Genomic DNA, 72,089 nt, shown 5'->3' on the forward strand with positions numbered 1-72,089 from the left:
GTGATTGTGACAACTATAAAGAAAGCAAATCAGGAATAGGAGAACGAGGAAAGAATCAGCATATACGAACACAAGTTCTAAAAGATTTACCTTTTCATCATTGGTGACATGGTAACTCTCATCAATAGACTGTCAACAAAACCTATATCAGCCAATAAGAATTTAGAGGCATATGGAGAATCTAAAGTATGAATTTTTGAAAGAGAAAATGCTTACTGAAATGTTGTTCAGGAGCTCAAAAGTGACATCTTGTGCTCTATATGCTTTTGGATGCCACTTTTCTTCATACCAATCAATATGTTGTCACGGACTTAGCTAGTTTTGTCTAAGTCGTATGGGGCCCATGCGTGTTCGTCAGCAAAGATCAATATGTTGAATCTCGTATTTTGATAATGAAACTACTTGATATATGTTTATGATTTAATATGCGTTTTGAGTGACGCTGGATGCTTTGATCAGGATGAGACAATTAAAGCAGGAAAATCATGTTGTGCCGGAGGAACATGTCAGAAGATCGGACGTCGGGCCGGTAGATCGATCGACGTATCGATAGAAGGCTTCGGGCAGTGGACTCGGGCATCGGGTCAAGAAGAGCGGTTACTGTGCCAAGGATATCGGAGTTGCGGAGTCAACTGGCCGATTGGGCAATAGGCCGCAGGAGAGGACGATGCACCGAAGAATCAGACGAAGCGTCGAGAGACCAATGACATGCCGGACAACTTGGTTAATTGCTTAGGATTAATTGTCTCGATCGAAGTTTTGTTTTAATTGTGCAGGATTAACTATGATAACGATGAAGACATAAAGCGAAACAAAGTGTCGGAGTCAAGCGCGAAGGATTTGTTGCGAGTTCGAGAGTTCGACGGAAGTCCGAAGGTTCGTCGGGAATGCTACCGGAACTAGCCGAGAATGAGTTGGGAGCTTGCCGAAGGGTTTTTCGGAAGCTCGCCGGAAGGTTCGTTGGGAGTTCGCGGAGCTCGCCAAGAAAGATCGGAGCTTGCCGAGGAAGCTCGTTGGAACTCGCTAAGAACAAATCGTGAAGTCTAGGAGCTTGCCGGGAGTCCGCAGAATGGTTTCCGAGAGTTCATCGGAAGACCGCCGGAAGTTTGCCGGAAGCTCGCCAGAAGAAGTCTTGACTTTCGAACTTTGTAATAGCTTAGAAAATGTCTTTAAAATCATAGTTAGCACATTAATTAGGGTTAGGATTAGGTGTTAATCCTATAACCCAAGTAGGGGCCAATTAGGCCCAAGTTCGGACTGGTTTGGGCCAAGTTTGGAGCCAAACCAAGTGAGCTGAAATAGTGAAAGAGGTGGCACCGCCCCAGCCAGGAGGTGGCACCGCCTGGGCTAAGCCTCCCAGCGAGACTGGGCGGTGCAACCTCCCCAGCCAGGAGGTGGCACCGCCTGAGCTCAGTCTTCGAGCTAGACTGGGCGGTGCAACCTCCCTGACAGAGAGGTGGCACCGCCTGAGCTCGGTCTTCGAGCTCTGGCAGAGAGGTGCAACCGCCTCAGTCAAGAGGTGGCACTGCCTGGGCTCAGTCTTCGAGCTCTGCCAGGCGGTGCAACCTCTCCAGTCAGGAGGTACAACCGCCTGATCCCGGAATTCCGGGATTTGATCGTTTTGAGCTCCAAATTTGAATTGGGTTGGGGCCTATAAATACCCCACCCATTCAGCACTGAAAGCACAGAACACACACTCGAAATCTTGCTATCTTTTTGTGTTTCTTAGAGCTCAAAACTGCTAGTTCTCCTCTTTCTATTCTTCAAGTTTGAGTTGTAAAGAGAGGAGAGAAAACTTCTGTAAGGGTTGTCTCCTAAGCCCGTCAAAAGGAGTGAATCTGTAAGAGGGTAGTTGGCCTTCGCCTATTGAAGGAAGGCTTCTAGTTGACGTCGGTGACCTCGTCGGTGGAGGAAGCCAAAAGTGGAGTAGGTCAAGATTGACCGAACCACTCTAAATCTCTGGTTTGCGTTTATTTTGAGCACTTTATCATTACTACAAACCTCCTACATAGCCACTGCTCTCTGCGCCTTTACGAACAAGTTTCTAAGTGCTGATCTTTCCGAATCTGCATTCAGACGTAAATCAGTGTTTTCATACATTACAGTTTACGTTTACGTTTTGATTCTGCAAAACTGTGTTTTTGACCTAAACTGCGCAAACTGTGTTTAAACGTAAAACTGTGTTTTAGACGTAAACTACTTTTAAACGTAAAACTACGTTTAGATGTAAAACTGCGTTTAGATGCAAACTGCGTTTAGACATAAAACTACGTTTAGACGTAAAACTGCGTTTAGACGCAAACTGCGTTTAGACGTAAAACTACGTTTAGACGTAAAACTGTGTTTAGACGTAAAACTGTGTTTAGACGTAAAACTGCGTTTAGACGCAAACTGCACTGCTCTTAGACGCAATCTGATCTTAGACGCAAACTGCGCTTAGACGCAAACTGCGCTTAGACGCAATCTGCATTTAGACACAAACTGCATTTAGACGCAAACTGCGTAAACTGCGCTTAGACGCAAACTATGTTTAGACATAAACTGCACTTAATCATAAGTATTCTTAGAATCGGCTTTTGCATCAAAATAGTTTTTATCAAACGAACGCAGCTTTCGTTTTTAATCGCTGAAAGATTTCTGCTGCACTAATTCACCCCCCCCTCTTAGTGCTCTCGATCCTAACAATTGGTATCAGAGCGGGGTATTTCTCATTTCGGATTTACACCTGAGAGAAATGGCTCTTCAAGAGGGCTTTTTGGTCTTTCGTCCACCGTTCTTTAACGGATTGGACTACACTTATTGGAAAACTCGAATGAGAGTTTTCTTGATTTCTCTAAATCTGGATTTATGGAATATCGTTGAAAATAGTTTTCAACTTCCCTCTAAACCGACGAACGAATGGTCGGATTTGGAGAAGAAGCATTTCTCTTTAAACGCAAAGGCTATGAATGCCTTATTTTGCGCTTTGGACAAAAATGAGTTCAATCGGATTTCTACGTGCGAAACAGCTTTTGACATTTGGCGAACACTTGAAATCACGCACGAGGGAACTAGTAGTGTCAAAGACTCGAAAGTTAACTTTTTATTGCATGATTTCGAGCTTTTTCGAATGCAACCAAGCGAGACTATAGGTGACATGTACACCCGTTTCACGGATGTCGTCAATAGTTTAAGAGCTCTTGGAAAATGTTTTTCGGACTTTGAACTCGTAAACAAGATTTTGCGTTCTCTTTCTAAGAAGTGGGATTCAAAAGTACCTGCAATACAAGAAGCTAAAAACCTAAACAACTTACCACTTGAAGAACTAATTGGTTCATTGATGACATATGAAATGGTGCACAATGCACATGATGAACATGTTGAACACAATCACCTTCCAAAGAACAGGAAGGATTTGGAACTCTGGACAAATGAATGCCACTTGAGCGATGACTCAAGTGATGAGGACAATGATGAACAAAACAACCTTCCAAAGAACAGGAAGGATTTGGGACATAGAACATTTGAAGACCACTCGAGCATAAGCTCAAGTGATGGTGAACTTAAACTACAAATGAAACGAAAATTAAAAAGCAAAAAGAATCGAACTACTTGCTTTAAACGCAAGAAGAAGAACAAAAATTGGGATGAATCGAGCTCCTCCGAAGAAGAGAAAGTCAACAAAAGCAAGGCGGCAAACTACGCCTTAACAACCTACAATGATGAGGTAATCGAAATCCCCCTAATTTATTTTGAAATTACTTGATGCTTTCATGATGTATTTTTCTCTTTTAGTTTAGAATTAATTTTCTTAAAAATTACATGTTAAAAAAAAAAATATTATGATCATACTAAGTAATTTCGAAAAATGATAATATTGCATATTTTATGATAAACAAATAAAATGATCTTGATTGAAAATATGAAATCATGGTTAAGAAGTAATAATGTGTATTACGTTGATTTCCATTGTTATTTCTCGATTTTGATTAAAGATCATGTTTGATTTGAAGAAATGCATAATGATGAAATTAAATATTTTGATTAACAATTTTATGCATGAGATTTTAAGCCGATGATAAGCATGTGTTATTCTCATGAGTATATTTGAAAAACTATGGCAAAAATGTGCTCGAATGCATGAACATGTTAAGATTATTTTTCGAACATTCTTGATTCAATGTTCAAAACACTTAATTGCCATGATGATTTTACACTATAACATGTTGGAAATTATATGTTTTGGATACATAAATTTTTATGATCATGAGCATGTTTTATCTTCATAATTGAACTTGAAAATCTATAGCAAAATCTTATCTGAATGCATGAAAGTACTAATTTTATTTTCGGATTCACTTAACAATTGATATCCTAACAATCGGATTTTCTCATACACTTTTGAAAAATATTTTTCTAAAATGGATTTGATGAAATGATTCCTGCTTATAAATTCCATCTTGAAATATGAATGATAGTGTCTTTGCTTGCAAAGATTTGTTTCACATACATATCTCCTATGATTCATGTGCAGAAAAAGAATTTATAAATCATAATACAATGAGATTTCTTATGCAAAAATAAAGTGCTTTTGTGATTCTTTGCTAAAGAGAATAATTATTAAAATCATGATCTTGATAATTATAACATGAAGCTCTTTATAAATCAAGATCGTTCATTATGCTCCCTACATTTATCAAAAAGGAGTTCGTCAAATGAAATGCAGCTTGTCTTTTGATTTCATGATATTTTGTGAACTTCGAAATTAATTTTAATGACTTGATTATTGTTTTCAAGTTGACGATTTGATTTGAATAAGTTATGTCTAAATCATAATCATGATCTTGCAAAATTGAAATCACAAATAATATCTTTTGGTATTCATGAATTGATACTCACAATATGAAAGTATTGGTATTCATGACTTGATTTTGATTGAAACATTACATGCTTAAATTAATCATTCTTCTATGTTTCAAAAATTCTTTAAATGCCTTATGTGATGACTGAAAATTAATTTTCTTTATGATGAATCACGAATCATGACTTGATCTATGATATTGAAATATTTTAATCATGATTCTTGGTTATATAATTCCTTTGCCCAATTAAAAGGATTTGTTGAATGGATCATGTCCTTTTTGAACTTTCTTGATATCATGACAAGATTTTGTAATATGGCCTGTATAATAATTAAAAATTTTTGACCATTGATTTCTCCCTTCTTTTCGACAAAAACAAAGGGGAGAAAGCTTTTGCTAGTTAGAACATGCAAAGAAAAACAAGTGCAATCTTGCACATGAAGCAAGTGTTGAATTGCCATGATTGAACCTAAGAATTTTGCTATGCTTTTGTACTTATATGTTGTGATGAAAATATAGCTTCATGTTATAAAAACTTGCATATATTTTAAAATAGCTAGAGCTACTTCTCCTTTTGTTGATGATAAAGGGGGAGAAATATATGAATTGATACTATAAGTGCCATATTTGAATTTTCATCATGTTAAGATATCAAGAACTTGCATCGTAATTCTACTTGATGATATCTTGCCATGTGATGAAATGCTACGATTTGTTGCTAAAATGATGCATGCAATACTTATGCTTTCTACGTAATGTATTGCATATGATATGAACCTTGATTAAAATTGCCTTAATTTGAATTCAAGGTTTATCTCAATTATGGAATTTTGAAATAAGGATGATTACTCACCTTTGTCATGATTTAGAAATTGACAGAAAGGGTTTTCCCTTCTTTTTGACAATGACTAAGGAGGAGATAACTTGCATGCACAATTCAAGAAGAAAGCAAATTTTCACTTCTCAAAAGAGAAGAAATTGCCATCTTGAACATCTTAAGAAACAAAAAGAACAAAGGTGCTATCTTGCCTATCTCAAGAAGCAAAACATGCTAACTTGCGCATCTAGCAAAGTGGACAAAAATTTCATATTTCAAGAAGCAAGAGTTGCCTTCTTGAACATCTCTAATTTGCTAGCTTGCATGATGTAGAACTTGCTATTTTGAACATCTCTAATTTTCATACCAAGTGCTATCTTGTATGCTATAAAACTTGCATATCTAAAACTTGATAGCTTGAATATTCTAAGCATGATTCAACACTTGTTATATTTTCTAGCAAAATTGCATGATGATAAAACTTGATATTATGTTTTTCATGCAATGAGTTGAACCAATATCACAAACACTTGATTGTGATACTTCTCCTTTTTGTTGATGACAAAGGGGGAGAAGTATGTTGATGAAAGTATGTTGATGACATGACATGTGATGCATAAGTTTATGCATATGTTCATGTTGACGTGTTGCAAGTATTCATGATGAATATTGCAATGACTTGAATTCAGTTTGAATTCAAGGTTCTATCAATATGGTATATTCATAGGGGGAGTTTGTTTAAACTCCGGGAGTTAAGTTTAACTCCGTCATCAAGTAGTTGTCATCATCAAAAAGGGGGAGATTGTTGAATCTCGTATTTTGATAATGAAACTACTTGATATATGTTTATGATTTAATATGCGTTTTGAGTGACGCAGGATGCTTTGATCAGGATGAGACAATTAAAGCAGGAAAATCATGTTGTGCCGGAGGAACATGTCAGAAGATTGGACGTCGGGCCGGTAGATCGGTCGACGTATCGACAGAAGGCTTCGGGCAGTGGACTCGGGCATCGGGTCAAGAAGAGCGGTTACTGTGCCAAGGATATCGGAGTTGCGGAGTCAACTGGCCGATTGGGCAATAGGCCGCAGGAGAGGACGATGCACCGAAGAATCAGACGAAGCGTCGAGAGACCAATGACATGCCGGACAACTTAGTTAATTGCTTAGGATTAATTGTCTCGATCGAAGCTTTGTTTTAATTGTGCAGGATTAACTATGATAACGATGAAGACATAAAGCGAAACAAAGTGTCGAAGTCAAGCGCGAAGGATTTGTTGCGAGTTCGAGAGTTCGACGGAAGTCCGAAGGTTCGTCGGGAATGCTACCGGAACTAGCCGAGAATGAGTTGGGAGCTTGCCGAAGGGTTTTTCGGAAGCTCGCTGGAAGGTTCGTTGGGAGTTCGCGGAGCTCGCCGAGAAAGATCGGAGCTTGCCGAAGAAGCTCGTTGGAACTCGCTAAGAACAAATCGTGAAGTCTAGGAGCTTGCCGGGAGTCCGCAGAATGGTTTCCGAGAGTTCATCGGAAGACCGCCGGAAGTTTGCCGGAAGCTCGCCAGAAGAAGTCTTGACTTGCGAACTTTGTAATAGCTTAGAAAATGTCTTTAAAATCATAGTTAGCACATTAATTAGGGTTAGGATTAGGTGTTAATCCTATAACCCAAGTAGGGGCCAATTAGGCCCAAGTTCGGACTGGTTTGGGCCAAGTTTGGAGCCAAACCAAGTGAGCTGAAATAGTGAAAGAGGTGGCACCGCCCCAGCCAGGAGGTGGCACCGCCTGGGCTAAGCCTCCCAGCGAGACTGGGCGGTGCAACCTCCCCAGCCAGGAGGTGGCACCGCTTGAGTTCAGTCTTCGAGCTAGACTGGGCGGTGCAACCTCCCTGACAGAGAGGTGGCACCGCCTGAGCTCGGTCTTCGAGCTCTGGCAGAGAGGTGCAACCGCCTCAGTCAAGAGGTGGCACCGCCTGGGCTCAGTCTTCGAGCTCTGCCAGGCGGTGCAACCTCTCCAGTCAGGAGGTACAACCGCCTGATCCCGGAATTCCGGGATTTGATCGTTTTGAGCTCCAAATTTGAATTGGGTTGGGGCCTATAAATACCCCACCCATTCAGCACTGAAAGCACAGAACACACACTCGAAATCTTGCTATCTTTCTGTGTTTCTTAGAGCTTAAAACTGCTAGTTCTCCTCTTTCTATTCTTCAAGTTTGAGTTGTAAAGAGAGGAGAGAAAACTTCTGTAAGGGTTGTCTCCTAAGCCCATCAAAAGGAGTGAATTTGTAAGAGGGTAGTTGGCCTTCGCCTATTGAAGGAAGGCTTCTAGTTTACGTCGGTAACCTCGTCGGTGGAGGAAGCCAAAAGTGGAGTAGGTCAAGACTGATCGAACCACTCTAAATCTCTGGTTTGCGTTTATTTTGAGCACTTTATCATTACTGCAAACCTCCTACATAGCCACTGCTCTCTGCGCCTTTACGAACAAGTTTCTAAGTGCTGATCTTTCCGAATCTGCATTCAGACGTAAATCGGTGTTTTCATACGTTACAGTTTACGTTTACGTTTTGATTCTGCAAAACTGTGTTTTTGACGTAAACTGCGCAAACTGTGTTTAAACGTAAAACTGTGTTTTAGACGTAAACTACTTTTAAACGTAAAACTACGTTTAGACGTAAAACTGCGTTTAGACGCAAACTGCGTTTAGACGTAAAACTACGTTTAGACGTAAAACTGCGTTTAGACGCAAACTGCGTTTAGACGTAAAACTACGTTTAGACGTAAAACTGTGTTTAGACATAAAACTGTGTTTAGACGTAAAACTGCGTTTAGACGCAAACTGCACTACGCTTAGATGCAATCTGATCTTAGACGCAAATTGCGCTTAGACGCAAACTACGCTTAGACGCAATCTGCATTTAGACGCAAACTGCATTTAGACGCAAACTGCGTAAACTGCGCTTAGACGCAAACTATGTTTAGACATAAACTGCACTTAATCATAAGTATTCTTAGAATCGGCTTTTGCATCAAAATAGTTTTTATCAAACGAACGCAGCTTTCGTTTTTAATCGCTGAAAGATTTCCGCTGCACTAATTCACCCCCCCCCTCCCTCTTAGTGCTCTCGATCCTAACACAATATTCCCGAAGCCTCCCATGGTCCCTTAGGACCCACAAAAGAGAAAACGGGTTAGAGAAAACGCCTCACTTGGGATCCACAAGCAAATTACAAACAGACTTTATAAGCTCTGAACAGTTTAATAACAAAGGGTCAAAATGATCTATTACAGACCGAAAATCTCTCACAAGTGTTCACATGACACAACCTTTATTTACAAGCCTAAAGCGGCCACCAACCTAACCAAAATGAGACTATTAAGCCTTCGGTCGTCCCTCTTCATGCTATGCAGAGCATGAACATACCAAAAGACACGGACATACATAAGCATTACATCAAACATCCTGTTTAGAAATTTGTTCGTGGCATTCTCCCCCACTTATTCTTTCGACGTCCTCGTCGAAGCCTTTGCCAACACTGTAACTCCTTGCCTTTGCTGAGTCTTCAATCTTCTGCTCTAACTGCAATGCGCCTCCTGTCTCCCAATTGCTCTCCGCTGTTGTTTTTGAGTAGTCAAACCTTTGATCAGCCATGCTGCTTCAACTCGCCAATGACTCCAACTCTAGTGTGAGGTTGGCTGAGTTGTGTTTATCCCTGTTGGTTCCTATGGATCCTAGAAATTAAGGAAAAGACCATCCTTACTATGCGCCAGTCTCTCAAATGCCTCATGCTGCTTGAACTGGGTGGATACTTGTTGGAGCTTTAACGAGCATTGCCTCGCAAACTTCTAAAGTTTTGGGTCCTTCCTCTACAAAATTTGCCCATTGACTCTTCTTTCACTTAGTTGTCACTTCCAAGTAGATTCGCATCACTTTCACTTTCGATTGGCATTTCGTTGGGAAATGAAGCGGACAATCTACTCTTAGTAGCACTGATCACTATTGGTGAGGATTTGACAACTATTGTCTTCTATTATCTTCGAAGGGTCTTTGAACCTGTGCAGAGCTCCTTTGTTGGATAGATAAGAGAATTAGGGTACTCGGTTTCACCCATTCTCTTAAGAGTTGAGAAGGCAAATGTTACTTGACTTCGCCCACCTCCTTGAGATTGTACTCTATGCATCGAGCTAGTTATTGGCCTTTGCCTGCTCTTTGCTCACACTTCTGAAGTACTTGAAGTGTTTGCACTCCTTGCGTTGAGTTAGTTACTGTGATTCACCTTCTCAATGCCATCGAACTTCTAGAATGCAGGAAGTTTTCACCCAAACTTGGAGTAATTCTCTAATAGATTTGATCGCCTCTAAGATTGTACCGTCTTCTCCATCAACCCTGCCGCCTACTCCACTGAGTAGCAAAGGTACATCATCACGTACTGCCTACTTTGTTCCTTGGTCGTGCACTCTTGCATGACCCAAAGTCCTTCACTTTCGGCTATCTTGATGAGAAGCTCGTTGACACTGGTCTTACGAAGTTCCTTGGCCTCTACCCTTTAACCTTATCTCGGTACTTGGAGTTTGCCTCTACATGCTCCACCTCCTCGGCCCATTTCATGACCAAACACTCTCCCTCCATGAGAGCAAGGGATCAATGACTTTCACGGAAGTCCCGCCTCTGTGGTACCATGGCGTTGCCATGCCCATGGCCCTACTATCCATCACCTCACATCTGCACCCCTTTTCTTCACGATCAGTAGATATGTCTCTGTGACACTCCTCTGTGTCCACCTCCATTCCAACTGATGCTTGATTTTGGGTAGCTAAGTCCCTCTGGACTCGTCATCGCTTCCTCGCCCCTTTCGACCCCCTGCTTCAACACCTCTGTGTTCTCCAAGCAGCTCCCTTTGGTCGATGGAAAGACAGACTGAAACTCCCATGCATGGCCTCTACCATCACGTTGTAGGATTTGCACCGATTCTTTTCTCCTTAGCTTCCTTGGTAGCAACGTTCGTTTACTCGACCTTGTCCTCTGACTTGCTGGGTTCCCTTAAGGGAATATAGGCTTTGGAGCAATCCAACTCTCTAGCTGCTTCGATCATACCTCTACATGATTAAGTCCCTCCCATGGGACTCACTGGTACTTGCATTCAAACTTTTTTCTTGGTGGAACACAACCCCCATATTATCACGGACTTAGCTGGTTTTGCTTAAGTCGTGCGGCACCCTTGCGTGTTCGTCCGCAAAGGTTAGTCTCCCCGAAGCCTCCCATGGTCCCTTAGGACCCACAAAAGAGAAAACATGTTAGAGAAAACACCTCCCTCGGGATCCACAATAAAACATTTCCGAAAACACTTCATAGACAATGCAAATTACAAACAAACTTTACAAGCTCTAAACAGTTACACAACAAAGGGTCAAAATGGTCCACTACAGATCAAAAATCTCTCACAAGTGTCCATATGACCCAACCTTTATTTATAAGCCTAAAGCTGCCACCAAACCCAACTAAAATGAGACTATTAAGCTTTCGACTATCCTTTTACATGCTAGGCAAAGCATGAACATACCAAAAGATAAGGACATACATAAGCATTATATCAAATATACTGTTTATAAGTTTGTCCGTGACATTCTCTCCCACTTATTCCTTCGACGTCCTCGTCAAAGCCTTTGCCGACACTACAACTGCTCACCTTTGCTGAGTCTTCAATCTTCTGCTCTAGCTGAATGCGCCTCTTGGCTCCCAGCTACTCTCTACTACTGTTTTAGAGTAGTCGAACCTTTGATCTCCTATGCTACTTCAACTCGCCAATGAATCTGACTCTAGTGTGGGGTTGGCTGAGTTGCGTTGATCCCTGTTGGTTCCTGCGAATCCTCCAGATGAAGGAAAAGACCATTCTTACTATGCGCTAATCTCTCAAATGCCTCATGCTGCTTGAACTGGGTGAATGCTTATTGGAGCTTTAACGAGCATCGTCTCGCAAACTTTTGAAGATTTGGGTCATTCCTCCACAAAATTTGCACATTGACTCTTCTTTCACTTAGTTCTCTCTTCCAAGTAGGTTTACATCAGTAGCACTTAAGCAGACAATCTACTCTCAATTGGCATTTCGTTGGAAAATCTACTCTCGATTGGCATTTCGTTGGGAAATCAGTAGCATTAACTCTTCTTTCACTTAGTTGTCACTTCCAAGTAGGTTCGCATCAGTTGTCACTTCTTTCGATTGACATTTCGTTGAAAAATGAAGCGGACAATCTACTCTCAGTAGCACTGATCACCGTTGGTGAGGATTTGACAACTATTGTCTTTCATTATCTTCGAAGGGTCTTTGAACCTATGCAGAGCTCCTCTACTAGATAGATAAAAGAATTGAGGTACTCGATTTCACACATTCTCTTAAGAGTTGAGAAGGCAAAAGTTACTTGACTTCGCCCGCCTCCTCGAGGTTGTACTCCATACATCGAGCTGGTTACTAGCTTTCGCCTGCTCTTTCTCACACTTCTGAAGTACTTGAAGTGTTTGCACTCCTTGCGTTGAGTTACTTACTATGATTCACCTTCTCAATGCCATCGAACTTCTGGAATGCAAGAAGTTATCACCCCAACTCGGAGTAAGTCTCTAATAGTTTTGGTCGCCTTTGGGATTGTACCGTCTTCTCCATCAACCCGGCCGCCTACTCCACTAAGTAGCAAAGGTACAGCACCGCGTACTGCCTGCTTCGTTCCTTGGTCATGCACTCTTGCATGACCCGAAGTCCTTCACTTTCGGCTATCTTGATGAATAGCTCATTGACACCGATCTTACGAAGTTCCTTGGCCTTTGTCCTTCAGCCTTGTCTCGGTACTTGGAGATTGCCTCTGCATGCTCCACCTCCTCGGCCCCTTTCAAGACCAAGCACTCTCCCTCCATGAGAGCAAGAGACCAATGACTTTCACGGAAGTCCCGCCTCTGCAGTACCATGGTGTTGCCATGCCTATGGCCCTACTATCCGTCGCCTCGCATCTGCATCCCTTTTCTTCACGATCAGTAGATATGTCTCTGTGGCACTCCTCTGAGTCCACCTACATTCTAACTAATGCTTGATTTTGGGTAGCTAAGTCTCTTTGGAGTCGTCGTCGCTTCCTTGCCCCTTTCGACCCTCTACTTCAATACCTATGTGTTCTCCAAGCTCCCTTTGGTCGATGGAAAGACAGACTGCAACTCCCATGCATGGCCTCCGCCATCAAGTTGTAGGGTTTGCACCGATTTTATTCTCCTTAGCTTCCTTGGTAGCAATGTTCGCTTACTCGACCTTATCCTCTGACTTGCCGGGCTCCCTTAAGCGAATATGGACTCTAGAGCAGTCCAACTCTCCAACTGCTTCGATCATACCTCTACATGATCAAGTCCCTTCCATGGGACTCACTGGTATTTGCATTTGAACTTTTCCCTTGGTGGAACACAGCCTCCATATGCTGATGACCAAGGCTTTCATCCGATGCAAAATTCGATGCACGCACGGAAGACCTGCCTCTGCAGTACCATGGCTTTCACTCTTTGAATCTACAGCCCTTCTTGCCGTCGTGTTGTTCACCGAAGTGGAGCTTCCAGTAGCTCCCGATCATACCTCCATATGATTTAGTCCCTCATGGGACTATGTCGTGTATATCGCATTGCCACGAACTGTTCCACCACGATCCGCTACACCATGTCGCCTCCTGGTGACATCACTATTGCATTCTGATCCTTGTGGGATGAACTCGAATTGTGATCCCTCCATGTGTGGCCTCTGCCAATACATCGCAGGGTTTCTTCCACCTTCGATTTTGTCCGCACCTTTAACAATCGACCTTCATCCACCCACTCTTGGGTCACACCTAGATGAAGCACCACTCTAGGACAATCCGTCGCCTAGTAGCTCCCGAAGTCCACCGACTTCGCTTCAATTAGTGCATCATTGTCTGGATCCTAGGCCTCTGCCCCTACCAGCACAATCTTCGCAGCACACTGCTTCCTGCCTAGCAACTTGACTGGCAACACTGTGGCATATTCTTCAAGAGTACCCGCCTCCGCATCCTCTTGCCCCGTGCCAAGGCCTTCTAAACTCTACTTCACCTCAGCAAGTTGAGTCACCTTGGTTCCTCCATCAAATGCTTCTACGAGAGAAGGTGCATGTGCCTAGAAGCTCCCTTCGTCTTTGGCACCATGCAAGATGAGTGCGCTCCATCAGAATGAAGGACCCATGGAACAACATGATCCTGCTCTTGCCTCTACAAGAGTTCAGGTCCTTGACCTCTGTCAAAGGAAAGCACTGTGCCTCCACTCCATGTTCCATCTTCTATGCTGGCTCCCTTCATGCGGCTTGGGTACTTCGCTAAGTTACACCCAAGTTGCTCCACTCCTCGTTTTTGCATTGAGTTGATGGTGGCCCTCGCGCCCACCATTCCACGGGTCAGCCCTCCTATTAAGTCTGATCTCCATATCGACTCCAAGTGTGTCTTCATTTGTGTTGCCTTAGGTCGCTCCCCCATTTGATCTCGCAATGCATCCACCAATGCATTCTCTCAAGCGAGATCATGCGATGACTTCTCGCCGCTCGCTCGGTCCATTAAGCTTCGTGGAGTTGTTGTTTGTTGAGGTACTCCTTAACATTTGCAGTTCGTCACGAGATCATGCGTCATCTTGCCTCGTGCCAAGGCCTTCTGAACCCAACTTCGCCTCTGCAAATTGAGTCGTCTTAGTTCCTCCATCAAATGCTTCTCCGAGATAAGGTGCATGTGCCCAGAAGCTCCCTTCGTCTTTGGCATAATTCAAAATGAGTCCGCTCCGTCAGAATGAAGGACCCATGGAACAACATGATCTTGCTCTTGCCTCTACAAGAGTTTATTTCCTTGACCTCTGTCCAAGGAAAGCACTGTGCCTCCGCTCCATGTTCCATCATATATGTTGGCTCCCTTCATACGACTTGGGTACTTCGCCAAGTTACACCCAAGTTGCTCCGCTCCTTGTTTTTGCATTGAGTTGATGGTGGCCCTCGCGCCCACCATTCCATGGGTCAGCCCTCCCTTGAGTCCGATCTCCATATCAACTCTAAGTGTGCCTTCATTTGTGTTACTTTGGGTCGCTCCCCCACTTGATCTCGCAATGCATCCACCAATGCATTCTCTTAAGCGAGATCATGCGACGACTCCTCGTCGCTTGCTCGATCCATTGAGCTTCGTGGAGTTGTTGTTTGTTGAGGTACTCCTTAACATTTGCAGTTCATCCCACATGATTCTCCCTCTGGAGAGCCGGGACTTATCCCTCCTGTATAACTGTCCCGTTGGAGCAACATCTCTCTTCGTTTCGGAGACCACCATCCCCTTGGACTACTCGGATTTGCTGAACAAACTGTGCATTGTTCTGTCTCCTGCAAACGCACTTGCTAGATTGCGACTCCACGTCAATACAGCCACCATTACACCACTCAAGGCCTAGCAACATGAGGAACTTGTTGCACACTTTAGCCTCATACGGAAGTATCCTTCAAGAGAAAGTTTCAATGCTCCATAGCACCGAATTTCGGTCGCCTTGGGATGGCCGCGAACATTCCATCGTCCGCATACAAGCCCATGTATGAGTACCGAATTCTTCGAGTTAGCAATTCCCCTCACCTCTGTGAGCTTTGCACAACTCTTTCGGTCGTTGAGCAACTCATTCCACCTTGCATGGTCTCATCCTTTACCAAGTGCCTCGCTTGCCTTGAGCACCATCAAGTATAGTTATCAACGTTGAGCCGTAGCTCAAACTCAACCATCCCAACCTTTGTGTGCTCCGCATTCTTCCAAGCTTGCTTGTTCTCGTGATGCCTCTTGCGTGAAAGGTTGACCATTCCTCTGAATACTAATCTTAGATGCCCGCTCCTCTGAGCGACTCCTTTTCCTTATATCTCCATACTCGTTTTCCCCCAAACGGTCGTGCGTGTGCTGAATGCCCTCATCGCAACCCCGCTAGGTCCCCCACGTTTACATGCTAAGTGTTTCTATGAGTGCTTGTCCCACTCTGATACCATCTGTTATGGACTTATCTGGTTTTGCCTAAGTCGTGCGGCACCCTTGCGTGTCTGTCCGCAAAGGTCAGCCTCCCCGAAGCCTCCCATGGTCCCTTAGGACCTACAAAAGAGAAAACGGGTTAGAGAGAACACCTCACTCGGGATCCACAAGTAAACATTCCAGGAAACACTAAATTACAAACAAACTTTACAAGCTCGGAACAGTTGCACAACAAAGGATCAAAATGGTCCACTACAGACCGAAAATCTCTCACAAGTGTCCATATGATACAACCTTTATTTACAAGCGTAAAGCAGCCACCAAACCAACTAAAATGAGACTATTAAACCTTCGGCCGCCCCTCTAAATGCTGTGCAAAGCATTAACATACCAAAAGACACGGACATACATAAGTATTAAATCAAACATCCTGTTTAGAAGTTTATCCGTGACAATGCGTCAACGACCAATTGGCAATTCCAATAGGATCCACTATCTGCAGGATGTCGAAATGTCCTGTCTGGTTATTGATACTATAAAATTCCCAGATAAGCCATTACTCAGGAAAGCCAAAATGCAAAATGATCTAATGTACTTACATTCAATAGAGTTGGAAGATAGTGTTAATCAGCATAGCAGTTGCGATTATCAAAACCTGGCTGAGGTCAAGAAATGGGCAAAAATAGCAATCAGAATTGCTGATTGATCAATATGAGGGAGCAGCCATTGAGTGACTTAACACAAACATTTAATTACATTCAAAAGAAACAAAGTGCCAAAAAAGAAGTGAACATGATGATTCTTAAGTATGCATTATGCATCAAAACTTGGATCTCCTATAGTCCAGCCCATGAATCTAATATATTACCATGTATCATAGCAAAATGGGGCTCAATTTTCCTTCTAGACTTCAATTCTTTTATTATATTTCTAACTTTTAGAGATTTAAGATACCCCAACCATAAAAATTATGTGGGCAAATGTATGATTCCCACGAAGGCTTCACAATGCAAGAAATTCTCTCCCACAAAAATTGACCACAAATCACTCGAGCATCACATCTTCAGCTAACCAAATTCGGCGAGCCTAAATACCAGATTTTTAACAGAATACTAGCAAATTAGGTATATCAAGAAAATCACAACCAATTCACACCCTAAACACTAAAAATCTTCACCAATCCGAGATCATGTGACCAAACCAAAATCATTAAACTAGCAAAACAAACCTTATTGTGCATAAGAATGGCAAATTTCAGTTCTAGTTGATCCTTGTCGACAAAAGATAGGATCCTAACGTAGTACTCCGTTCCGACCGATGAAGAAACAATGGCAAGGTTCTCGTCGATGAGCTCCTCTAGGTTTCCGATGCTCATCGACGACTCCCGGAGATCATCAAACTTGGAGCGGTCCTCCTCGTTCTTCTCCTCCAAGGGACGGAGGCACTCCTGGTTGGCGGCGAACTCCTCCTCCTTGAGGAGGTAGTCCTTGACGTGCTCAACCTTGAGGATGCAGAGGCGACACTTAGACAGCGAGGTCTAAGTGTCATATTGCAAAATGACGCGCTTCTGTCCTTCTGATTGTCATTCAGGTTTTCAGCAGAATGGAACTGTCCACCAGCAATCAGACCACAAAACTCATAAATGTTATTGAAAATTGCACCAATATACCTTGTGTCATCAGAATAATATACATAGTACTTTCCACTTAAGACACAAGTCTTGGCATGCTCCACAAGACTCTCCCACATCTTATTAGACATACCACTTCCAAGAACCTACATTGTGAAGTAAATTAGATCCACAAACAGTGGAGGTAATAAGCGACTCATTACAACAAACAAGAAAACCAAAAACTTACCTTGCGGAGTTTCTGGGGATCCCTAACAACAAGTCTGAGAAAGTCTTCAACTGTAAAGAGTCCATATTTATTCAACCTCTTGTGGAATGAACCATCCTTACCAATCTTTTCCAATCTCCAGACTTCATCTTTCAATTCAGGTGGATAGTGTTTCTTGTACACTATAAACATCAGAAAGAAAACTTAGGTAAATGGAGAAAAAGAAACCAAAGATAGTGCAAAGCTGACCTACATTCCCCTCTGTGGTCCTTTCAGTGAAAGCTTCTGTTTTCGCTTCACGGACTCGAATACCATCACAAAAACCTGAAGCAATCTTCAGTCCAAGCCTAAATTTCCTACTCCATATCCAACTAGAATTGTCTGGAAATGTGAGCTCTCCAAGGGTTCCTACACCTTCTTTCCATGAGACGTATAAGTCTCCAATCAAAAGAGGCCTTTTTCCTTCGCGTTCTTTCACTACATGACTGTCAAACTCTTCTTCTGTCCAATCATCATTGTCTTCATTGCTAAAATCACCCTCAAAGACTACAACTTCTAGTTTTGCAGATGACTCAGGTCCTGATGTGACAACATGGCCAGTGTTTGCATCAATCAACACAACATGAATTTCAGCTCCCTGTTCAATGGGATAAGGATAGTCTTGTCCGGAAATGAAGCTGGAGATTTCTTCCATCAGGACCTTCAATTTGCTTCGGTGAAGACCTGCATTTCTTGAATTCAGAAGGATCCTAAAAGAGTATTACATAAGTAGAAATTATTCATGTAAAGAATTTTCATAGTTGGTTAAACCATAATTTCCCACCAACTGTGAACATTGAGGTAAACTTGATAAATTGGAGAACAAGAAGATTGAAGCAAAACAACAAGCAATAATGCTAGTCTTTATTCATAAAGCACCTAATCCAAGAATCGAAACAAGCATAAATAGTCAAAGATGCATATTAGGCATAGGATAACTCATATGTCCAAGTGGCAGGGCTGAGTTGCAGTACCAATTCTGAAATTTGATGATTCCAAGAATACCCTTAAAACTATTAAATCTGGAAAATTACCAAATCTACCCGTCAGAGAAATGATGCTGCAACAATGAACTTCTCATAGGCTAGAAGATGAATTGGTGAACTTCTTATAGGCTAGATGATGAATCAGTTCTTTACTATCGGTAGATAAAAATGAAGCTAATATTTCTTCAAACAATAAGCAACAAACTGAAGGAAATAATCTTTCTTAGATGCGCACATCAATTACTGGGAAACATCACAACTAACAAGCAAAGACTAACAAGATGGGCTGAAATTGAATAGCTTGAATATGATAAAGCAAGTCTTAAAGTTAGGTTTGTGCGGAGTTCTATTAATTCTTGTTTGAGTTAATTAGATTAATTGGCCTATTCTCAATTTCCAAGGCAATATAATCACTACTTTAGAACATCTTCACAAAGCTAGATATCATTAGACATGAGCTTATTTAGTTGTATTCCACTTATGAAATTTTTGTAATTGATTGGGTACTTTCTGATTATGATCTTTATCCGATTTGGTCAACTACCTTTATTACCTACTTATATCCCTAAGGACTCCTATCTTTTATAGGAACAGTATGCGGTTAGACTTAAAACAGAAAGATGTGCAGCAAAGGTCATTCTTACAGAATGCATTTTCATCAAACAAATTTGGTAACCCAGTCATAACTTCCTCTTTGTTCTCATGTTTCACTTCTTTCGTCATACTCCATTATTTCTGCTGTAACAGAAAAGTTTGTTCCTGTTTTCTTATAACTTATTACCTTGCAGACTTTTGCTTCATATTGCTGTTTGTGATGTAATGCACTCTTCACTTACTATAGTCTCCCCAAAGCAATCCGATAGTGACAGTGGCACACAAAACAAAATCTAAAAGTCCAAGATTAAAAAGACAGCTTACTTGGTCACAAAGGGATGAAGAAACAGTGCCGCTTGTATAATCATAAAGATTGTATGAAAATCATAATCATAGTGTATGCAGCTTTTTTTGCTAGACTTTATGCAGCTTTTTTTGCTAAACCAAGCAAATGTTAATAATTTTGTTTTCCTTTTAATATAAGATACATAAAATTCTCGGTAGGAAAATAACATCAGGATAGGTTTTGAGACAATTCTGTTAAAGACTATTGAACACTACCTTTCAAAACCCAATAGATACATTTGCACCATTTATCTCATTGAGGCCTGTCAACAACTTAATGTTATTGCCTCTATTGCAATAATTAGGTTAAATATGTTGCCCCTCCCTAGCCTCCATATAAGCATGAGACTCATGCCTATATATGTCTATAGTAGCTTCTGAAAAATAGACTACAATCAGAATGGCCATAAATTAAAATTCTAGCAATCAGACTCTAGGACAACAATTTAAAAATCATAATATACAGCTGTTATCTGTCTCAACCATCCTTCATTTCATTAAATTTAAACACTTGTTGTGCAGCCTGTAACAAGTTCACAAGAAACTTGACATGCTTTCAGATATTTTACCGGAAAGATTGTATCAGAAAGCATGGCAACATAACTATTTGGTTATAACATCTTAGTCACTTATAATTCCATGCAGAGGAAAAAAAATCCAAAATAAGTTCATTCTCAAAGAATCCATCTGATTCATGATGTATGATGTCATAATATGTCTTACCTTCCACCAATTTTTGGAGGACTTAGCTTTGCTAAGGCTCGTTCAACTTCTTCACTGACCTAATGAAGCACCATACAGCATCAGATTGTCAAGAAGAAACATCAGATATTGCTAATAAATAGGGTCCATTCAGAATATAGAACTTCGAGACCAAAAAATTGAAAGTTCATAGAAGGTGAGTTATCAATGTCATAGAAAAAGATCGAGAATAATTTTTACGGGCCATGTTTCAACATCCAACAGAATGAGAAAACAACACAATTACGGAATAAAGAAATGAAGTTTTACAAATCACAACATATATCCAAAGCAATCAGACAAAAAGAAAGAGATACTTTACACTAACTTAAGAATAAAAGGATTCAAACAATCTTAAGCATTAATTATCTGACCAAAGTATAGATAGATTTACAAAGTAGCCGAATGCAATTTTTAGAGACTGAAAACCACTCATAGAGAAGACTTAGCATCCCAATGAATAGGAAAGGACTCAGGTTGTCTGGTTGTCAGTCACCAACAAGAGGCAATCGCTTTTGCAGATCTCTTTCTCTCTATAGAATCTCAAGATGAGAGAAATATCTGCTACATGAGCAATTTAACTATAGTATATTACACATGTAATTTAGAGGTGTCACTCAGATTCTTCCAAACAAACATCATTTACATAGAAAGTCAACACGACATGCCTTAACTTTAAATACTAATCAAGATTAAAAAAATAGAGCTTATCTTCTTTTATTATTTGATTGAATAAGTTCCTTGTGTACACAAACAAACTAGTTAAAAAATGTATTATCTCAAATAATGGTGTCAAAGATGTATTTATACAATAATCAGATGTCGCACTGGAAAATCAAAGTGAGAAATGATAACATGGGCATGTTGTGGATTCTTCAAGTGCAAATTCTTTAATGAAATTAAGTAACTTAAATTGGCAGATCATAGAATGCTGGAAAATGATTTTAAGAAAACTCTGGTGTGGAATAAGTTTTAAGCTCTCTTACAACTCTTCGAAGAATGGGCTCCAATGATGAGCAAATTTTCTGCAGACTGTCCATTTTCAAAGCTTCAACAATCACACTGCAAAGAGTACAAACAAAATACTGAATGGTGACACAAAACAACTAGATAAATTAAGAACTTCTTTCCAAAGATGTTGCTAGATTGGCAAAAATACAAGTGCCAAGCAAGGATTTGAAGAAAGAAGATACTTTTGCTTCAAATAAATCCTAGAGTAGAATACGATCTCGCATGAAATATATAGTTATTACTTATTAGCACTTTAAAAGATTACCAATGAAAGAAAATATTGCGACCATCTTTCCCCTCTCCTGATTCTCAACATCCTTCACGCTTTTAATTTCTTAACTCTTAAGCATTTGTTTGTATTGAAACCCAAGAATAATTGTTCACATTAACATCATTGTTAAGTAACCCAAGGATTGTTGTCTCGTATGACCACCAGTATCGGTCCCTAGCCAGACCGATATGTACTAGTTGGTATGTGTATCGACATGTTGTACACTAGTATGTACCGAAGACTCAAAGAGGAAAAAGAAGGAGATGAGAAAGGCACAGATGGCAGTGGAGAAAGAGGAGGAAGTTGAAGTAGGTAGGAAGAAGAGGAGGTGATGGAGGAAGAGGAGGAAGATAAAAGGATAAGAGAAGGAGAAAGGAGGAAGAGAAAGGAAGAAGATGAGATGGTGGAGGAAGAGGAAGGGAAACAAGAAAGACATGGAGAAAGTGGTGAAGGAAGCAGTGATTTAAAAAGGCGCTTGGGCGCTCGCCTAGGCGCTCGGGCGAGGCGAGACGAGGCCCGAGCGCCTCGCTTCACTTCCAGGCGGCGCGCTTCAAAGAGGTGCTGCTTGGGTGCTCGCCCGAGCCTAGGCGCTGGACGCTTTGGGCGAGCGCCTGGGTTAAACCAGGCGACCGAACCAGGATTTTAGGTCTAGTTCGGTCTTGGTGCTTTAGTTGGTTCAATCGAACCAACTAAAACCGATATCAGTTGTCGCTGCCCAACCCTAACCCTGCTCGTTGCCGCTCCCGCTCCCGCTCCCGCTGCTCGCCGCTGTCGCTGCTCGCTACCGCTACCGCTGTCGCCACTCCTACTCCCACTCCCGCTCTCGCTGCTCGCTGCCGCTGTCGCCGCTGCCGCTTCCTCTTTTCTCAGTCAGCACCCCCTTACACTCCTCTTCCTTCTTCTCCTTCTGTATACTGTTAACAGTATAATGTATACTGTTAATAATAGAGTAATAATAGTATTTGTATTTATTAGATTAATAATATATTATTTTGATTTTAATACTATTAATTTTTATTTATTTGAAATTATTGTTAGGTTTCAAGATAAATGGCAAGTATACAGAGTAACTCAATAGAGTCTCCAATAGCATCAAAAAAAGATCCTGCATGGAGTTATAATTATCTGAAGGATCCGAAAGATCCTAATGCAGTGACTTGCATATTCTGCGATAAGACTACTAGAGGTGGTATTTTTCGTGCAAAACAACACCTAGTAGGAAATTTCAAAAATACAGTAGCTTGCAAAAAGTGTCCACCTGAGGTAAAAGAAGAGTTGCTGAGTTATATGAATGAAAAAAAGACACAAAAGAATGAATCTTATGGGAATTTACCAGAAGACAATGTTAAACATCTCAGGGACGAAGAAGAAGATTATTTTATGAGTATTAACTCAAGTGGAAAAAAAGTATACGACAAAAGAGGAAAAGAAGTTATGAGTACTAAAAAAGGTAAAAAAGGACCGATGGATCTATATATGTTTCAAGGATCCCAGAAACAACAAGGGCAAGCAGGAGGCTCAAAATTTAGACAAACAAATACAAGTGATGCTTGTGATAAAAAATAAGCGGAAGAACAATTCAGCACATTGCTCGCTTCTTCTATCAGGCTGGTCTTCCCCTTATTACAACTCGTTTAGACAGTTTTAAGGATATGATTGAAGCTATTGGAAGATATAGTGCAGGATTAAAACCCCCAAGTTAATATTATGAGATGCGAGTTCCATTGTTGCAAAAAGAGTTGAATTATACAAATGACTTACTAAAGGGTCATAAAGAATCATGGGCAACACATTGTTGCTCTATTATGTCAGATATTTGGATTGACAGGAGGCGCAGGAGTATAATTAATTTTATGGTTAATTGTTCTTTAGGGACTATGTTTGTAAAGTCAATAGATGCTTCATCTTTTGTAAAATCTGGAGACAAGATATATGATTTACTTGACAACTTCGTGAAAGAAATTAGAGAACAAAATGTCGTTCAAATCATAATCGACAATGGAAGCAACTATGTATTAGCTGGTAATATTAATCTTTTAAATTTTTTAATTATTTTATCTTCAATTAAATGTGTTAAACTCTTAAGGCTTATCATTTTTGTTATCATTTGTCTCAAGTAAATTGCTTGAAACAAAAAGACAACACTTATATTGGACTTCATGTGCAGCACATTGTATTAATTTAATGTTGGAGGATATTGGAAAGATCTTAGACATCAAGAAAACCCTAGAAAGGGCAATTTTTGTTGTTGGATTTTTTTATAATCATATTGGGGCTTTGAATATGATGAGAGAATTTATAGGGAATAAAGAATTAGTGAGATATGGTGTCACCCGATTTGCTACTTCATTCTTGACATTATAGAGCGTGCATCGTCAAAAACATAATCTGAGAAACATGTTTACCTCTGAGAAATGGGTGACAAGCAAATGGGCAAAAGAAGCAAAAGGCAAGAGGGCTACTGATATCATCTTAATGTCATCCTTTTGGAATCATGTAGTTTATACATTAAAGGTAATGAGCCCTTTTGTTCGAGTCATTCGGTTGGTGGATAATGAAAATAAACCTGTAATGAGATATATTTATGAGGCTATGGATAGAGCAAAGGAGACGATTAAAAGGTTTTTTAATAAAAAATGAAGAAAAATATGAGAAAATTTTTACAATCATTGATGAAAGATGGAATTGTCAATTTCATCGTCCCTTACATGCAGCAGGATATTATTTGAACCCTGAATTCTTTTATAAAATTAAATCTGTTGGGATGGATGCATAAGTTTTGGATCGGTTATATCAGTGCGTTGCAAGATTAGTTCCCAGCCTTGAGGTTCAAGATAAGATTATTCGTGAATTATCTTTATATAAAAATACCGAAGGTCTTTTTGGAATTCCAATGGTCGTTCGATCCAGGACAACTACGTCTCCAAGTATTAATAATTTGATATAATTAATTTCATATATATTATGTTACTATGTTATTGCTAATAATAACATAAATTTTGTAGCTGAATGGTGGAGTCTATTTGGAAACTTCACTCCGAACTTACAGCAATTTGCTATCAAAGTACTTAGTTTGACATGTAGTGCTTCGGGTTGTGAGCGAAACTAGAGTGTCTTTGAGCATTTAAGAATCACTAAATATTTTTATTTTAATTAATTAATTAATTTAGATAGATATATTAATATATTTTTAAATTATATGACATGACAGATTCACTCGAAGAGAAGAAATCGGTTGGAACATCAACGATTGCACGATCTTTTTTACATAAAGTATAATTAAGCTTTGAAGGCTCATCATGATTTGTAAAATAGAATCGATTCAATCTCATCGTAAGATATTGATGATTCAAATGAGTGGTTGGTAGGAGAAATGGGTGCTAACTTGCAAGATGCCGAAGACGAGCTTGTATTTGAAGATGATAGATTGACATAAGGAGATGTGGCAAGAGCTTCAGGTGCTGGAGAATTACAAACATATATAAGACAGATGACAAAGAGAAAAATGAGTGCAAAAGCATCAAACTCGGCTCCTGCTATTATTGAAGACATAGAGAATTAAACATATTTTGATGAAGAGGAAGAAGTCGAAGGACAAGAGAAAAAAGACAAATTTAATGAAGATGATTTGTGTGAAAATGACGATAATATTGATTATGATGAATGACTTTGATGTAAAATTTTATTATTTTAAATGTTAAAACTTTTTGTTATTGTGACATTGTGATTTTGTATCTTAGATTTTCTTAATTTAATAGCATATTTTTATTTAAAATTTTAAATAATTATATTTATTAATTATATTATATATTTTTATATTTTAGCCCTCGCTTCGCTCGGGCGAGCGCCTAGCGCCTCGGGCGTTTTTGGACCTTGGCGCCTAGCGCTTTTTAAATCACTGGAAGGAAGATGAAAGCAAAGAGGAGGAAGCATACCCAGAATTAGTGGCACATGGTGCGCACTATGGGCAGCATGTGCGCGATGACAACTGATAGCAGGCAGCTCGTGGGCAAAGAGGGCTCGCATTCTAAACCATTTAATAAATAGTTTTTTTTCTTAATAAGTTAGATCAAAACACCCAAAACAAGGGGGGTCCGCGTATCTATTCAGAGACTGCTAAACACCGCCCATCTTATACCGGTCTAAACAAAACAACATCCCATAAATTAACCCACAAGAAATCTTACAGTCCATTCTGCTAGTTTTTGACATTCTACATCTTTCTTTGATATCAATGTAACTAAAGTCATGCATATCATGAGTACAAACCAAAACTCTTTCTACTGATGGGGTATACACCCAGTCTCATGGAAAATGAGGGCTAATTAGATACAATTTCAGAAATGGTAATTTATAATGAGATCTTACTACTGCTATATGAATATATAGATTCCAAATATCCAAGAACAGAACCACGTAGCATGCTTGCATTGTTAAACTCCTAACTTTACAGGAATATCAGTTTTAGATTTACCTCATGATGTTTTCATGTAACCAAAAATCCTTTCCCCGTAACAAAATAAAGTTCCACAGGATATTAATGTTAAATGTGCTACTTGTCCTATGCAGAAATTTGGTCAAAATGGTTTAGCGCTATCAAGACAAACATTTCGACACAATTAAATCAATATTTGAACTACATTATACCAACAAAAACACTATAATCCAACTATTTAGGGTCAATTATGTGAATTATTTCCCATCATTGACGTCTGAGTATAATCATCAAACAATAAGGTAAAAGCTTAATTGGTTCAGAAACATTCAATCAGATCTTCGTCATGTGGCAAATCCCAAATATTAAATGTGCAAATATAATAAATTCAAATAATTATAATACAATCCACATAATTGAGGTGAGAGGAAAGAAACATGCAAAAAAAGCAAAAAAGATAAAGATAAAAACGATCTTTAAGCTCCGACTTAAGGGCATCAAAGTCACCTGGAAATAGTCTTTGCTTGAAGTGTGAGCAATTGTACCTAAAGGCAGAATGAATCTAGTGAATTAAGAGAGACGAAAACTACTGAACAACATAGATCAATAAAGAGAGACCAAAACACTTGTGTAAAGATTTGCCAAATAACCAAAGGGAATAAGGCTGGCAAAAGCAAAGACTAGTGGTCTAAAACTCAATGGAATTAGCACGACCTACAAGTTTCAACAAGAATAAACTGATTTATCTTTTTGATGTCTAAAACTTGCTCAATATTAGACATGATATGGTTTAGACAACAATATCTTGAAGGTTAGTGGTCCATAGTGGCAATAACAAATACCTGAGACCACTTGCTCATGCGGCAATTAAACATTCCGAGAAAAACTGCGAGTGAATTAGTGATCCTTCTTTATGCTTTAGCCAAAACACAAAAGATCAATAGTTCAACTTAGTCAGCATGAATCCTGACCCTTTCTGGAAATGTCATGTGCCAACAAAGTGAATCAATGTATATTTTGTCCCATTTCAATTTCCATTTGTGACAAGTTGAAGTCCCACCTACTGAATTGCCATTCTAGTTTATCTTTCGTATTTCCTGAAAAAGACATGTTCCAACATGAAACAATTTAGCATATACTTTTGATTTCAAACTAATTACATATTACCTCCCATAGTTAGCTACCATTAGCATCTCGGTCCTTACACTTCAGAAATTTACATTGGCATCCCTATAGTTACGAAAGTGAAACATCTAAGTCAATTTACCTATACACCATTAATTTTACCGATATAAACATAAAAATAAAGAGCAAAAATGTACTCTTAATGTTCCAGTTGGTCATGGCAAACAACGTCAGTGGTGGCAAACGGCAACGTCGCGGGTGACTATTGTGGATGAGGAGAACGACGATGAAAGATAAGGGTCGCTATGCATCTACATCGACGTCGACGCAGTTGCCGAGCGGGGAAAGGGTCACCGATGCAGATGTAAGGTGACGCTACTCGGCATACGCATCGATGGCCCTTTTGCTCGACAACTACGTCGCGCCGACGTAGATGCAAAGTGGCATCACTCAGCATCTGCATCGACGACCCTTGCAGATGCAAAGTGATGTCGCTAGGCAACTACATCAATGTCGACGTAAATGTAAAGCAACGTCACTCGGCAACTGCATCGACGTCGACGCAAATACAGAGCGACGTCACTCGGCAACTACGTCGGTCGCTCTGCATTTGCGTCGACGCCTACGCAGATGCAGAGCGACACCGCTTTGCATCTACGTCAACGCTGATGCAATTGCCAAGCGACGAAAGAGCCACCAATGCAGATGCTGAGCAGCCCTTTAGCCACTCGACAATGCCAACGACGCCGACGCCGATGCCGATGCAGAGGCACTCTTACCTCTCACCGCTACTCTCCTCATCCACAATAGCCACTCGCAACCCCCAACAATGCCACCATCCGCCACCACCGATGTCATCCACCAACGTCAACTAGAATGCTAAAATTACCTTTTTGTCTTTTGTTTTTGTATTTTCGTCGATAAAACAAACAATGTTATGGTAAATAGACCTAAATGTTTATTTTCGTAATTATAGGGATGCCAATGAAACTTTTTAAAGCATAAGGACCGAGATGCTAAAGGTAGTTAAATACAAGGGGTATTCTGTAATTAGTTCTTTGATTTCTTAAAACATAAAAAACACAACACATTTATATAAAAGGTATGTGATTACAACTTGGGCATGAAGATGCACAATATTTCTCAAAAGATTATTTATGTTGAACCATTTTTGTTATCCAATTTGTGATTATCAAGGTCCACAAACAAACATCTAAAAATAATATATTGAGAATCACGATAATCAAAAGCGACAAATGAGACAAACCTTCATGTTATAAGGCAAGCGAATTAATAGCTCACATGTAGTCCCTTAGGCACCCCTTCCTTCTTCTTAAACGTCACCTTCTCCTTGGCCTTCTTGAAGTCTGCATGAGTTAGCTGAGCGTAAGATGATGTAGCTACAAATTACTTTGATATGTAACTGAGGGCACTTTGGGAATGCAAGATAAAGCAAATGGGTATTAGTTTAAACTCTCAATCCAATGCAGGTCAAATTCAACTAGCCGATCCAAACCTTAATTAGCCTGAGTAAGGACCTATATGGATCATATGGTTTAATACCAAATGGTGTTGTTTTTGTATTATCTTTTACTGATAATGTGTGAAAAAGGTTGGAATATTGCCCGATAAACTGGTGAGATACCAATGCAACAAGGTGTCAAGACCAGAAGTCGACCGAGCTTTCTAAACCTGGTTGTAGACCTTTAGACTTGAAAACATGAAGCATAGACTTGAGTGTTCAGAGATCACCAAAAATGTCACCTGAACAAATTTCCAATATGCTTTTGTAAGTAAATCTCCCTCAACATGTAAATAACTTTATTACATCCAGCCCAAAGAATGATCGTTTCCGGTTCTTTATTCTACTTCTTATAACAAGTTTTATCCAAAGCAATGATACACTAATAAAGATTGATACAAAATTTAGCTTCCTAAAATGGTCATGATCCTCTTGCCCCAAGAAAGAGAAGTAATAAGAACTTGAATCATCAAGGAACCCCCATTCGGGTAAATTAGTGGCTTTATAAAATACCTACCAGGAACTATAACTGGGGTCAGAAGAAGTCATCTAGACAATACAGCTTTATAATATGAATATGAAAAGCAATCTAATGGAGAACGTAGACTAAATACAGCTTACATGAACCATCACATTTAAATTATAAAGAAATGAGTTACCTTTATAGAATATGAGAGGTAATATGAAAAGTTCTCCTGTCTTTTAGTGGTTAACTTTTTAAGTGATCAATTTCTGAACATTTAATAGGAACATAGGAAAAATTCATAAAATCCCTAGGGTATGGACAACTGGCATTCAAAAGTCAATATCCATTTAAAAAAGCATGTATACATCCCAAACAAAAGGTATATAAGACCACAATAACAATTGCTGATAATATTAGTGTAATAACAAAAGCTTTATCTAACAATGACCTTCTATATAAAAGAATACAATTTTACATGTAAATATGTGACACACCTTCATCCTACGCTCTCTTAAAGCAAGCAAGCCAGATTCAGTACAGATTGTCTTGATATCAGCTCCAGAGAACTCGTCCTTTGTCATGACAAATTCTTCCAGGTTGACATTATTGGCCAGCGTCATTCTAGAGGTATGTATCTAAAGAAATTAACATGAAAATAAGAATTTAGCAAGAACCCGCAAAGTGTACAAAAACATGCACCGGTGTTCTATAAGTATCCTATATTTGTTCATGAAACATAACAAACCTGAAAAATACGATGTTTAATGTCTGGCAACGGGAATTCAATCTTCCCATCAATACGACCAGGCCGAAGCAAGGCTGGATCAAGGCTTTCAATTCTGTTGGTTGCAAGACCTTAACATCCCCCCTTGAGTCCAAACCATCTAACTGGTTCAGCAATTCCAACATGGTTCTCTGTATTTCATGCTCACCACCAGAATGAGCATCATATATGAAATTGGTCAGATAGAATAGTCTGATAATTTTAACTATGATTTACATACAAGAGAAAGAAAAAAGTGAGACTTTTATTTCTCATCGACAGACCTTTTGGTGCCAACTGCTTCTATCTCATCAATAAAGACTATCGAAGGAGAAGGTTCATCTGCCACTCTAAACAGTTCTCTAACAAGTTTTGGGCCATCACCCAAATATTTCTGAATCAACTCACTTCCAAAAACATGCAAGAAAGTTGCTTAAGTTGAGTTAGCCACAGCCTGAAATTAAGCATTCATAAATAGTACAAAAATTAGGACTTTGCAATAACCAATGCAGATACCACAGCATTCAGATCACCATGCAACACAAATTGGATGGCAAAAACCTTTTAGGTCGCAAACCCACAAGAGAAAGATAATTCCAATTCTAAAGTGAAACTCAGTTAAGCTTTTTTTTTTTTAATTGGCCACCACCATCTAGATTGTAAATTTGTAATAATAGAAGGTCAATTTTTAAAAAAAAAAGACATCCATTGGTAAAGAAGAAGTGCACAGGCAATAAAAACATCCTTTCTCATTTCTCTTCTCTATTTACTCATAATAAATGCTGATAGATATACTAATCTATATTCTATACAAATGTAACTAAATAGAGATCAAGAGAATAGAGAAGAGGGAGGGTAAAGAATGTGTGGGGCAAAGTTGTAAAGTCCATGTTATGGAAATTCACATGCTACACTCTCACATTGGCAAGTAAAGTTTTCCCAGTTCCAGGCTCCCCATATGGTATAACTCCCTTGGGAAGCCTAATTCCAATATCTTCATACAGCTCAGAATGAGTAAGAGGAATTTCAACAGCTTCTTTAATTTATTGAATTTGTGCATCTAAGCCACCAATATCAGCATAAGATTCCAAAGGAGCTTTTTCAACTTTCATGACAGAAACCATAGGATCAAGTTCATCCTGAAGAAGCCCAACAACAGACAAGATCTGCAAAAGACATTTTAATCTAATCACCCATTTATCCACTCAATAACAACATATCCTGATATAATATTTCAGAATTTAACAATTATGTGAACAAAAGCCACCAAGTAAGAAGCATATCATTATGTATCATGTCATGTGAAGATGCATAAAAGGTAAGGATTAGAAACATCTAAAGCACAGGCTAAAATAAAAAGGACAAAGACCAATAATTATTTTACACTTCAGTTGAATAAGATACAGGTACATAATAATTCTGCAAAATCTTCTGGATTGGAAAAATCCAGAGTTAGATGTAGCTTGACCGGTTTCTTCACCCACACCTATAAACAAGTCAAGTTGTATATTGATCCAACCAATAAAAATATTCCAGCCCATTCAGTGTAGGTTACACTGCAGAGGAGACAAAATAAGTGTCAACCAACTGTAAGAAAGCTTTTCAAGAAAACTATATTTCAATCTCTGCAGCTGTCTCTTCAATAAGGATTGGACCGGACACTTGATTTTACTCCTAGGAGAAGTCCAAAACAAGAGGTAGACAAGCTAAATAAGACATTTCTCCTTTATTTTCAAGAAATGTTTTGAGTCACTTTGAAAATATTCAAATAAGAGAAGAAGGAAAAAACAACAGAAAACAAAAGGAAGAGGTGGAGGTGGAGGTGGAGATGGAGGCAAGACATACAGGAGTGGGCGACCCAAATTTCTTCTCACATTTAGAATTTCTACGATTGTTGAAAGCAAGTACACAACCCATCTATTAAGAAGCTAAAGAGGCCACCATTTGAATAATATCCAATTATTCAAACATATAGATAAAAAAAGAACCCAAACTGTCACTTTATCAAAGACTTTGACTAACTCACAGAATTAAATGACCACTGAAAATAAATGAAACAATCTTAAAGGATTAGAATTCAAATCAAACAGAGTAGATAATATAATTTGTAAAAACAAAATCAATGCTCTAGCTACCCAACATAGGTTTCCTAGATTGAGTGACTCAACACACAAACATTTAGATACATTCAAAAGAAACAAAGTTCCTAAGAAGAAAAGAACATGATGATTCTTAAGCAGGCATATGCAACAAAACTTGGATCTCCTACAGTCCAGCCCATGAATCTAATATATTACCATGTATCCTAGCAAAATGAGGCTCAATTTACCTTCTAGACTTCAATTCTTTTGTTATATTCTTAACTTTTGGACATTTAAGATACCCCCGGCCATAGAAATTATGTTGGCAAACGTATGATGCCCACAAAGGCTTCATAATGCAAGAAATTCTCTCCCATAAAAATTGACCACAAATCACTCGAACCCCAGATCTTCAGCTAACCAAGTTCGTCGAGCCTAAATACCAGTGATCTATGCAAATGCACATAATATTGCAAGTTATTTTTCATAGAAAACTAGCAAATTAGGTATATCAAGAAAACCACAACAAATTCGCACCCTAAACACTAAAAATCTTCACCAATCCGAGATCATGCGACCAAACCATAATCATTAAACCAGCAAAACTGACCTTATTGGGCATAAGAATGGCAAAGTCCAGTTCCAGTTGATCCTTGTCGACAAAAGACGGGATCCTAACGTAGTACTCGAACTTTTTGTCCTTTTTGTCGCTATCGTGCTTCCTATCGCCGAGGCGCCACTAGTTTCCCATGCCTCCGGGGGTTCCCTGGCCCATGGATCCTAGGGTTTCGAGGAGTACCACCATGAGAGCTCGAGATCGAGAGTAAGGCTTGGGGATTTGGCTTTGGAAAAGAGGCGGAAAAAGAGAAGCCGATCTCAGTTTTCATTTGCCTTCAAAGTGACACAAAATTACAAATACACCCCTCTAAATATAGTTATTATCCTTCTAATTTTAAGGTACCCTCCAATCACCATCTATTTAATTCTTAAGATTCTAACTTACATCAACATTCTATATTATATGACAAGAATGCTTAAAAAATTAAATTTTATTTTAAATATATTTAAGTTACATTTAACTCTTAAAATTATAATTTACATCAATCTTATATGATTGGAATACTTTAAAAATTATTTTTATTTTAAATATATTTAAGTAATATTATATATGGGATTAGGCATGATTGCAATAGAAGAATAAACTAAAAAAATTATATAAAATATTCAAAAAACAAACAAGTCAATGTGAATGATATAAAAATAGACCAGACATAAAAAGAATTCATCAATTCTAATAGTTGAGGCATTACGACTTATTAGAAATACCGTGGAAGAGATAACACATGATTCCAATTATTAGGGATGCCTTATGAAAAATTTGTATTAAAATAATAAAACACATATGTTATATTAAAATTTAATTATTTTCATTCAAATATAATATAGCCAATTATTTAGAGCAAGACTTAAATTCTTAACTTTAATAATCAGGATGTTTTTTTTTCTCTATTTAATGGTTCACCACATTACTCCATTACGGTAAATAAAACTCATTTGACACTTACTATGTGGAATAATATGATTGCAATCAAAGCTAGATTTTAGAAGGGATTCCATCCAAAATATATAAAATAAATAAATAAATACACAGTTAATCTTACAAGAAACAAGCAAGCAAGTATTCAGAGCATAAATACAATTAGTGTTTCTCATCATGATGAGATGGGCAAAATAGCATTAAATTTTCATACTCCTTTCTGCTTCTGTTAATCACATCACATCTTTAAGAAACAGAATCAGTCAATCTAATCTCTTTATAACATTAGCTTAGCAATCTTTTGACGAAATTAAGATACTTGTTTTTCAGCCATTAACAATGGACACAAAAGCAGAAAAAAGAATTCTGTAACAATGGACAATGTCAAAATGGCCTATCGAATTACGTAAAACAAATAAAAGAAATAGTTTGTATCGATACTTACCAGCAAAGCAGCAGCATCATCAATGGAGTGATTCAAACATAAAGACCATTCTTGGCTTGTTTGAAATATACAGCTCTAGGATCACCATCCATGCAATTTCATAAATTTTGGTCCTTTGTTGCATAACATTAATCAAGTTTTAGTCACTTCGCCATGAATGGTTGTTTAAGAGATATCAGGTGATTTTGTTTATGGGGGTCAAAACACAAATAGAGGGTGCAGTATTTAGAAAAGAAAAAAAAGGAAGTCTCAAATAAAAGTAAACATTGCATTTCTTCGACAATTATCTTTGTGAAAATTAAGTGTTGGTTGCTGAGACAATGGATCTTTTGTTCTACATACTAAGAAAGAAATGGTTTCAGACATGTTCACGTACCTCATCAAGTCTTGGGTAAGGATGCTTAGGAAGCACATCTAACACCTCTTTGTCCACAATGCACTTGCCATGAATTTCTTTATAAAGGTCTATGCATAATCTCACTAAATCTTTCTTTCTGAACGCAAGCTTGATAAGGCAACATCACTCCTCGAAGCCACTTCTAGAAAACCAGAGCTTTGTTCACAATGTACATGCCAAGAAAATTAATGCATTATTGTGGTGCTTATCAGCTTGTGAAATATCTCTCGATAGTACCTATACACTGAGGCTAGCAATTCATACCAATATCTGATTTTTCTATTACAACTAGCATCATGAACCGGTTGACTTCTATTTCCTTGTGATGACCTCAAAGAATTCACAGCAACCTTAAGGAACATTTTCTGATGAAGTAATGTACTTCCTAATCTGACAAGTAAGAACAATTATGTCATCATAATTCATTGAGGTTTAAAGTATTTTTTCCCCTGTAGTTCTAATGGTGAAGCAAACTTCCGTACATAGAAAACCTGGCTGTCAACAAATCATGCATACATCAGAATCATCTGAGAGAAAATGCAGCATAAAAACCTCCAGTTGTCTTCTTCTGTTTTTATCATCCTTCCTGAACAAGATAACATTGAGATACTATTCCTTTTACCTGTGTTGGATGCTGTCCTTGATCATCCCAGCTTTTATAAAACAGAATATTGGCTGTTGAAGCTGCCATCTAGCAACTCCACTTTTGAAATGTTTTAAAACAATTATATCTGTGTAACCTTCAACTGTAGTTATATCTGCAAATCATGCTTTCCACTCGTTAAGTCTTCCTTATACAATTCTGGACACCACAAAATTATCCATAATTAAGATCATACCTTCAGGAGTTTCTCTTCATGGCTGAAGAAAATTCACGTGCTTCTTTTGTAATAAAAAACTTCTCCTCCTAACCTTTTTATAGCTGGCTCAAAGGAAAGTCTGGTTGATGTTGATGGCACAAACAGAGCTACCATAAGATACCCCTCCAGCATTTTGCTTCTCAATGAATTCTTCTCAATCTTTTCCATCTCAATTGCTATTTCAAATATTCCATTCAAAATATCTGGAACAAACTGTTGAGATTCACTGACATCATCAAGCTAGAACTTGTTGCCACATGAAGCTGAAAACTTCTAAGAATCAAATAAATAGCACTGGCTGCCACTCATGGGTAAATCTAAAAATGGCCTCCTTCAGCGTGTCTTGTCAAAGATGATGGTTTGCATAGTAGATTGGTGGAGACAGGATGTGCTCTGAGAAAGATCAAGTTCTCAACACTGATAGTTCAATGAGAAAAGATAGATGCTTGATGGCATCTCGTTGAGCGATCGCTTGAAGTCAGCAAATCCTTCTGCATTACAAGACCTGATGGAGTGAATAAAGCCATTGCAGATTAAGAGGCAACTAAAACAACGCAAAATCATTTCTTCAGACAAATTTGAGGAGTATAAGAAAAATTAAGTTACAAAAAGAATGTATTATACAAAAACTATATCATAATAGAAATCAGAAGTTAATTAAAGGGGAAGAACAGAACAAACACAGATTAACTACAAGCACAGAACTAATGTGAGAACTAATTAACATGAAACCAACATCCTAAACAGTGTTAATTTGCCATTCATTTTGATAGTTAGAGGAGAAAGAAAAAGAATTGGTGGTAACATGAACAACAATATACTTGGAGACCATGTAAAGATCAGTTACCTCTACCGTGTAAAGATCTTTGGAGACCATGTTGAGCCAATTTTCTCTGCTCCAGACATCACTCTTCATTAGCAACCAACACTCAGCAAAATTATACTTGTTCTGATAAGGGAGAGATTGAAAACCTATCATTGGCAAACACCAACGATAGTAGAACAGTTTGTTTATTTATATCCCTGGGACATTTTTCAAGTTTATCACATAAACCCAGTTACACTCCTCTGGAATTCTTATAGTATAGAACGGAAATGAGATAGTACACTTAATTATAACTTGGTTTCATAGAATGCATAGCCTCAGTTTTGCCTTAGCTTAAAGAAACTCATCAATTTATCTGCCATAAGCAATATGAATGAAGAAATTATAGTGCGAGTCTGCTTTATGCATCTTATTAGTGCACTTATAAGGATATTATGGATGAATGAGTTCTTCATCCACCCTTCTGGTCTTAAAGTTCCTAAATATTATGTCGATCTATATTTAAATGAATTTTGCAACTGTTGAATACCACCAAAATTAGAAACTGAGAGTCTTGATGATGAGATGCATCAGTCAATGGTCAGTCCAAACCACTGGAAAAATGATCCTTAACAAAGAGCATTTTTAGATTTCACTGATTCATATTGCTACAGATAATTCAAATAAGCTTTCCATTTTCCCATGGTCTCATTTTTCACATCAATATTATAGGACTTCACCACCATTAATCCTTTTCATTAAACTATAAGTCAATGTTCAGCACTCGAATGATAATACTTAATTAATTGGTAAGTTCAGCCAGAGAAATAAAGCATATGTTTGGTTCCCTTATCCATTAGCATGGGCAATATTATATCGAGAAATAATTTGGCAATGTTCATTGAGTTAATGTTGTTAAGGCTGACTACGAGACATGATGTCCAATAGAAAAAATGGGGACACGGTGGATGTATTAGTATAATGTAACAATCATGAATTAGGTGCCAAAATTGAATAATCATGAATAAAAGCCTAAACTGAAAATGATACTTGTTAAACTACAGTAAATGCCAAGATAATGTAAGACAATGTAGGTTATAGTTCAGAGTAAAGGCAAGCATAAACATTTAAAAACAGCTAACTTGGTAGATGAATATGCCTGCCAAAGACATACCTGCACTCGAGGCAAAAGTGATTGTGATAGGACTGCAGACAGCATACTTAAAACCCCAAAAATAAACAATTAAAACATATGATCAAAGCAAAGTAGGATAATTCATCTCTTATAAATGTACTTATAAGGAGATGAACAATTGAGAGTTCCTCTATGACCCATTGAAACACAAGATGGCACTGATTGAGAAAGGATAAAATATGAAAGCAGTTCTTAACTCGCTAGTGTTAGATCATTGGCTAAAAGCCTAAAATTGGATACTGCTGTCAAGTAACTCTTGTCGGAAAGACAAAATGCATAAGAAAATCTTATTATTTCTTGAGCTAATCTAAATGTAAAGAAGTACTGAGAGGTAAACAAGTATGAAACAATGGTGTATGCAAGTCATCTATTTGGCACTCTGGTTGCTGAATAGATGTTACCAGTAAAATTTTGCACGATTTTTGTTTAAAAAGAAGCTGATTTTATTGCTCGTGGAATCAGAGGACAGATTTTGACTGTGTATCCAACTTCGCAATAAAAAGAAAAAAAATACCCATTTTCCTTGTAGCTGAAGAAGTTATCGCAGATGTTGCTGGTCTACTCTTGTTGCATCAGGTGCAGCAACTCAGCGAAGGAGGCCTCATCGTTCCCGTAGAAGGTATCGGGCATACTCAGGAGCTCGTGAATCCTCATGGCAGTGGGGTCGGAGGCATCGTCGACGATCGCCGCCGCGAGAGGAGGAGGAGGAGGAAGAGGATCTTGAAGCCCTAGGATGTGATGGGAGCTCGAGCACTCCGGTTCCTCCGGTAACTTAGTTCCGCTATTTCTCAGGGCCAGGATCTCTGGTTCCAGCAGGGACCTCACGATGGTCCAAAGCGCCCCCTGGTCGTCCCACGCCTGGTCGACGGCAACCTCCTCCGGGGGCTTGATTTTCGGCGTTTTATTGATGCCGGGACCGGCGCCGTCGCCGTACTTAGGGAGGCGGCGGATAATGCGGACCACCTCTTTCCGGTCCTGAGGCCAGGTGAGGAGGTCGGGGACGGCGCCGGGAGGTGCATCATGTGGAGCGAAGGAGATGGCGGCGACGTCGGTGGCGGTGAGGGTGGAGAGCTCATAGGCCTTCTTGAGGAAGCAGGCCCTCCTCTTCTTGAACGCGGTGCGCCGTGCCCTAGGGTCGGCGATGAACCTCACCGGCCGCTTCATCTTCGCCCGAAGAGAGACAGAGAGAGAGGAGGGCACGACGGAGGATTGACCAAGGACGGCGAAGCCAAACACGAAGAGAGGGAGAGAGATCGAAGGAGGAAGAGAAGAGAGAGCGAGAGCGGGAGTGGGATGGGGGTGGAGACTGAGGATATATGTATATATAGGCCGCGTTAAGTTCAACTGGAATCGGATCTTCTAGTGAAGCGGGTCCGAAGCATGTGCGATGCGACATCCACTCGAAACGGATCCGAAACATGTGCGATTCACGTGCTGAGTAGTCGTACGGGAGAGAAAAAAGGTTGCGGTGTGCTTATTCATTACAAACACAATAAAATGCTGTCTTCAGTATTTAGCGAAAAAATGATCTCTATAATGATTTAATAATTAGCATAAAATGTTTTCAGAATTCTCACCAATAATATATATATATATATATATATATATATATGTATATATTTTTTAAAGCAAAGGAGAAGAAGATAATCTCTCTCTCTCTAAACATCACGGGCAACTAATTTTGATATTAATTATCCTGTGAAAGAGCTGAGCAAGCCATGAAGTTGTTCTTCCTCCTCACAATAGATAGGCTTTTATTATTTGAAATATTATTATATCATTTTTATGTATAATTTAGAAATTATGTCAGATTTTAATGAGATTTAGAACATTACATTTGATTTATACATCATAACATTACATGTATGTTGTACATATTAACATCCATTAGATAATAATTGTTATTCAATATGTTCACAATATACCATATAGCATGTGTTTGAGATCAGATCTTAGAAGTTCAGAACTTTTTTAATGACATTTTTTATGAAACTGCTAACCAAAATTTTCATTTCTTTTTGTGCTTCAGTTTTCTTTCAAAATAAAGAATAAGAGATTTTCCATAAAGACTTCACAAAGAAAGTGTTTTATAATGTCTCTCACTCTCTCTCTCTCTCTCTCTCTCTCTCTCTCTCTCTCTACAAAAGAATTGAGCACTCTATAAAGTAAAATGGACTAACAAAATTTTGCTGCTCAAGAGATCAAATAACCAGGAAAACACAATACAGGGAGAAGACCAGTACTGGGTGGAGTGCACCATCAAATAAAGTAGTATCCACCTCATCCCTACTCAGAGAAACATAGATTCAAATCATCCCAATTGCCTCCAACAATCTTCTGCTGCTACATGGTGGAGTTTGGTGTCAAAATATGAGGTGGCTTGAGTTCAAGAATTGGCAGGGATTTCATGGAGCAAATGACTCAACAATGTGATGTCAGGAGGCACAACCAGACCAAACAATGGTGTTCATGCTGATGTGTCTCATATGAGGGTGTAATTAGAGAACAACTGCATCAGGTTGTGAAGAGCTTCAGGATAAAATTTCCTAGCAAACAAGTAGCAAGGTCTCTTCATTCCATTCCACAAACAAGGTTTCACAGTCACCACTTTCTGCAAAATAAATAAATAAATACATGATTGATATAAACAAAAAAGAACTCAATACTACTGTTGAGGTTGGTCTTTGATTATAAAACACTGGAAGGACAGTTAAATAGCAGATTTGGTGTACTCAAGTTTGAGCGATTAGTTTCTCTTCCAGATTGTGTTGCGATGGCATTAAACAATTATTTAATAGCTTCAACAGTAACAGTCTTCGGAACACTGCATAGTCGATCACCTGGAAATAGTCTTTGCTTGAAGTGTGAGCAATTATACTTGAAGGCAGAATGAATATGGTGAATTAAGGGAGACGAAAACTACTCAACAACATAGATCAATAAAGAGAGACCAAAACACTTGTGTAAAGATTTGTCAAATAACCAAATGGAATAAGGCCGGCAAAAACAAAGACTAGTGGTCTAAAACTCAATGGAATTAGCACGAGCTGCAAGTTTCAATAAGAATAAACTGATTTATCTTTTTGATGTCTAAAACTTGCTTAATATCAGACATGAAATGGTTTAGACAATAATATCTTGAAGGTTAGTGGTCCACAGTGACAATAACAAATACCTGAGACCACTTGTTCATGCAGCAATTAAACATTCCGAGAAAAACTGTGAGTGAATCAGTGATCCTTCTTTATGCTTTAGCCAAAACCCAAAAGATCAATAGTTCAACTTAGTCAGCATGAATCCTGACCCTTTCTGGAAATGTCATGTGCCAACACAGTGAATCAATGTATATTTTGTCCCATTTCAATTTTCATTTGTGACAAGTTAAAGTCCCACCAACTAAATTGCCATTCTAGTTTATCTTTCGTATTTCCTGAAAAAAATATGTTCCAACATGAAACAATTTAGCATATACTTTTGATTTCAAACTAATTATATATTACCCTCCATAGTTAGCTACCTTTAGCATCTCGGTCCCTACACTTCAGAAATTTACATTGGCATCTCAATAGTTACGAAAGTAAAATATCTAAGTCAATTTACTCATACACCATTAATTTTACCGATAAAAACATGAAAATAAAGAGCAAAAAGGTACTCTTAATGTTCCAGTTGATGATGGCAAACAATGTCAGTGGTGGTAAACGGCAACGCCATGGGTAACTGTTATTGATGAGGAGAGCGACGATGAAAGATAAGGGTTGCTATGCATCTACATCGACGTTGATGCAGTTGCCGAGCGGGGAAAGGGTCACCGATGCAGATGTAAAGAGACGCTACTCGGCATATGAATCGATGGCCCTTTTGCTCGGCAACTACGTCGCACCGACGTAGATGCAAAGTGGCGTCGCTCAGCATCTGCATCGACGGCCCTTGCAGATGCAGAGCGATGTCGCTAGGCAACTACGTCAATGTCGAAGTAAATGTAAAGCAACGTCACTCGGCAACTGCATCAACGTCAACGCAGATGCAGAGCGATGTCACTTGGCAACTACGTCGGTCGCTTTGCGTTTGCGTCATCGCCTACGCAGATGCAAAGCGACACCGCTTTGCATCTACGTCAATGTTGATGCAATTGCCAAGCGACGAAAGAGCCACCAATGCAGATGCCAAGCAGCCCTTTCACCACTCGACAATGGCAACGACGCCGACGCCGACGCCGAAGCAGAGGCACTCTTACCTCTCACCGCTACTCTCCTCATCCATAATAGTCACTCGCAACCCCCAACAATGCCACCATCCGCCACCACCGACGTCATCCACCATCGTCAACTAGAACGCTAAAATTACCTTTTTTGTTTTAGAATTTTTGTTGATAAAATGAACAACGTTATGGTAAATAGACCTAAATGTTTTATCTTCGTAATTATAGGGATGCCAATGAAATTTTTTAAAACATAAGGACCAAGATGCTAAAGGTAGTTAAATACAAGGGGTATTCTGTAATTAGTTCTTTGATTTCTTAAGACATATAAACACAACACATTTATATAAAAGGTATGTGATTACAACTTGGGCATGAAGAAGCACAATATTTCTCAAAAGATTATTTATGTTGAATCATTTTTGTTATCCAATTTGTGATCATCAAGATCCACAAACAAACATCTAAAAATAATATATTGAGAATCACGATAATCAAAAGCGACAAATGAGACAAACCTTCATGTTATGAGGCAAGAAAATTAATAGCTCACATGTAGAGTCCCTTAGGCACCCCTTCCTTCTTCTTAAACGTCACCTTCTCCTTGGCCTTCTTGAAGTCTACATGAGTTACCTGAGCATAAGATGATGTAGCTACAAATTACTGAGATATGTAACTGAGGGCACTTTGGGAATACAAGATAAAGCAAATGGGTATTAGTTTAAACTCTCAATCCAATGCAAGTCAAATTCAACTAGCCGATCCAACCACTAAAGACGTGTAGTCCAACTCAAACTAATCAAGTGAGAGTGTCTCTTCAAAGAAGACTAGTTAATGTTCCATTTGTTGGGTATGTCCCTACCATATCAAATTTGTCAAACTTAATATGCACCAAGCCAAGGGTAATATTCAAGTATTTGACGATCTTGTTTGAAAAACCTTTGATTAAAACAAACGTTTGAAAACCATCAGAATCCATATCAACAATATTAGTTTTGAATTATTCGTATTGTTTCTTATCAACTATATGATCCAACATGTGCCCAAGAGCAAGAATTTTACTTATAAGCCAAACCTTATTCTTTTACGTTGAACTGATCTTATTCAGTTTATATTTTACTTTTTAAGTTGATTTTTTTTTATTTCATTATTTAGGGCCTTGAATGATTCTCTCCCAAATTGTCTCACTTCTCAAGGCTATAGAAGAGAATTGGGAAAAGAAAAATAAAGAACAGAGAATCAGAAATTAAGACAAGATCAAGACATTTCCAAGAGCCAAGGCATCACCACATCACTTCTCTATACGAGAGATAAGCTGTCATAAGAAATGGGAACAAAATAGATAAGTAGCATCTTTCCTTTCCATTTTCTATTTTTGGAGGAAGAAGAGGATCTCTATTCTAGAAGCATGACAAACTGTTTCAGTGGTCAACCACTGTTAAGACACATTGGTGGAGGTTTAGAGCCTATAACAAACCTTAATTAGCCTGAGTAAGGACCTGCATGGATCATATGGTTCAGTACCAAATGGTGTTGTTTTTGTATTATCTTTTACTGATAATGTGTGAAAAAGGTTGGAATATTGCCCGATAAACTGGTGAGATACCAATGCAACCATCTTTTACTGCTTCTATCTCATCAATAAAGACTATCGAAGGAGAAAGTTCATTTGCCACTCTAAACAGTTCTCTAACAAGTTTTGGGCCATCACCCAAATATTTCTGAATCAACTCACTTCCAAAAAATGCAAGAAAGTTGCTGAAGTTGAGTTTACCACAGCCTGAAATTAAGCATTCATAAATAGTACGAAAATTAGGACTTTGCAATAACCAATGCAGATACCACAGCATTCATATCACCATGCAACACAAATTGTATAGCAAAAACCTTTTAGGTCGCAAACCCACGAGAGAAAGATAATTCCAATTCTAAAGTGAAACTCAGTTAAGCTTTTTTTTTTTAATTGGCCACCACCATCTAGATTGTAAATTTGCAATAATAGAAGGTCAATTTTTTTTAAAAAAAGACATCCATTGGTAAAGAAGAAGTACATAGGCAATAAAAACATCCTTTCTCATTTCTCTTCTCTATTTACTCATAATAAATGCTGGTAGATATACTAAACTATACAAATCAATAAAGTGTTGTCGCTAGAGTTAGAGCCAATAAATAGCACACATAAACACAAAATACAAATGTAACTAAATAGAGATCCAGAGAATAGATAAGAGGGAGGGTAAAAAATGTGTGGGGCAAAGTTGTAAAGTTCATGTTATGGAAATTCACATGCTACACTCTCACCTTGGCTCCCCATATGGTATAACCATCTTGGGAAGCCTAATTCCAATATCTTCATATAGCTCAGGATGAGTAAGAGGAAGTTCAACAGCTTCTTTAATTTATTGAATTTGTGCATCTAAGCCACCAATATCAGCATAAGATTCCAAAGGAGCTTTTTCAACTTTCATGACAGAAACCATATGATCAAGTTCATCCTGAAGAAACCCAACAACAGACAAGATCTGCAAAAGATATTTTAATCTAATCACCCATTTATCCACTCAATAACAACATATCATGATATAATATTTCAGAATTTAACAATTATGTGAACAAAAGCCGCCAAGTAAGAAGCATATCATTATGTATCATGTCATGTGAAGATGCATAAAAGGTAAGGATTAGAAACATCTAAAGCACAGGCTAAGATAAAAAGGACAAAGACCAATAATTATTTTACACTTCAGTTGAATAACATACAGGTACATAATAATTCTGTAAAATCTTCTGGATTGGAAAAATCCAGAGCTAGATGTAGCTTGACCGGTTTCTTCACCCACACCTATAAACAAGTCAAGTTGCATATTGATTCAACCAAAAAAAATATTCCAGACCATTCAGTGTAGGTTACACTGCACCAGCTGTAAGAAAGCTTCTCAAGAAAACTATATTTCAATCTATGCAGCTGTCTCTTCAATAAGGATTGCACCGAACACTTGTTTTTACTCCTAGGAGAAGTCCAAAACAAGAGGTAGACAAGCTAAATAAGACATTTCTCCTTTATTTTCAAGAAATGTTTTGAGCCACTTTGAAAATATTCAAATAAGAGAAGGAAAAAACAACATAAAACAACAGACATTGCTCCCGCTCCCACTCCCGTTGCCGCTGCTCGCTGCTGCCGCCGCTCGTCGCTCTCGCTCCCGCTCCCGCTCCTGCTCCCGCTTCCTCTTTTCTCAATCAGCACCCCCTTACACACCTCTTACTTCTTCTCCTTCAGTATACTGTTAACTGTATACAGTATACTGTTAACAGTATATTAATAATAGTATTTATATTTATTAGATTAATAATATATTATTTTGATTTTAATATCATTAATTTTTATTTATTTAAAATTATTATATTTAAATAATTATATTTAAAATTTTAAATAATTATATTTATTAATTATATTATATATTTTTATATTTTAGTGACTCGCTTCGCTCAAGCGAGCGCCTAGCGCCTCAAGTGTTTATGAAACTTGACGCCTAGCGCTTTTTAAATCACTGACACAAATAGAGGATGCAGTATTTAGAAAAGAAAAAAAAGGAAGTCTCAAATAAAAGTAAACCTTGCATTTCTTCACCAATTATCTTTGTGAAAATTAAGTGTTGGTTACTGAGACAATGGATCTTTTGTTCTACATACTAAGAAAGAAATGGTTCCAGACATGTTCACGTACCTCATCAAGTCTTGGGTGAGGATGCTTAGGAAGCACATCTAACACCTCTTTGTCCACAATGCACTTGCCATGAATTTCTTTATAAAGGTCTATGCATAATCTCACCAAATCTTTCTTTCTGAACGCAAGCTTGATAAGGCAACATCACTCCTCGAAGCCACTTCTAGAAAACCAGAGCTTTGTTCACAATGTACATGCCAAGAAAATTAATGCATTATTGTGGTGCTTATCAGCTTGTGAAATATCTCTCGATAGTACTTATACATTGAGGCTAGCAATTCATACCAATATCTGATTTTTCTATTACAATTAGCATCATGAACTGGTTGACTTCTATTTCCCTATGGTGACCTCAAAGAATTCATAGCAACCTTAAGGAATGTTTTCTGATGAAGTAATGTACTTCCTAATATGGCAAGTAAGAACAATTATGTCATCATAATTCATTGAGGTTTCAAGTATTTTTTCACATGTAGTTCTAATGGTGAAGCAAACTTCCCTACATAGAAAACCTGGCTGTCTACATATCATGCATACATCAGAATCATCAGAGAGCAAATGCAGCATAAAAACCTCCAGTTGTGTTTTTCTATTTTTATCATCCTTCCTGAACAAGATAACTTGAGATACTATTCCTTTTACCTGTGTTGGATGCTGTCCTTGATCATCCCAGCTTTTATAAAAAAGAATATTGGCTGTAGAAGCTGCCATCTAGCAACTCCACTTTTGAAGTGTTTTAAAACAATTATATCTGTGTAACCTTCAACTGTAGTTATATCTGCAAATCATGCTTTCCACTCGTTAAGTCTTCCTTATACAATTCTGGACACCACAAAATTATCCATAATTAAGAATTTAAGATCATACCTTCAGGAGTTTCTCCTCGTGGCGGAAGAAAATTCACGTGCTTCTTCTGTTATCAAAAACTTCTCCTCATAACCTTTTTATAGCTGGCTCAAAGGAAAGTCTGGTTGATGTTGATGGCTCAAACAGAGCTACCATAAGATACCCCTCCAGCATTTTGCTTCTCATTGAATCTTCTCAATCTTTTCCATCTCAATTGCCATTTCAAATATTCCATTCAAAATATCTGGAACAAACTGTTGAGATTCACTGACATCATCAAGCTAGAACTTGTTGCCACATGAAGCTGAAAACTTCTAAGAATCAAATAAATAGCACTGGCTGCCACTCATGGGTAAATCTAAAAATGGCCTCCTTCAGGGTGTCTTGTCAAAGATGATGGTTTGCATAGTAGATTGGTGGAGACAGGATGTGCTCTGAGAAAGAGCAAGTTCTCAACGCTGCTAGTTGAATGAGAAAAGATAGATGCTTGATGGCATCTCGTTGAGCGATCGTTTGAAGTCAGCAAATCCTTCTACATTACAAGACCAGATGGAGTGAACAAAGCCATTGCAGGTTAAGAGGCAACTAAAAAAACGCAAAATCATTTCTTCAGAGAAATTTGAGGAGTATAAGAAAAATTAATTTACAAAATGAATGTATTATACAAAAACTATATCATAATAGAAATCAGAAGTTAATTAAAGGGGAAGAACGAGAGCGGGAGTGGGAGGGGGGAGACTGGGGTTATATGTATATATACGCCACGTTTAGTTCAACTGGAATCGGATCTTCAAGTGAAGCGGATCCGAGTATGTGCGACGCGACACCGGCTCGAAATGGATCTTAAAGTGAAGTGGATCCAAAATATGATTCACGTGATGATAGTCATACCAATAATATATATATATATATATATATATATATATATATATATATTTTTTTTTTTTTTGAAGTAAGGGAAAAGAAGATAATCTTTATCTCTCTCTCTAAACCTCACAGGCAACTAATTTTGATATCAATTATCCTGTGAAAGAGCCCGCAAGTCATGAAGTTGTTCTTCCTCCTCACAATAGATAGACTTTTATTATTCGAAACATTATTATATCATTTTTATTTATGATTTAGAAATTATGTCAGATTTTAATGTGATTTAGAACATTACATTTGATTTATACAACATAACATTACATGTATGTTGTACATATTAACATCCATTAGATAATAATTGTTATTCACTATGTTCACAAGATACCATATAGCTTGTGTTTGAGATCAGATCTTAGAAGTTCAGAACTTTTAAGTTGTTCTCTATTGTTTGTGTTTTTAATGACATCGTTTATGAATCTGCTAACCAAATTATTCACTTCTTTTTGTGCTTCAGTTTTCTTTCAAAAAAAGAATAAGAGATTTGCCATAAAGACTTCACAAAGAAAGTGTTTTATAATCTCTCTCTCTACAAAAGAATTGAGCACTCTATAAAGTTAAATGGACTAACAAAATTTTGCTGCTCAAGAGATCAAATAACCAGGAAAACACAAAACAGAGAGACGACCAGTACTGGGTGGAGTGCACCATCAAATAAAGTAGTATCCACCTCATCCCTACTTAGAGAGAAACAAAGATTCAAGTCATCCCAATTTCCTCCAACAATCTTCTGCTGCTACTTGGTGGAGTTTGGTGTCAAAATGAGGTGGCTTGAGTTCAAGAATTGGCAAATGACTCAACAATCTTCTGCTGCTACTACTGCTGAGGTTGTTCTTTGATTATAAAACACTGGAAGGACAGTTAAATAGCAGATTTGTTGTACTCAAGTTTGAGCGATTAGTTTCTCTTCCAGATTGTGTTGTATAATTGTAGCTGAAAACAGATAGCAGCAAAGATTTTGTGACGATAAATACAAGTCAAACATGGAAAGAAAATGAAATTCTTCTAGTATCAGTTATGATTCGGCATGAACTAACCAGATTTGTTACAGTCGATGGCATTAAACAATTATTTGATAGCTTCAACAGTAACAGTATTCGGAACACTAAATTAAAATAGATGCTTTTGGTGCTTTGGAGTTCAATCCTCCAAATAGTGAACTGAGAAAATATTTGACTTCTTTTGACATTTGACATTATTTTCTTACAAGTTATATCGGCTTCTAATTGAATAATTAAATTTCATCCATCAGATTATTTTTTTATTTATTTCTCTAAAGGCTCAGATTAAGGGTCATCAATCCCTTCAAATTTGTACTGTGCCTCATGCATGTATCGTGCTACTATGTATGATTGCATAATGTCTCAAAGGTTTTGGTTGACGTAGTCATGTAGAACAAGCATTTTCTTACAAAGTCCTACCACTTATCACTATCTATGACAAAAATGCAAGAATTTTAGATGGATATCTGCAACATGTTCCAATTTCCTTTTATATGCTTCATTAAACCTAAGCACATGAATAAACTGAAGTAACTCAGAGGAAAAGAAAAACTATAGAACTTGGCAGTCAGCTTGCAAAGATTAAGTTACTTTTGCCTAATCTGATGTGCTTTCGGTGATTGTGACAACACTAACGAAAGTAAATCAGGAATAGGTGAACCAGAAAAAGGAAAGAATCAGTATATATGAACACAAGTTCTAAAAGATTTACCTTTTCATCAATGGTGACATGATAACTCTCATCAATAGACTGTCAACAAAACCCATATCAGTCAACAAGAATTTAGAGGCATATGGACATCCTAAAGTATGAATTTTTGAAAGAGAGAATGCTTACTGAAATATTCTTCGGGAGCTCAAAAGTGACATCTTGTGCTCAATATGCTTTTGGATGCCACTTTCCTTCAGACCAATCAACACGCATCACGGACCAATTGGCACTTCCAATAGGATCCACTATCTGCAGGATGTCGAAATGTCCTGTCTAGTTAGTGATACTATTAAATTCCCAGATAAGCCATTACTCAGGAAAGCCAAAATGCAAAATGATCTAATGTACTTACACTCGAAAGAGTTGGAAGATAGTGTTCATCAGCATAGCAGTTGCGACTATCAAAACCTGACTGAGGTCAAGAAATGGGCAAAAATAGCAATCGGTATTGCTGGTTGATCAATATGAGGGAGCAACCATTGAGTGATTCAACACATAAACTTGTAGATACATTCAAAAGAAATAAAGTGTCTAAAAAGAAAAAAACTTGATGATTATTAAGCAGACATTATGCATCAGAACTTGGATCTCCTACAGTCCAACCCATGAATCTAACATATTACTATGTATCCCAGCAAAATGGGGCTCCATTTACCTTATAGACTTCAATTATTTTATTATCTTCTTAACTTTTGGAGATTTAAGGTACCCCCGGCAATAGAAATTATATGGGCAAATGTATGATGCCTACAAATGCTTCACAATGCTCACTCATAAAAATTGACCACAAAACACTCGAACCCTAAATCTTCAGTTAACTAAGTTTGTCGAGCCTAAATACCAGTGATCTATGTAAATACACATAATATTTTAAGTTATTTTTATCAGAATACTAGCAAATTAGGTATATCAAGAAAACCACAACCAATTCGCACCCTAAACACTAAAAATCTTCACCAATCCGAGATCATGCGACCAAAACCATAATCATTAAACCAGCAAAACTGACCTTGTTGTGCATAAAAATAGCATAGTCTAATACCAGTTGATCCTTGTCGACAAAAGATAGGATCGTAACGTAGTACTTCATTCTGATCGACGACGAAACGATGACATGGTTCTCATCGATGAGCTCGTCCAGGTTTCTGACACTTATCGGCGACTCCCGAAGATCATCGAACTTGGAGCGATCCTCCTCGTTCTTCTCCTCGTAGGGACAAAGGTGCTCCTGGTTGGCGGCGAACGCCACCTCCATGAGGAGGTAGTCTTTGACGAGCTCGACCTTGAGGATGTGGAGGCGGCACTTAGAGAGCAAGGTGATGGTGGGGAGCCAGGCAACAACCTCAGAACCCATCTGCCTGCATTGCTTCCGTTTGACTTGGGACGGCGATGCTGCCAACTCAATCTTTTTATCCTTCTTGTCGCCATCGTGCTTCTGATCGCCGGGGTGCCCCTAGTTCCCCATGCCTCCGGGGGTTCCCTGGCCCATGGAACCTAGGGTTTTGTGGAGTACCACCGAGAGAGCTCGAGATTAAAAGTAAGCATATGAGGTTTGGCTTCGAAAGAGAGACGATAAAAGGAGAAGCCGATCTCAATTCTTATTTGCCTTCACAGTGACACAAAATTGCAAATACACGAGTCCAAATATAGTTATTAGCATTATAATTTTAAGGTACCCTCCAATCACCATCTATTTAATTCTTAAGATTTTAATTTATATCAACATTCTATATTATATGACAACAATTCTTAAATAATCAAATTTTATTTTAAATATATTTAAGTTACATTTAACACTTAAAGTTATAATTTACATCAATCTTATCTGATATGAATACTTTAAAAATTATTTTTATTTTAAATATATTTAATTTATATTACGTATGGGACTAGACATGACTGTAATAGTAGATTAAACTAAAAAAATATATAAAATATTCAAAAATTAAACAAGTCATGTGAATGATATAAAATAGACTAGATATAAAAAGAATTTATCCACCTTAAATAGTTGAGGCATTACGACTTATTAAAAATACAGATAACACATGATTCCAGTTATTAGGGATGCCATATGAAAATTTTATATTAAAATAATAAAACACATATGTTATATTAAAATTTAATTATTTTTATTCAAATATAATATAGCCAATTATTTAGATCAAGACTTAAATTCTTGACCTTAATCATCAGGATGTTTTTTTTCTCTCTTTATTGCTTCGCCACATTACTCCATTATGATAAATAAAACTCATTTGACATTTACTACGTAGAATAATATTATTACAATCAAAGCCAGATTTTAGAAGGGATCCCATCCAAAATACATAAAATAAATAAATAAATACACAGTTAATCTTACAAGAAACAAGCAAGCAATTATTCAGAGCATAAATACAATTAGTGTTTCTCATCAAGATGAGATAGGCAAAATGGTATTAAATTTTCATACTCCTTTGTGCTTCTGTTGATCATATCACATCTTTAAGAAACAGTATCAGTCAACCTAATCTCTTTATAACATTAGCTCAACAATCTTTTGATGAAATTATGCTACTTATTTTTTGGACACAGAAGCAGAAAAAATAATTATGTAACAACGAACAATGTCAAAATGGCCTATCGAATTACGTAAAACAAATAAAAGACATAGTTTGTATCGATACTTACCAGTAAAGCAGCAACAACATCGATGGAGTGATTCAAACATAAAAACCATTCTTGGCTTGTCTGAAATATGCAGCTCTAGGATCACCATCCATGCAATTTCATAAATTTTAAATTTTGATCCTTTGTTGCACAACATTAACCAAGTTTTAGTCACTTCGCAATGAATGGTTGCTTAAGAGATATCAAGTGATTTTATTTATGAGGTCCAAATACAAATAGAGATTGCAGTATTTGAAAAGAAAAAAAAGAAAATCTCAAATTAAAGTAAACCTTGTATTTCTTCAGCAATTATCTTTGTGAAAATGAAGTGTTGGTTGCTGAGACGATGGATATTTTGTTCCACATACTACGAAAGAAATGGTTTCAGACATGTTCAGGTCTTGGGTGAGGATTTGCATGAAAGCACGATGCTTAGGAAGCACATCTAACACCTCTTTTTCCACAATGCACTTGCCATAAATTTTTTCATAAAGTTCTATGCATCATCTCACCAAATCTTTCTTTCTGAACGTGAGCTTGATAGGCAACATCACTCCTTGAAGCCACGTCTAGAAAACTAGAGCTTTGTTCAGAATGTACATGCCAAGAAAATTAATGCATTATTGTGGTGCTTATCAGCTTGTGAAATATCTCTCGATAGTACTTATACACTGAGGCTAGCAATTCATACCAATATCTGATTTTTCTATTACAACTAGCATCATGAACTGGTTGACTTCTATTTCCCTATGGTGACCTCAAAGAATTCACAGCAATCTTAAAGAATGTTTTCTGATGAAGTAATGTACTTCCTAATATGACAATTAAGAACAATTATGTCATCATAATTCATTGAGGTTTCAAGTATTTTTTCACATGTAGTTCTAATGGTGAAGCAAACTTCCCTACATGGAAAACCTGGCTGTCTACATATCATGCATACATCAGAATCATCAGAGAGCAAATGCAGCATAAAAACCTCCAGTTGTGTTTTTCTATTTTTATCATCCTTCCTGAACAAGATAACTTGAGATACTATTCCTTTTACCTGTGTTGGATGCTGTCCTTGATCATCCCAGCTTTTATAAAAAAGAATATTGGCTGTAGAAGCTGCCATCTAGCAACTCCACTTTTGAAGTGTTTTAAAACAATTATATCTGTGTAACCTTCGACTGTAGTTATATATGCAAATCATGCTTTCCACTCGTTAAGTCTTCCTTATACAATTCTGGACACCACAAAATTATCCATAATTAAGAATTTAAGATCATACCTACAGGAGTTTCTCCTTGTGGCTGAAGAAAATTCAAGTTTTTGTTCATGAAATTAGATTTGGAAGGTCAATGGTTTAATTGATAACTTTTTGCTTATTTTTTATATTATGTCATATTCCAGTGTGATCCTTTGATCCCTCTCAAAAACTCATTGAACAAAAAATCCCAAAAATATAATTCCCTTTTTGTAGATGTAAGTTTTTGATTTCTTAATTTTATTTAAAAAGTTTAAATTATGTTTCTATTTATTTGGGAAATTGCATGCAGATTTTTCAATGTTGATGGTTTTTTCGTATGAGCCCTTCTAAATTTGAAATACAAATACTTAACACATATATGTTATTGTAGTTAATCTCATTGACTAAATTTAATTACTACTATCAATTCTAGATGCCAAAAATTAGCAACCATGAAAAGCCTAAATTGAAAATGATACTAGTCAAACGATAGGAAATGCAAACTTGATGTTAAGACAAAAGTTAAAGTTCAGAGGAAAAGCCAGCAAAAACATTTAAAATAGTAATCTTTGGTAATTGAATATGAAAAAGTCATACCAACATTTAGACACGATATTAAGAACCTAAAAGTATTAAACCATGTGATCAAAGTGAAATAGGATAAATAAGCTCTTTAATGTCCCTATAAACTTGATATTTTGAATTAATGTTTAAGAAATAGTTTAGTGCATCTCTATTGCAACACATAAGCTTCATTGTTACTCAAGATATGCATACAAATCTCTTCGTATTATAAATAGAAGATCCAATACCTCAAAAGGTTGGCCTCAGTTACCTTGATCGTGTAATGATCTTTGGGGACCATGTTGAGCCAATTTTCTCTGCTCTAGACATCACTCCTTCTTAGAAATCAACTCTTAGCACAATTATACTTGTTCTGATAAGGGAGGGATTGAAAGCTTATCATTAGCAAACAGCAATGACAGTAGAACAGTTTGTTTATTTATATCCCCGAGATATTTTTCAAGTTTATCACATAAACCAAGTTACACTCCTCTGGAATCCCTTTCGTTTAGAATGGAGATGAGGTAGTACACTTAATTATAACTTGGTTTCACTGAAAGCATAGCTTCAGTTTTGCCTTATTAGTGCACTTATAAGGATATTATGTATAAATGAGTTCTTCATCTACCCTTCTGGTCTTAAAGTTCCCAAATATTATGTCGATCTATATTTAAATGAATTTTGCAACTATTGAATACCACCAAATTTAGAAACTAGGGGTCTTGATGATGAGATGCAATAGTCAATGGTGAAATTTTTTTTTCCATATTTTTTTATACAGAGTCAAGTAGATAAACATCACTTTATTCATCATTTATAAATATTTATTATAATTCATTTATTTATCAAATCACAAGTAGAAAAATAAACATAGTGATGTTAACTTCAAAAATCATACAAGTGGCTCTACTTAGTGGTAGAGGAAGGTTTGCTCTCCACTGGAATCCGATTTAGTACTAGAGGGAGGTTACTTTGAAAATTAAAAACAAAGAAAATTCAACAATACTGAGTAGGAACCCTAAAAGTCAACTCAAAATGAATAAATGATCAAAATTCAATCATCCCATTGGCGTATATCAAATACCCAAAGGAGCACTCCCCTAACAACTGATGGAGAGGCTTTATCCTATGGGATGTGTTTGTGTTCTCCCAACAACGGATGGAGGCAATCTCATATCGTACTCCCAACAGCGGATGAAGTGGTATCCCTCACCAGCCAAAGTGGGGACACATTCCTCCCAACAACGGATGGTGGAACCGTCCAACCGTCACGTCTGACGGCCCACTAATCCCCGAAGGGAATCGCCCTACCTGCTCTTTGTAGGGAAATAACATAATCTTACACTTGTCATGTCCATATTGGGATGAAATAACACATTTAAAACATCTCTTTCAAATATTATCAATATCAAATAATACAAATTAGCCCTCAATTGACTTGAACCCTAGTTCAATCGATCCAATTGAACTCAATTTACCAGAACCTAACCGAACCGATTTTTAATCCTCATTTAACTGGTCTAGAACCACCCTAGCCTAGTATAATTTGGACTAGATTAGGTTCAATTTAGGTTAAACTGACTTAAATAAGTCAATCGATTCGGAATCACCCTGAATTGATCTAGACTAATTAAGCCTAGTTTAGTTCAATCAATATTTGGGCTCAAATCGAATAACAATATTAGGCTAGATTGGGCCAACTTATCTATTGGTCATGTGCATTACACATGACTAGGCATGCTATTGGGAAATCTGGGGGCGACATCACATTCGTAGTTAAAGAACAAAAACAAAATCCCCTATTCTCAAAGAGATATTCGTTGTCATGCGAAGATTGATGCGTAAAAATTCGTGAAACATAAAATTACATATAGAGTATATTATGTTACCTAGAGAGATCGTATATCCCTGAATCCTTGTAGATCTCTGGGAGAGGGTGAATGAGGTCAAGCGTCCTCTTCTCTAGCGGTGATCCACACAACAGGGCTATGACGACACTCCTCAAAACTCTAGGCCTACTCTGAGCTAGAGAGGGAGAGGAGAATAGGAGAGGCAAGCAAATGCTCTAGCCTATGAACCACTGAATCCCTCCTATTTATAGAGGTCCCCTGTCAAACCCTAATGGATCCTCCCCTATTGGGTATTGGATCTGCATCCAATTACCCAAGTCTCTTAGATTAGTAGATCTCTATCTAATAATCTCTTATGGGCTCTTATTGAATCTCATCCATAGGATTCAATAATTCAGGGGCTTCTTGAATATCCAATAAGTTAGGGGCTCCGACGGATATCTCATATCCGAACCTCTACTCATCGCAATGCATACCATATATGTGTGACCCTCTATGCCCAATATCGAGCTGGCCGTGAGTCATACCTGTCAGAACTCCTTCTAGCTTAGTAAATTATTATCTCCATAACAATTTACTCAACTTATCGACTACGGACGTACTAGGCCACTACGTCGTAGTCCCAAACATTACAGGGGAATCCAATCCATTGGACATGTCTATCCTCAATTATAGTTTACCTATAGTCTCTCATTTATCTAATATCCCAAAGTCCATATACCGGGTATGGTGCTGTTAGATCCATATGGTTTCTACTCGAGTCTCGCTCTAATCGGATTCTCCCGGAGAACTTTTTCTCTCTCAATTCGAATGACCCTAGCCAGGGATTTGTTTGAGCAAGCACATATGAAATATTCCTTTCATGACGCCGAAAGTGGATGCTCCTCTTTCGACACTCAATAGCCCTAGTAAGGTCGACTGTCACTCCCAATAATCAACTATAATAGATCTAGGACATCCAAGCCTATAAGTTCGATATCAAAGAATGGAGCACTCATATAGGACATCCTTTGTGTCTTAAGTCTAAGGACTAGATATACCACTAGGACTACAAAATCATTGTCTGACAATAAGGCATCATCAATCATGTAGCATTTCATAAGCGGATTAATTAGTGAACTCATTCTCTAATGAGCACTTGTACTGTATCTCTAGTGTCCCCATATGTGCAACTATGAGACCAGCTGCATCTATCATATGGATGGGTATATAGCACACCAGTCTGTCCGGTTATCTCGATATCCCTCTCGAGTAACCTATGATCGAGATTATTTAGGATATGTGTTTAAAGGTGAATTGATCTTATTATCATGATCTTATCACGATTCAATTCTCATTGTATAGATCCAAGAACATCACAATATATGCATGCATATATGCAATAGTCAATATAAAGTGATACATGCCAAAATATAATAAGCAAAAAGATTCCGTGTCAAGTTATACGTGCCATCACTCACGTGATTGGCTTGTTAGGCACCTATGACTAACAATCTCCCACTTGACCTAAAGTCAATCACCTATGTGTCTGATCCCCATTAGACCATTGTGACACTCAAAGACAATCTGAGACAACGGCTTTGTCAGTGGATCTGTAATGTTATCTTCGGATGGAACTCTTTCCATTATTATATCTCCTCGGGTCATGATCTCTCTAATAAGTTGGAACCTCCTTAAAACACTTCTGATGAGACCCGGGTTCCCTTGTTTGAGTAATCGCCCCGTAGTTGTCGTAATAGAATGAATCAACTCCTTGCTAGTTGGCCTGACTCCTAGATCTGTGATATACTTCTTCATCTAGACTCCCTCCTTTATTGCCTCTGCTGCAGCAATGTACTCCGCCTCTGTGGTAGAGTCAGTAGTAGTATCATGCTTGGAACTCTTCTAGCATACTACTCCTCCATTCAGGGTATACACAAACCCCGAATTTGACTTGCTATCATCGATATCGGACTGAAAGCTCGAGTCTGTGTAGCCTTCAACCTTAAGGCTACTACCTCCATATACTAGTAAAAGATCCTTAGTCATTCTCAAGTACTTAAGGATACACTTTACTGCTTTTCAATGCTCCAAGGCTGGATCCTCCTAATACTTGCTCATGACACTCAGAGCATGCGCTATATCAGGCCTAGTACATAGCATGTCATACATGATAGACCCTTTCGCTGAGGCATATGGTATCATATTCATGTTCGCTCTTTCTTCAAGAGTCTTTGGGGATATACTCCTAGAAAAAGATATCCCATGTCTTATCGGAATGAGACCTCTCTTGGAATTTTCTATGCTAAACCTTTTGACAATGGTTTCTATATACCTGGACTGGGACAAGTCAAGCATCCTCTTGGATCTATCTATATAGATCACAAGATATAGGATGCTTCCCCTAAGTTCTTCATGGTGAAGTTTTTAGATAACCAAGCCTTTACTGTGGATAGCATTCCTACATCATTCCAAACGATCAGGATGTCATCCACACCTTAGTCCATAAATGGATCTAAGCAACCTATACACCATATCTGGGCAGTCCTTGGACACGAATCCCTCGGGTTGTATCATATATATCTCCTCCTTGAGGTTCTCATTGAGGAATGTAGTTTTCATATCCATCTGTCAGATCTCATAATCATAATGTGCTGCAATAGCCAATAGAATTCAGATGGATTTTAGCATTACTACGAGTGAGAAGGTTTCATCATAGTCAACACCTTGCCTTTGTCGATACCCCTTAGCCACTAGCCTTGCTTTATAGTCTACCTTTCTATATACTCCGATCTTTTTCTTAAAGATCCACTTGCAATTGATGGGTGCAATACTTTCAGGCGCATTAACTAGGTTCCAAACCTCGTTGGAGTACATAGAATTCATCTTAGAATTAATGGCTTCTTGCCACTTCCCAGAGTCTATACTCATAATAGCCTCATTGTAGGTCTAAGGATCAATATCTTCAACATCCTCTCCTATAATATGTCTCACATATCTCTCCGGAGGATGGGATACTCTGCCAGACCTACGTAAAGTTGGAACTTGTGTATTAGGTACTTGAACAGACTCGGGCTGTAGAGTGGTGCTTGAGTTAGGTTCTCCAACCGCGCTAAACTCTATTGTGCTCCAATTGTCTCCGTTAAGAGTGTGTTCCTTCTCAACGAATACCGCTCTCTTAGCTACAATGACCTTTTGGTCCTCGAGATGATAGAAATAATATTTATAAGTTTCCTTGGGGTATCCAACGAACTTGCATCGCTCTGTCCTCGATTCCAACTTATCGGGGTTATGTCTTTTAACGTGGACAGGGCAGCCCCAAATCTTAATAACCTTAAGATCGGGTTTCTTCCCTTTCTATATCTCATATGGTGTAGACACTACCGACTTAGTTGGAACTCTGTTCAGAATGTAAGCTGTAGTCTCTAGGGCATATCTCTAGAATGAGATGGGTAGGTCAGTGAAACTCATAATGGATCGTACCATGTCTAACAGCGTACGATTTCTCATTTCAAACACACTATTGAGCTAAGGTGTATAAGGAGGTGTCTACTGGGATAATATCCTATAGTCCTTTAGGAATTGGGTAAACTCTGTACTTAAGTACTCACCTCTTCGATCTGATCGAAGAGTCTTGATACGCTTTCCAGTCTGGTTCTCTACTACATTCTTATACTCTCTGAATTTCTCAAAGGCCTCAGACTTATACTTCATTAAGTATACATATCCATACCTTAAGAAATCATCAGTGAAGGTAATGAAGTAGGAGTAACCACCAATGACATCAATTGACATGGGTCCATATACATCACTATATATGAGTTCCAACAACTCAGTGCCTTTTTCTCCAATTCCACTAAATAGAGAGTTGGTCAATTTTCCACGAAGGCAAGGCTCGCATATTGCATATGACTCATAGTCGAATGGATCTAGATATCCATCCTTTAGCAACTTTTGAACCTTCCCTCATGGATGTGACCTAGCCTACAATGCCATAGGTATCCACTATTCACCTCATCTTGTTTCCTCTTAGACACACTTACATTCATGATATATGGAGTAGTGTCTAGCATAAATAAACCATTATGCAATGTTTCTTTCGTGATGATCTCATCATCTAATAATATCGAACAACCATTGTTCTAAAAAACTAATTTATATCCACTAACTGTCAAACATGAAATGAAGATAATGTTTCTGATAATAGAAGAAATAAAATAACATGCATCTAATGCAATAATAGCTCCACCAGGCAGATGTAGGGCGACCTCGCCAATAGCTACTATAGCAACTTTTGCTCCATTGCCCATCTTGAGGTTCATCTCGCCTCTCTCCAGTCTACCCTTGCCATTGCTCCTTTGCAAATGGGCCTTGCTAGAACCTGCAACGAATTACATATAAGATAAGCACTATCGATATCCAATACCCATATGTTATCATAAGAGTCTAACAAATGGAGACTGATCATGAATGTACCTAAAGCTTCTATTTCGCCGTCTCTACAAGGTACTATTTATAATTCCTCTTCCAGTGCATATCTTTGTCATAGTGGAAGCACTGGCCTTTGTCCTTTGTCGAGTCTTTCTTAGCATCCTTTGCTTTACCTGATCTACCCTTGCCATTGCCCTTCTTAAGGGACTTTTCTGCTTTCCTTTTCTTTTTTGTCTCACCAGTGTAGAGAACTGGCTTCTCCTTTTTTATAGTGCTCTCTGCCTCCCTCAACATATTGAGGAGCTCTAAGAGAGTAATCTCAAGCTTGTTCATATTAAAATTAATTATGAACTGTGAAAAGGAATCTGGTAAGGACTAAAGCATAATGCCCACACACAAGTTATCCTCTAGGACCATTCCTAGACCTGTGAGTTTCTCTATCCACTCAATCATCTTTAGGACATAGTTCTGAACCAGTATCCCCACAGTCATCCTAGCGCCGAAGAGGCTTTTGGATATCTCATATCGCTGAGTCCTTCCATGTTCCTTAAATAATTTGTGGACATGTAGGAGAATGGATCTGGTATCCATCTTTTCATATTGTCTCTATAACTCAGGAGTTATAGAGTCTAACATGTAACACTAAGCAAGAGTGGAGTCATCAATATACTTCACGTAGCAAGCGATTTCATCCTCGCTTGCCCATTTCTCGCGCGAAGGCATCACTGTATCAAGGACATATGCGATTTTCTCTACTGTGAGAACAATTCTCAAGTTGCAGAGCCAATCTGTATAATTTGGACCAGTAAGGTGGTTGACATCAAGTATGTCACGTAAGGGATTTGAAAGCGACATTTTCTAAAAATAAAGATGCCGCAGAAATGAATAATATACAGATTTTGCAAGAAATAAAAAATCAAGATATGGACTTTTATCTTAATATGCTCCCACTATTTTACTGGCAAGTCACGCGACACCCTCAGCATGTGAAACAAAATTCTCCGGCAAGCTTCTAGTGGGGATCAAGATCCAATCAGCATCTTAGTGTAACCTCGAGGGACTCGGCCAATCACACTAAGCCCAAAAGGTAGGCAACTATTGCCGATCACAACTCCTTGTGATTCCCGTCCTATTCGGCCTCCGAATCACCATGGTCTCGAGGGACTCGACTAACCAAGATGCTCGGTTAAGTCAACACCATCGTTACAAGATAAGTCTGATTCGATGATATACCCTCGAGGGACTCGACCAAGTATACCATGTCCTCAGGTCATCGGTGACATCTCTATGTCGTAGTCAAGATAGCGAATCGCGATATAGGTGAGACTCGAGGGACTCGACCAACTCAACCTACACCAGGAATCGGTCCTTATAACGATGGAAGGCCACGTGGGTCAATCTAATTACCTCACGTTTACCGACTTAATATTATCGAGAGAGGGGTTTCTATGATTTGGTTTCCTAATATGATATGTCACACATATGCATATTTAATATATATCTACATCGCATGGAAATATATATACATATCTAATATGTGTATAAGCAATCACACTAGATGATCATGGACCACAACCTAATGTGATCAGGCCCGAGCCAATAGGCCTAATCACTTACATCAAGATCTATGTGTGCAACGGTGCATCTCCATGCCCTGTGATCGTCCATCTCATCCTTGTCGGTACCGTCGACATCTTGATACATCTCAATGCATTGCGATCATTCATCTCGTGGGTCCCGCTATCGCATCCACGCTCCCGCTATGCCTCCTTGTATGATTACATCTTAATCATAAACACGCAGGCCCGACAATAAATGAGAAATATAATGGAGGCTCATAGACCTCAATAATAATAATCATAAGTACACACATCATACGGTCCATGATCATCTGTCCACACATCATACATCACATGTATAAATCATCATCATATAGGACTACTAGATAATAATAAAAATAATAATTAATTAAACCATTTAATTAATTAATATTTTCTGAAATAAGGGATATGTAGAGAATTTTAGAATTTTGAGGGGTATTTTCATAATTTAGACAAAGGATAGAAACTGGAATTTCTTAAATTCCCAAGGGCAAAACTATCTTTGGCCCAAGACTGCCTCAATCCCTCTCTTCTCCTTGCTTGGTGCGGGCGCCGCCACCCTTGCCGGCGGTAGCCCTCTATTGCGGGGAACGGGGGCGCTGCCCCTGCCTACGGGCGGTGTGCTCGCTAGCGGCTCTGCTCGCGAGCAGGGGCCTCTACCCACGGGGGCTGCTCCCGCAGCCGCCGCCCGTGCAGGCAATTGCTCCGTGAGCGAGCGCCGCTGCGGGCGTTGTGCCCGTAGGCAGCGCCTGCGGGTGCCACCGTTTGCGTCCCATAGGCGGCTCTGCCTACGGGTGGCCGGCAGCTGACGGTTGCAACCGTGTGCATCAGCAGTTGCTACGTAGGTGGCCGAGCGCCGCCCTTGCGGCCACCTCTGTAGGCGGCCTGCCTACACGAAGATGGCAGCAAGCAGGTAGCCATCTTCGTGCGTAGCAAGGGCAGCAATAGTTGCTGGCCTTCCTCGCCCAATGTGTTAACAATTTTGACATCAAAAGCATTACACAAACATTCAAAACCAATTTTCGCACGAACAACTTGGCTCTGATACCATTGTTGGAAAATCTTAGGACGACATCACATGCGCAGCGGAAGAACAAAAACAAAATCCCCTATTCTCAAAGAGATGTTCGTTGTCGTGCGAAGATTGAAAAATCCACGAAACTTAAAACTGTGTATATAGTAGATTGTGTTACCTAGAGAGATCGTATACCTCTGAATCATTGCAGATCTCTAGGAGAGGGTGAAGGAAGTCAAGCGTCCTCCTCTCTAGCGGTGATCCACACAATAGGGCTACGACTAGGCTCCTCAAAACTCCAGGCTTGCTTTGAGGTGGAGAGGGAGAGGAGAATATGAGAGGCAAGCAAAGACTCTAGCCTATGAATAACTGAATCCCTCCTATTTATAGAGGTCCCCTGTCAAACCCTAATGGATCCTCCCATATTGGGTATTGGATCTGCATCCAATTATCCAAGCTTCTTAGATTAGTGGATCTCTATCCAATAATCTCTTATGGGCTTTTATTGAATCTCATCCATAGGATCCAATAATTCAGGGGCTCATTAGATATCCAATAAGTCAGGGGCTCTGGCGGATATCTCATATCCGGACCTCTACTCATCGTAATACCTACCATATGTGTGTGACCCTCTAGGCCCAATATTGAGCTGGCCGTGAGCTATACCTATCAGAACTTCTTCTCGCTCATTGAATTATTATCTCCATAATAATTCACTCGACTCATCGACTACGAACGTACTAAGCCACTACGTCGTAGTCCCCAGACGATACATGTGAATCCAATCCATTAGACATGTCTATCCTCAGTTACCGTATAACTATAGTCTCTTATCCATCTGAATATCCCAGAGACCATATACCGGGTATGATTTTGTCAAACCCATACGGTTTCTACTCGAGTCTCGTTCTAATCAGATTCTCCCGAAGAACTCTTTTTCTCTCAATCCGAATGACTCTGGCCAGGGATTTGCATGAGCAAGAACACATGGGATATTCCTTTCATGACGCTGAGAGTGGGTGATCTTCTATCGACACTCACTAGCCCTCGTAAGGTCGATTGTCACTCCCAATGACCGGTTGTACTAGATCTGAGACATCCAAACCTATAAGTCTGGTATCAAAGAATGGAGCACTCATACAGGACATCTTGGTGTTTTAAGTCCAAAGACTAGATACACCATTAGGACTACAAAATCGTTATCTGACAATAAGGCATTATCAACCATCCAGCATTCCGTAAGCGGATCAATCAATGAACTCATTTTCCAATGAGCACTTGTACTGTATCCCTAGTGTCCCCACATGAGCAGCTATAAGTCTAGCTACATCTATCATATGGACGGCTATACAGTACACTAATATATCTAGTTATCTCGATGTCTCTCTCGAGTAACCTATAACCGAGATTATTTAGGATCTGTGTTTAAAGATGTCGATCTCATTATCGTGATCTCATCACGATCCGATTCCCATTTCACAGATCCAAGGACATCACAATATATACATGCATATATGCAATAATCAATATAAAATGATAAATGCCAAAAATATAATAATAAAAAAAATTTCGTGTCAAGTCACACGTGTCATCACTGACGTGATTAGCTTACTAGGCACCTATGACTAGCACATGCATCACACAAGACTAACCTAGCCCAGGCCCATGGACTAGTCATGTGCGTCGCATGTGATCGCCCATGATGGTTGGGCTGGGCTAGCCTACGGGCCAAGGCCTGACCTTTGGGTTGTGTTAGGCTTACGGGCTGCTAGTGGGTTGTGGCCTAACCTATGGGTTGGGCCTGTGAGTAATTTCAATCCAATTCATATCAAATTTCATACAACAACATATATTCACTAACAACTATATAAACAAAAAAAATATAATAACCCATTAAAAGATAAATTGTAAGATAATTTTTAATACAAGGAAATAACCTTCTAAATTCAAATAAAAATTAAATTTTTAACACATGTATAATTTTAAAATATTCTAGTCAAATAAATTTTAAATAATTCAAAATAGTACATTTTAATTTGAATTTTCAGATCAAAGAATATAAAAAATTTTAAATAATATATTTTAATTTAACAAAAATCTTAATCCAAATAAGATTAAAGGCAAGTTGTAATGCCAAGAAATATAATATATTTAATACATGAAATATGTAAAATTTAAATTATTTAAATCTAAAATTAAATAAACTAAAGAACATTATAAAAACTTCAGTTAATAGACTTTAATGCAATAATAAAAATTTTGATATTTAAAGAATTGATAAATATTTTTCAAACTACAAAATATTCAACATTTAAATAATCAAAATAAAAACTAAAACTTTTATTTTCAAGAAAGGTACAGAAACCTACCCCTCATCAATAGGGTGTAATTCCTCGTTCTTACCGTTGCTAGGTTTGGCTAAGTGAGAAACAAAAGAGAGAAATCCCTCCCCTTAAATAGGAGGAGGTGAGTCTCCATTAAAGAAAATTTATTTTATTTTCATATTTATTTAATATAAATTATTTCTATTTAATATACTAATATGATATCACCCTACTTGGAATATTTAATAGTTATTTCCTAATTCGTATTAACAAATAAGGAAATAGATTAATATTTCCTAAATTACAATGGCAAGTAAGGAAAAAAATTAATTACTAACTTAATTATTTGATTTGATTACATTTCTCCCCTCCTATAAAAAATTTGGTTCCCAAATTTAGCTCACCTTAATAGAATAGATGAAGATACTGCTCTCGCATATCTTCTTCTCTTTCCCTCGTTGCCTCTTGGTCTGGGTGTTGCCAACAAATATTTATCAATGGTATAATTTTATTCCTTAGAATATATTCTTTCCTTTCCAAGATCTGGGTTGGTCGTTCTTCAAAAGTAGCATCATCTCTTAGTTGTAGAGGTTGGTAAGATATGACATGTGATGGATCCCTGATATATCTTCGAAGTATACACACATGAAATACATCATGGATACTAGCCAAAGCTAGGGGCAATGCCAATCTATACGCCAAAGACCCGATCTTTTATAAGATCTCAAATGGGCCAATGAATCTTGAGGCTAACTTCCCCCTTTGACCAAACCTCATAACTCCCTTGGTTGGCGACACTTTTAAGAAGACGTGCTCACCAACTTCGAACTCTAGATCTCTTCGCCTTCGATCTGTATAACTTTTCTGATGACTTTGAGCTGTTAATAATCTTTGACGTATAATTCGAACATTATTAGTATCTTTTTGAATTAATTGAGGTCCTAAAAGCTTCCGTTCTCCTATCTCATCCCAATATATAGGTGATCTACACTTTCTTCCATAAAGGGCTTCAAATGGAGCCATCTGTATGCTAGAATGGTAACTATTATTATAAAAAATCTCAATTAGGTATAAGTGCATATCCTAACTCCCACCAAAATCCAAAGTACATGCTCTTAAGAGATCTTCAAGAGTTTGTATTCTCCTTTTAAATTAGCCATCAGTTTGGGGGTGAAAAGTTGTATTAAACTTTAACTATATGCCCAAAGATTTTTGTAAACTTCCCCAAAACTTAGAGGTGAACCTTAGATCTCTATCTGAGATAATGCTAATTGACACCCGAATAATTTCCTTAATATATAAGCTTGCTAGTTTATCCAATGAATACTTCTTATTAAAAGGGAGGAAGTGAGCAGATTTAGTAAGTTTGTCTACTACTACCTAAATTCTGTCATATCCTTTCGCAGTCTTGGGTAATCCTGTTACAAAATCCATAATGACTTGCTCCCACTTCCATTCAGGAATCGAAATCCTAAGCAATTTCCCCATAGGTACTCGATGTTCTATCTTCACTTATTAGAATATCAAACATTTAGAAATAAACTCTACTATATCTCTCTTCAAACCACGGCACCAATAGTTTTGACGTAAATCTCGATACATCTTAGTAGTCCCGGGATGGATATTAAATTTTGATCTATGTGCCTCCTCCAATAATTAAATCTTTACTAGATGGCTTTCGGAAACACAAAGTCGATTGTAGAATGTAATAGAACCATCTTCGGCTTGGAGGAATTTGGGTCTAAATCCTTGAGCTATCTCCTTAATTATCATCTAAATATATGTATCTTCCTTCTGACATTATTTAACCTTTTCCACCAAATATGAATGTGCCATCAGACACGCAAGAAATCCTTTATTTGTCTTTGATAAAAGTTTAAGTTTTAAGTCTGCTAACTCCATCATCATAGAATTTCTTTAAATATTCATATAGGCTATAAGACTATAGGTATTTTTGCTTAAGGCATCAGCAACTACATTAGCCTTCCCAGTATGATAGTTGATATTAAAATCATAATTCTTTAGAAAGTATAATCATCTTCTTTGTCTCATATTTAAATCTTTTTGTACGAAAATATATTTGAGACTCTTATGATCTGTGAAGATTTTAAAAGTCTGTCCATAGAGATAATGCCTCCAAATTTTCAGTGCAAAAATGATAGCTCCTAGCTCTAAGTCATAAGTAGGATAATTCTTCTTGTGAGGCTTTAATTGCCTAGATGCATAAGCAAGGAATCACTAAGATAGGAGCATCGGTTAATTTCTTCTTCAATTCCTAAAAACTTTGTTGACATTTATCATCCCATATGAACTTTTTTGTTGACATTTATCATCCCATATGAACTTTATTTATTTTTGTGTGATCAATGGTGCTGCTATTTTTGAAGTCTTCTACAAATCTTCTATAGTATCCGACCAAACCCAAGAAGATTTTTATTATTTTAAATATTATTATATCATTTTTATGTATGATTTATAAATTATGTCAGATTTTAATGTGATATAGAACATTACATTTGATTTATACATCATAACATTATATGTATGTTGTACGTATTAACATCCATTACATAATAATTGTTATTCACTATGTTCACAATATACCATATAGCTTGTGTTTGAGATCAGATCTTAGAAGTTCAGAACTTTTAAGTTGTTCTCCATTGTTTAAGTTTTTTTAATGACATCTTTTATGAATCTGCTAACCAAATTATTCACTTCTGTTTGTGCTTCAGTTTTCTTTCAAAAAAAGAATAAGAGATTTGCCATAAAGACTTCACAAAGAAAGTGTTTTATAATCTCTCTCACTACAAAAGAATTGAGCACTCTATAAAGTTAAATGGACTAACAAAATTTTGCTGCTCAAGAGATCAAATAACCAGGAAAACACAAAACAGAGAGAAGACCAGTACTGGGTGGAGTGCACCATCAAATAAAGTAGTATCCACCTCATCCCTACTTAGAGAGAAACATAGATTCAAGTCATCCCAATTGCCTCCAACAATCTTCTGCTGCTACATGGTGGAGTTTGGTGTCAAAATGAGGTGGCTTGAGTTCAAGAATTGGCAGGGATTTCATGGAGCAAATGACTCAACAATGTGATGTCAGGAGGCACAACCAGACCAAACAATGGTGTTCCTGCTGATGTGTCTCATATGAGGGTGTCATTAGAGAACAACTGCATCAGGTTGTGAAGAGCTTCAGGATAAAATTTCCTAGCAAACAAGTAGCAAAGTCTCTTCATTCCATTCCACAAACAAGGTTTCACTGTCACCACTTTCTGCAAAATAAATAAATAAATACATGATTGATATAAACAAAAAAGAATCAATACTACTATTGAGGTTGGTCTTTGATTATAAAACACTGGAAGAACAGTTAAATAGCAGATTTGGTGTACTCAAGTTTGAGTGATTAGTTTCTCTTCCGGATTGTGTTGTATAATTGTTAGCTGAAAACAGATAGCAGCAAAGATTTTGTGACGATAAATACAAGTCAAACATGGAAAGAAAATGAAATTCTTGTAGTATTAGTTATGATTCGGCATGAATTAACCAGATTGTTACAGTCGATGGCATTAAACAATTATTTAATAGCTTCAACAGTAACATTATTCGGAACACTGCATAGTCGATCACTTTGAACAATTATCCGATATTCCAACGTAGTTTACATGCTTGTCACAATTTGTAACCCATTGTTATTATTATTTTTAAGCATGACTTAACCTTTTAGTATGCAGAATTTGCATAATGGGTAAGAGATAGTAAAGGACCAAATAATACTATCTAAACAAAAATGAAAATAGATGCTTTTGGTGCTTTGGAGTTCAATCCTCCAACTAGTGAACATGCTGAGAAAATATTTGACTTGTTTCAACAGACATGATTATTTTCTTACAAGTCATACCGGCTTCTAATTGAGTAGTTCTGTTTCATCCATCCGCATATTTTTTTATTAGCTTCTCTGAAGGCTTAGATAGTAGGTCATCAATCCCTCCATATTTGTTCTGTGCCTCACGCACGTATCATGCTACTCTATATGATTGCATAGTGTTTTAAAGGTTTTGGTTGACATAGCCATGTAGAACAAGCATTTTCTTGCAAAGTCCTACCACTTACCACTATCTACGACAAAAATACAAGAATTTTAGATGGATATCTGCAACATGTTCCAATTTCCTATTATAAGCTTCGTTCAACCTAAGCACATGAATATACTGAAGTAACTTGGAGGAAAAGAAAAACTATAGAACATGGCGGTCAGCTTGCAAAGATTAAGTTACTTTTGCCTAATCTGATGTTCTTTCGGTGATTGTGACAACTATAGAGAAAGCAAATCAGGAAAAGGTGAACGAGGAAAGAATCAGCATATACGAACACAAGTTCTAAAAGATTTACCTTCTCATCATTGGTGAAATGGTAACTCTCATCAATAGACTGTCAACAAAACCCATATCAGCCAATAAGAATTTAGAGGCATCTGGACATTCTAAAGTATGAATTTTTGAAAAAGAGAATGCTTACTGAAATGTTCTTCAGGAGCTCAAAAGTGACATCTTTTGCTCGATATGCTTTTGGATGCCACTTTCCTTCAGACCAATCAACATGTATTACGGACCAATTGGCAATTCCAATAGGATCCACCATCTGCAGGATGTCGAAATGTCCTGTCTGGTTATTGATACTATTAAATTCCCAGATAAGCTATTACTCAGGAAAGCCAAAATGCAAAATGATCTAATGTACTTACATTCAATAGAGTTGGAAGATAGTGTTCATCAGCATAGCAGTTGCGACTATCAAAACCTGGCTGAGGTCAAGAAGATAGTGTTCATCAGCATAGCAGTTGCGATAGTGTTCATCAGCATAGCAGTTCCAAGAACCTACATTGTGAAGTAAATTAGATCCACAAACAGTGGAGGTAATAAGAGACTCATTACAGCAAACAAGAAAACCAAAAACTTACCTTGCGGAGTTTCTGGGGATCCCTAACAACAATTCTGAGAAAGTCTTCAACTGTAAAGAGTCCATATTTATTCAACCTCTTGTGGAATGAACCATCCTTACCAATCTTTTCCAATCTCCAGACTTCATCTTTCAATTCAGGTGGATAGTGTTTCTTGTACACTATAAACATCAGAAAGAAAACTTAGGTAAATGGAGAAAAAGAAACCAAAGATAGTGCAAAGCTGACCTACATTCCCCTCTGTGGTCCTTTCAGTGAAAGCTTCTGTTTTCGCTTCACGGACTCGAATACCATCACAAAAACCTGAAGCAATCTTCAGTCCAAGCCTAAATTTCCTACTCCGTATCCAACTAGAATTGTCTGGAAATGTGAGCTCTCCAAGGGTTCCTACACCTTTCCATGAGACGTATAAGTCTCCAATCAAAAGAGGCATTTTTCCTTCGCGTTCTTTCACTACATGACTGTCAAACTCTTCTTCTGTCCAATCATCATTGTCTTCATTGCTAAAATCACCCTCAAGGACTACAACTTCTAGTTTTGCAGATGACTCGGGTCCTGATGTGACAACATGGCCAGTGTTTGCATCAATCAACACAACATGAATTTCAGCTCCCTGTTCAATGGGATAAGGATAGTCTTGTCCGGAAATGAAGCTGGAGATTTCTTCCATCAGGACCTTCAATTTGCTTCGGTGAAGACCTGCATTTCTTGAATTCAGAAGGATCCTAAAAGAGTATTACATAAGTAGAAATTATTCATGTAAAGAATTTTCATAGTTGGTTAAACCATAATTTCCCACCAACTGTGAACACTGAGGGAAACTTGATAAATTGGAGAACAAGAAGATTGAAGCAAAACAACAAGCAATAATGCTAGTCTTTATTCATAAAGCACCTAATCCAGGAATCGAAACAAGCATAAATAGTCAAAGATGCATATTAGGCATAGGATAACTCATATGTCCAAGTGGCAGGGCTGAGTTGCAGTACCAATTCTGAAATTTGATGATTCCAAGAATACCCTTAAAACTATTAAATCTGGAAAATTACCAAATCTACCCGTCAGAGAAATGATGCTGCAACAATGAACTTCTCATAGGCTAGAAGATGAATTGGTGAACTTCTTATAGGCTAGATGATGAATCAGTTCTTTACTATCGGTAGATAAAAATGAAGCTAATATTTCTTCAAACAATAAGCAACAAACTGAAGGAAATAATCTTTCTTAGATGCGCACATCAATTACTGGGAAACATCACAACTAACAAGCAAAGACTAACAAGATGGGCTGAAATTGAATAGCTTGAATATGATAAAGCAAGTCTTAAAGTTAGGTTTGTGCGGAGTTCTATTAATTCTTGTTTGAGTTAATTAGATTAATTGGCCTATTCTCAATTTCCAAGGCAATATAATCACTACTTTAGAACATCTTCACAAAGCTAGATATCATTAGACATGAGCTTATTTAGTTGTATTCCACTTATGAAATTTTTGTAATTGATTGGGTACTTTCTGATTATGATCTTTATCCGATTTGGTCAACTACCTTTATTACCTACTTATATCCCTAAGGACTCCTATCTTTTATAGGAACAGTATGCGGTTAGACTTAAAACAGAAAGATGTGCAGCAAAGGTCATTCTTACAGAATGCATTTTCATCAAACAAATTTGGTAACCCAGTCATAACTTCCTCTTTGTTCTCATGTTTCACTTCTTTCGTCATACTCCATTATTTCTGCTGTAACAGAAAAGTTTGTTCCTGTTTTCTTATAACTTATTACCTTGCAGACTTTTGCTTCATATTGCTGTTTGTGATGTAATGCACTCTTCACTTACTATAGTCTCCCCAAAGCAATCCGATAGTGACAGTGGCACACAAAACAAAATCTAAAAGTCCAAGATTAAAAAGACAGCTTACTTGGTCACAAAGGGATGAAGAAACAGTGCCGCTTGTATAATCATAAAGATTGTATGAAAATCATACTCATAGTGTATGCAGCTTTTTTTGCTAGACTTTATGCAGCTTTTTTTGCTAAACCAAGCAAATGTTAATAATTTTGTTTTCCTTTTAATATAAGATACATAAAATTCTCGGTAGGAAAATAACATCAGGATAGGTTTTGAGACAATTCTGTTAAAGACTATTGAACACTACCTTTCAAAACCCAATAGATACATTTGCACCATTTATCTCATTGAGGCCTGTCAACAACTTAATGTTATTGCCTCTATTGCAATAATTAGGTTAAATATGTTGCCCCTCCCTAGCCTCCATATAGGCATGAGACTCATGCCTATATATGTCTATAGTAGCTTCTGAAAAATAGACTACAATCAGAATGGCCATAAATTAAAATTCTAGCAATCAGACTCTAGGACAACAATTTAAAAATCATAATATACAGCTGTTATCTGTCTCAACCATCCTTCATTTCATTAAATTTAAACACTTGTTGTGCAGCCTGTAACAAGTTCACAAGAAACTTGACATGCTTTCAGATATTTTACCGGAAAGATTGTATCAGAAAGCATGGCAACATAACTATTTGGTTATAACATCTTAGTCACTTATAATTCCATGCAGAGGAAAAAAAATCCAAAATAAGTTCATTCTCAAAGAATCCATCTGATTCATGATGTATGATGTCATAATATGTCTTACCTTCCACCAATTTTTGGAGGACTTAGCTTTGCTAAGGCTCGTTCAACTTCTTCACTGACCTAATGAAGCACCATACAGCATCAGATTGTCAAGAAGAAACATCAGATATTGCTAATAAATAGGGTCCATTCAGAATATAGAACTTCGAGACCAAAAAATTGAAAGTTCATAGAAGGTGAGTTATCAATGTCATAGAAAAAGATCGAGAATAATTTTTACGGGCCATGTTTCAACATCCAACAGAATGAGAAAACAACACAATTACGGAATAAAGAAATGAAGTTTTACAAATCACAACA

At 37.8% G+C, this 72,089-nt stretch overlaps 3 pseudogenes; all 3 read right to left on the reverse strand.

Moving 5' to 3' along the window:
• Positions 1–16,844: 16,844 nt before the first annotated feature.
• Positions 16,845–21,253, reverse strand: LOC135599134 (calmodulin-binding protein 60 D-like; annotated as a pseudogene).
• Positions 21,254–28,323: 7,070 nt separating this feature from the next.
• LOC135598247 (26S proteasome regulatory subunit 4 homolog) lies at positions 28,324–50,001 on the reverse strand (annotated as a pseudogene).
• Positions 50,002–68,910: 18,909 nt separating this feature from the next.
• LOC135598248 (calmodulin-binding protein 60 D-like) overlaps positions 68,911–72,089 on the reverse strand; it is a 15,071-nt pseudogene continuing 11,892 nt past the window's right edge.

This window comes from Musa acuminata, chromosome BXJ2-1 (genome assembly GCF_036884655.1).
Source record: "Musa acuminata AAA Group cultivar baxijiao chromosome BXJ2-1, Cavendish_Baxijiao_AAA, whole genome shotgun sequence".
Classification (NCBI taxonomy): Eukaryota; Viridiplantae; Streptophyta; class Magnoliopsida; order Zingiberales; family Musaceae; genus Musa; species Musa acuminata.